The following is a 72,089-nucleotide window of genomic DNA, read 5'->3' as shown; positions in this document are numbered from 1 at the left end:
CTTGAGGAGAATGGAAGGTGTTCAGCGTTGCTTAGAGGTTCGTTTTGATCATAGCCTGAATGGTCACCTAAGAGCTCTTCAGAACGAGTTGGAAGCTGTGCTTAGACAGGAAGAGCTTCTGTGGTTCCAGAAATCTAGGAAGGCTTGGATTCAAGACGGGGACCGGAATACCAGGTTTTTCCACCTCTCAACGATCATTAGGAGACAGCGAAATAGGATCGAGTCTTTTAAAGACGCCAGTGGTGAGTGGATTTTTGAGGAGGAGGACATTCGGTGCCTTGCCCTTGATTTCTACAAGGACCTGTTCAGAGAGGAAGCTGTGGACCTAGAGAGTGCCCACTCTGGCATTTCCTTTCCTCGTTTGGGGGAGGATGCTATTAATAATGCTTTCCATCCCATTGAGCTTAAAGAGATTGATCTGGCCTTCTCCAGCATCGGTTCCACTAAGGCTCCTAGTATTGATGGTATCCCCGCTAGTTTCTATCATAAACACTGGGACACTGTTAAAGAGGGTATATACAGCTTTGTGTTAGGTGTCTTTGGTGGTTCGAACGATATCAGTTTGGTTAATAAAACCCTCCTTGTCTTGATTCCTAAGGTTGCCAAGCCTTCTTCCTTTCTCCAGATGAGACCCATCAGTCTTTGTAATGTCTTGTATAAAACTATTACTAAGATTGTGGCTAATAGAATCCGGAAGATCCTTCCGGATATTATCAGCCAAAATCAAGGGAGCTTTGTTCCTGGAACACAATTGATGGATAACGTTGTTATTTCCCAGGAGGTTGTCCATTCTATGAAGATTAAGAAAGGCAAGAAAGGGATCGTGGCTCTCAAGCTGGATCTGGAGAAAGCCTATGATAGGTTGAACTGGAGCTTTCTTCTGGATAGTTTAGCCAAAGCTGGTATCCCGGAGAACTGGAGGACTTTGATTGGAAAGTGTATCTCCTCTCTTGTTTTCCAGGTTATGATCAATGGGGATATGTCGGATGAGTTCTCTCCATCCAGGGGTATTCGTCAAGGGGATCCTATGAGCCCCTTCCTTTTTGTTATTGCCATGGAAAGATTGTCTCACCTGATCCAAGAGACGGTGAGCAAAGGGACTCTCCACCTTGTTTCCATCAACAGACATTGCCCCCCTGTTACCCATTTACTCTTTGCTGATGATGTCATGCTTTTTGTGGAGGGTAATGAGGAAAAAATTAAGGCTATGATGGATATCCTCGACTGCTTTTGTGAGGCTTCTGGCCAGAAGATTAACATCCATAAATCCCGTATGCTTTGTTCTAAGAATATGGATAATAGCTTGTGTAGAAGACTGAGTGAGATGTCTGGCATTCCCCTGACTCAATCGTTTGGGAAATACCTTGGGGTCCCTCTTCATAGTGACAGGGTGTCCAAAGCCTCTTTTAAAGACATTTTGGACAAATCTAACGGTTTGTGTGCTAGCTGAAAAGCTAATTCTCTTTCCCTTGCAGGTCGCCTTACTTTAATCCAGTCTATCAACTGCGCTGCTCCAAATCACATCATGCAAGCCTGTAAGCTCCCTGAGCCGGTCCTCAACGACCTTGATAAAATTAATCGGCGTTTTCTGTGGGGAGAGTTTGGGGATGGGAGGAAGATTCACCTGGTCCCTTGGAAGGAAGCCTGCCAGCCTAAGAGCAAGGGGGGTCTTGGTATAAGGCAAGCTAAGGACAATAATAAAGTCCTGTTAATGAAGCTTCTTTGGAGAATGTGGCAATCCCCCTCCTCCCTTTGGGTTCGTCTTCTGTGCGGCAAGTATAGGAAAGATAGAATCTTTGGTGGCCCGAAGGAGAGGGTTGTCAGCTGTTCCTTCCTCTGGAAAGGGCTTAGTGCTGTTTTTGCTGAGTTCTGTACGGGGATTAGCTTGGAGGTGGGTAATGGGAGATCCATTAGTTTCTGGTATGACACCTGGATTGGTGACAAACCGTTGATTGAGGTGTGCATCGCCCCTCCGCCGAATGATCTCCTCTCCTGGAGAATTGCTGATGTGGTGGACTCGGAGGGAGACTGGATCTAGTCTAAGTTCGACTCCTTTCTTAGCCTGGAGACCCTCCTTAATATTAGAGGTGTGAAGATTAGTAATCAAGAGGAGGATAAGGACAGACACTGCTGGGCCTTGACTAATAATGGTTCTTATTCTTGCAAATCGGCCTATGAAGCTTTTACCCCTAATAGGGCTGATCCTCCCTTGGAAATTTGGAAGTCCATTTGGGCCCTCAAAGTCCCCTACCGCATTAGGAGTTTCCTATGGCTGGGAGTCAAAGACAGGCTCCTCACGAATGCAGATAGACACAGAAGGCACTTGGTTGTATCTGGTGCCTGTAGCAGATGCAGCGGCCATGTGGAAACCTTGTGCCATGCTTTGAGGGATTGCCCGAATAGTAGAAAGGTTTGGGAAGGGGTCCTTCCTCACCACATCCTTCCTTCCTTTATGGGGTTCTCTGATATTGACTGGTTCTCTAAAGGCGTTAATGGGAATTTGTTGGCCAGTATGGAGCACAGGGCTATTCTCTTCGCTATTATTTGTCACCAAATGTGGAAATGGAGGAATGAAGAGTTATTTGCTGAGAAGACTGTCTTTATTCCTGACCTCCGGTTTTACTTCTCGAAAAAACTCTCTGTTATTACAAAGAGTTTTGAAGGAGAGCCCCTGGTTCACCCCTCCCCGGTTAAAGAGGTCCAGTTAGTTGGTTGGAGGAAGCCCAGGGAAGGGGTTGTCAAGTTGAATACGGATGGCTCCTGCCTTAGTAATGGCAGAATTGCTGCTGGTGGAGTTCTTCGGGATGCTGGTGGCGCCTGGCTGGCTGGGTTTACCCATAACTTAGGTACGGACTCCTCCTTTACTGCAGAGCTCTGGGGGATCTTGTCTGGAATTAAACTCGCCATTCGCATGGGTGTTAAAAGACTTTCAGTGGAGTCTGACAATTTGGAGGCTATCAACAGGATTTCGGATAGACATGCTGTTTTCTTAAGAGTCAGAATCTCATTAAAGCCATCTTGAGGCTTCATCCTGCCTTCGATTCTCTTACCTTCTCCCATATTTATAGGGAGCAAAACCGCGTGGCGGATCGCTTGGCAGCTGCTGGGCATGGGGGGATGTTAGGTGTTTCTACCCTTTCCGTTCCTCCTTCTTTTCTGTTACCTTCTCTTCTTGAGGATAGGATTGGGGTCAGTCTTCCTAGACTGATCCCGGGTTAGGTTTTTGTTTGTTTGTTTTTTTTCTTCCCTTCTTACCAAAAAAAAACAAAAAAAAAGCTATAAATCACATCCTTCTCATAAATCCACATCCACAGAAAAGTAGTTGCAATCCAGTCGTCATCATTTAGGACCTTTCAAAAATTCAAATCTGAGTTCTTTGTACTGCAACCATATAGATCTAGTGATCTGCAAACAAGATAAAACGGTTTCGTTTTTCTTAAAATCGAAAAATATATAAATGAAAGAATTATAGGTAATACATGCAAGTTAGATGGAAGAGAGATCCAATGAAATATATTGACTCCAAACAAAATGAAATTACCAACAAAGAAAGACACTTTAAATATGGAGAAACCAAGTAGATGGGAGGAGGAAGAAGGAAAACAAATTTCATTCTTCCTCATCAAAGTAGATCCAATTACTCTTGCTTATAAGAGACAAATTTGTTGTCACCTGCGAGAGAGCGTGAGTTAACGAGACTGATAATGAAAGAAGGATTTGGTATTAGATTAGAGATGGTTAGATAAGAAACCTAGTTGGATAAGATGTGTGCCGGAAGAGAGAAGGTGTGCAGCAAAGGATAGAGTTATTACTATTAATACTAAATGATATTTTAAATATTTGATTTGTATAATAAATATATATCTATATTATTGATAATAATCATAAATTAACAATTAGTATATTGGTTAACCATACATACTCAAAGTTAGACATGCAGGGTTTGAATCAATTTGGTTGCAACAATTTAGTTTTTAATTAAATAAAGATGACCGTATCAAATCGCTTAACCAAACCAGTTTAACCGGTTTTGATTGCTTTTCAAAATTGTCGGTATTTAACCTCAATCGAACTAAATTTGTGATTTGTTTCGATCGAATCGGCTAGTCTAGTCCGGTTCTTACAACCATGATTTGAATTTAAAGTAAAGATCTAAGAAGTATGACATCTTCAGTCAAAAACTGAGGTAATTTTATCAAAAGTTGAATAAATAAACAACGTTTTGTGAAAAGTTTGAAGTTGAAATTTTTTCGTCAACCATTATTGTTTGCTCTAAAACAGCTAACAATTGTGGTTTTGTAAACTTAACCAAATATTTTACTTCTAGTTGTTTCGAGTAAAACTGCTACAAAAAGTTAAATCAAACACCCTCTAACTTTCACTAATTAAACATATTAAAAAAAAAATTACAAGTTTCTTTTTGAAAAAAAAAATGTTCATTAATAATCAAGGTAAAATACAAAATTGAGAAAAGGCTAGGGTAGCCACCATCAGATGACTTTCGGACATCCGAACAGTAGAATAAGTTATCTGCTTCGTTAACCATCTAAAAAGAGCTACATGGTAGTAAGAAAAATAAAAGAATAAGGATCTATATATCATATCCTTAAATCCATACAAATCATCTATATCCTGAACTTGGGTGGTAAACCATTGAGAAGTCCAAGAAAATACACTCAAAGTTCACGCTTGAACCATCCATAGTCATCCATAGAGACACATTGAAATCCAATACTAAAATGATTGAAAAAAATACAACCTCAAAATTACATTTTAACCAAAGATTATGTAGAGGCAAACAATGGTAAAACAGAGGTACTATGGCTGAGAAATAAGAAACATGCCTACTTTTAGTAAGGTTGGAGTAGTTAGATTCCTCTTTCCCTTTCCAATGACCCACAACCTTTTAGGACTTTGAAAGATATGGCTAGAGATGGAGATGCTCCTCAAGTCCGTGAAATCCTCTTAATAATCTTTAGATTTACTCTCACTGGGAGGGTAGTTGATCCAAAAAAAAAACTCTGAAAATGTGTGTGGGAAAGAAACTATATCTAAAAAAACAAATCAAAATAAGAAAACACCCATTGTGCAAAGAGAATCCATTAATAAAGCACTCACTCGGATAAATAAAAGATGGTAGAGAGAAAGTAGAGTGACTCAGTTACAAACATGAGAAACTTAGCCAGATAAAAAAAATTGATATCCTTTTTCATCAATTAAAAAATTAAAATGTTTATAAAGGGAATGATCTTGAAAGAGTAAAAAATTGTAAGGATATGAAGAGGAACCAAAAAGAAAATATGATGCATAAAAAATGAAGAAGGTACTCAAGAATATGGCTTTGTAGCCACTTATTTCATGAGGGAGCGAGAAGACATGTTCTTTATCTCATATTGGATAGTTAACAGTAACATATTTATATGAACATCGCTCACTATCCTATCATTAGCCAATTGATCCGTATGATCATAGTGTACGTTCCATTAATCCATCAGAGAAGGTTTTTACATCCCATTCTTAATAAAATAAAAACGTAATAAATAATGGGATAATGAAACAAATGAGTACTCAAATTGTCTCGACTTACCACCACAAGCTTCTTTGCTTGAGAATTTGATAGCCCAAGATGGGTTATAACCATTGCCATTTCCACCTCTATAATATCCTTATATGAATCTTGTTTTTTTAATGGAAGTGGGGCATTTTATTCTTGCTTTTATAAGACTTGATCTAAAGGACTGCAAAATTGCCACACATGATTGATCAAAATCCTTGTAGAAAGGGAGAAAGAGGCTAAAGAGCTAAAGTTGAAGGCATTTAGTTACTTGGTGGAGGCATCAATGTACTAAAGATAGAATGGATGACCAATTTATTTATCCTACTATATCCAAGCTTCATTAAATAGGTAGTCCATGAGGTCGTCGTTGCAAGTCTAGGTCATAGAGGAAACTTTTTTGGAGATTTGATTAGAAGCCCATCTTCTCTCTAAGGGTGAAGCTCGCACGATCCTTACAACTCTAGTTGTTGATAATCCACATTATAGGGAAGTTGCAGCCAATGTCAGTCTTAATGTTTTATAAGAAATAAAAATTCCTTCGAATGCTTCAAGGAGGATGTTCGCTCAAAGAAGATTGAGAAATGGTTTCTCGTATAAAATGTACAATGATCCTTAGACTTTCAAAGTCCATGAGAAATCATCTTACAAAACATTCAAACATTTAAAGGTCTGTCCATATTCAAGCATAGTTAGTGAAGGCACACTAATTCACGCTAAGTATTTAAGTGTACTTATGCAGGACATATATAGTTGGAATGATGTTAGTACTGAACCTATGGGATCTCAAGTTAGGTATTAAAAACTAGTTTTTTTAAGATGGTAGATTGTGAAATACCTATTGGGGGACTATACACCATCTTCTCAGGGGTGGGAGTGATGAACATGTATTCCTTTAACCAATGATATGCGTCATACATATCAATGACATGTTTTTGCGTCATTTCAGAAGACATTTTCCAGACCCGAGTTGTAAAGTTTCTGGCTTTAGGAGAAGGAATAATTTCCTCATAATCGTTTACACCTACTAACTCATTTGAAGAATTATTTTTAGCATTAGAGTGTGCCTGGTGTTTAAGGATGGAGATGTACAAGATTCAGATTGTTATATGAAATAAGTGTTAGTTCTTATGGGATGGTTTTCCCTATTATGGGTCATACTATGGTGGAAAGAAAATGAAAATGGTGGTTCATGAAAGTAAAAATAAATAGACACAAAATGAAAGAGAATGTAAAGGAAAAAGGAGGAGAGAGAGTTCCTAAGGCTTACTAGAATGAGAGTGTAAGAAAGACGATCGACGGAGCAATATGAAATATGGTCAAAGGCATTTTCTGATTCTTCCTTCTTTGCAGGAAAATGGTAAAATGGCAAGTGAAAGTAGAAGTGAGGGTGACAATGAGCTTATAAAGCTTTTTTTTTTAAACGGTAAAAGACTTTTGGAATGTCCATGTAAATGTGTCTTACATCTATAGGGTGAAGGGGAATTTTTGAAAAACCATAACATGTGCAGCCTGGAATAAACACTAAAGCATCACCTCAACCTGACATAAACACAAAAGCGTCACCTCAGCCTTAAAAGGCATTCTTACCCTTTAAAGGGGCTCCTGAACCCGTTGGCTTTGCGATTGAGGCCTAATCTGGATAGCCCAAACTGGATGATAAAGGATCTAGATTAGCTATTAGGCAAGTAATCTTACATTACACGCCTTGGAAATCTTGTTTAGGTAAGGATTCCTAAATGAACGATGTTCCTGTCTATAGCTTTCTATTGTGATTAGGGCACTAGTTCCTAAAGAAATAACAGAGGAAATGAAGTCCCATACTAATAAGGATTATGATAGAGCTGTAAAAGTAAGAGTTAAGTGAATCTCATGTACATTACTAACATTTATAATAGCCTATTTATTTTATCGTTTTTTAAGAAGATATTGACTTAGGCATCAGAGAGTTCCCCATCGATGTCTCCCTTATTTTGGAGGAAGCAACTATCAGATACGGAGAAAGAATGAACCATCCAGTCACCAGAAATTTACAGAATTCATAACAAAACTTAAAAGTTTTATAGAGGGATAAAGTATAAAAGTATTTATATATTTTTTCATAAAAACCATTTTTTACTTTTTAACACTATAGATGATATAATTAAGGGTACCAATTTCAGAAATTATTGATAAAACTTTCTTTTTAGTCATAAATCTTGTTATATCTATTTTATATGTTTTTCATATTATTACTTATAAAAAAAATGTGCATCATGTGGATGTCATCTTATTCAGATTATTATCACGTGTTCTATACATATTGGATATAAAAATATCAAAAAAATACTATTTTTTTTCTTATCAAGCTTAAAGACTTATAACACTAAACATATTTTGAAAGCGATACAAAAATAACAATCTTTACCTTATGAACCAATTGATATGTAACTAGTATAGAACACGTGAATAAAATATTTAGAGTTTTATATAATATCTGAAATTAACTTAACTTAACAATGTTAGACTCTTAATATATCTTGGCAAAGAGCATTTTCAGGCCCCTCACCATTCTAATTTTGTTGCATTGAACAACTAAACTTTTATTTCAACATATTAAGCTTGTGATCGTTTATCTTTTTGTCACATCAAGCCTTTGATAGCGTGAAAGTCAGTTTTTAACATAAAACTCGGTTAATTTCAGTCACAAATGAAATGAGTAACACTATATTAATTGAATTAGATGTTCACAACTAATTAATTTACCGACCATGAGTTTAATGTGTTACAAAATAAATGAACAATGACTTAATATGATCAAATGGAAGGCGAGGGGCTCAATCCCCTAAAATAAGAATGATCAAGGGCCTCATAATACTTTTTACCATTGATATTTTATGGTAATTAATCCACTAGATCATCTCTAATCATTTACTTTATTTTACCTACTCCAACTTCATTTTCACTGTTCTATCTTTAAATATATAATTGCTACAGTGAAACACCTCCAATCATCTATTATATTTATAACTCCAAAAAGAATTTCCTTTTAAAAAACAATTTCTTTTATGTTTGTAAAAAAACAAATTTTATTATTATTTGATAACATTGAGATATTATCCTGAGAATCAAAAGGGATATTCACCTCAAAGTACGCCGCGTAGTGGTCTCCAAAAGGAAGCTGGTTGGCGGATCTTCCCAGATCAGCTCAGAGAGATCCGCTGGCGGACCTATAGGGCGAACCTCTCCCTTCGCCACTATAACGGCTGGCCGCTGACTCGGCCATAAAAGATCATTAATGAGTTATTAATTAGCTAATCCGCCAGGTTCAGAATAACCCGTAACCGCCATTAATGAGGCATTAATGGAGACTTTCTAGTTACCTGAAGGTTACAACTTCCCAGCTATATATAGCCTGATCCCCTAGGTTATCAAGGGACACACACACATTCTCACCATTCTTGTCAATTCCGTTGGTTTCCTTGATCCATCTTACTGACTTTGGCATCGGAGTGTCCCCAGCCGATCCTAACGGCACCTCACAGGGAAGTGCTCCGATCAAGGATTTTTCCTCAAGTTAACATTGGTGCGGTGAGCGTGGAATCCTTAATCAAACAAAGGGTTTTTTCGTTCACGCTGAAAAACGCAATGACCAACGGAGGTGAAAATCCCTCCTCAGGGATTGAAACACCGTTAGTTACACCATCTAGTGCTGGTCGCACCGATACAACCGCTCCAATAACGCATGTCGACAATAACATGCCTACCGCTGCTTTTATCAATATGTGTGCACAAGATATCGAGGCGCGATATGGACTCGAGATAGGAAATCGCCTTCGAATATACATGACTCTTCCTCCGCGTTGGAGTACGACGTCTACTTCAACCGTTTCATCTTTGCCTTTGTTAAACTTTGGCCTTAGACCAGGTGCCCATAGCTCCTCGTTCCTTCAAGCTCACAACACGGATTCCATGTTAACGGCCACGACATCAGGTGGCGAGCGACCAATTAATCGGGAGTTATTCCCTGGTGAAGGAAGTCAAAGACATGATACGACCCTTCCTGGCGGATCTAGGGGTCCGGGGTTGAATCTTGGTGGGTCCGATATACCCAGGCGTCCACGGACGAATTTATACCTTGGCGGATCTAAAGGGCCAACTAGCAAGAGGCATAGAAAATAGAAGGATAAGCGGATAAGGTCACCTTCGCCCCGACGAACAAGATCCTCCCGTCGTGGCAGATCGCCCCCATCTACTGGCCGTAGGCGAAGTAAAAGGCCAGAAAAGGCATCCCATGTAAGTGGACCACCACCGCCGCCGCCTTCAGGAACTGTTGGACACATCCCGTCAGGAGGCCAGGGGGGAGGAAGCGGTCCGACTCCCCCAGGTGGAGGAAATGGAGGGAGAGGTGGTGGTGGAGGAGGAGGCGGAGGAGGAACTGGATGCGGTAATGAAGGAAGACGTTCGCCATCAGATCCATCGTCTGATTCAAGTTCTTCTTCTTCTTCTTCTTCTCCAAGCAGATCGCCACGAAGAGGCCGTCCCAGGGCGGATCCGAAAATTTTTGATGATAGGGTAAGGGCCCTGGTGCTCCGTATGAATGAAGAAAATGCCAGGCACAACCCGTTCGCCAATAGAGATTCGCCTTTTGCAGCTTGGATTGAGGCGGAGGAGACAGAAAGAGCTTTTAAGATTCCCAATCTCGCAATATACACAGGCAAAGATAATCTAGAAGCTCACGTTCAAAAGTATCGAATACTGGCCAGGCTCAACCGAGCCACCGAGCCCGTGCTCTGTAAAATGTTTGTCACCACGCTGGGGGGCCCAGCCTATTTGTGGTTTCAATCTCTACCTCCGGGCTCGATAAATAGCTTCGATCAATTGAGCAGGGAATTTTGTGCTAAATTCGCCGGTTGTATTCCTGCAGTGGTGAAATCTGGAAAGCTTTTTGAGTTAAAGCAGAAAGCGAATGAACCCCTTCGGGAATATGTGGACACTTTCAACCAATTGTGCATACAAATCGTTGATGTGGATATCTCCGTAGTTGTGGAATGTTTCGTAAGAAACACTACCTGCAAGAGTTTGCAGAAAGATCTCATCCGAAAGAAACCCACCAGCATGGCGGAGCTGATGGAGCGTTGTAAAGATTTTATAGAGGTAGACGACATTCGCCGAGGTTCACCATCATCGCCAAAAAGAGACAGGGGCGAATCTCGTCTTCGAGATCGGGACAAAGACAAGCGCCAGGATCCTTCCTCCCGAAGCAAGCGAAGAGATTCTAGGAATAAATCAACGTTTGTCACCTCCTTTACACCTCTTAATGCTTCTAAGAGCGAAGTTCTTATGTGGATCGAGAACAGCCAACACAAGCGGAGCATTTCATACCCCGAGCCAAAGGGGGGGGAGTATACCAATAATGGTAAAAACCCTAAAAACTATGTAAGTACCACAGGAAAAATGGCCATGACACTGATGCATGCTGGGAATTAGCTCGAGAAATTGAGTGTCTCATAGAAAGGGGCAAATTGGATCGGTTCATCCAAACGGAAGGCAAGAGAGGAGAAGGTGACAGACCCAAGGAGGACCCAAAGAAGAAAGGAAAGGGTACCATCAATGTCATAGCAGGTGGACCTGGGTACCAGCCAACGTTGAAAAAGGCAAGGACTACTGCCCTTGACAGGACGTCATTAAATCGCCCCTTTTCAGATGCAGGTCCTGAGATACCACCCCATGCAGATGCTCTGGTCGTCACTATGATGGTTGAAGGCTGGGAGATGAAAAGGGTAATGATTGATACTGGAAGTTCATGCAATGTCATTACCCGAGGAGCTTTCGCCAAACTCAGGATTGATCCTGTTCAAGTAGAGCCAACCGTGGTCGATATCTTGGGAGTAACGGGACATACTATTCAAACAAAAGGCCAAGTTACTTTGGACTGTGAGCTTACAGACGATGATCAAGTTTGGAGGGGAGATTTAGAGTTTTCGGTCTTGGATGGTCAGTTAGCTTACAATATCATCCTCGGACGACCTTTTATCTCTGAAGTTGCAGCTCTTATCTCCATTCGCCACTTAACGCTTTACATTCCCACGGCCAAGGGAGGTGTAATGATCAAAGGTAGCCAAAAGGTGGCCCAAGAGACGTATTCGGCATCATTAATGATTTGCCCCCAGTCTAAGGAGGAAGATGAAGAGGAGCGCGTCACAATGGCCTTGGGCGAGACCGAAATGTACCTTATGGCGGATGGAAAGCAGGTGCGAATGGCTAAGGGGCTCAAAGGTGAGATTAAAGATGCAATCACCAAAGTGCTCTGTGAGGCGGAGGATGTCTTTGCATGGAAGGATGAAATTCTCCCCGGAATCAGCCCAGACGTAATCACTCACAAACTCAACATTGATAAGGATGCAGTTCCTGTGGCTCAGAAACGGAGAAATCATGGCCCGGAAAGACAGAAGGTGATTGAGGAAGAGATCGCCAAGCTCCAGAGGGCGGATGCCATCGAGGAGGTACTTTACACTCAGTGGTTAGCGAACGTCGTGTTGGTGAAAAAAGCTGGCGGATCTTACCGTATGTGCATTGACTTTACAGATCTCAATAAAGCTTGCCCCAAGGACAACTATCCTTTACCATGTATTGACATGCTTGTAGATGGAACCGCCGGTCACGCAATGTATTCCTTTACTGATGTGAAGTCAAGTTATCATCAGATCCCTATGGAGCCCTCAGATAGAATCAAGACCTCGTTCGTAACACACCAAGCCACTTATTGTTTCAAAGTTATGCCATTCGGGCTTAAAAACGCAGGTGCAACTTATCAGAGGATGATGAACAAGATATTCGCAGATAGTAAAAGGGGTAATTATTCTGTCTATGTGGATGATATGATCATCAAAAGTACGACTGTAGAAAAGCATGCAGATGATATAAAGGAGGTACTGGACGTACTCCGACGCCACAACATTAAGTTAAACCCAGAGAAGTGCACTTTCGGGGCAACCTATGGAAAATTCTTAGGGTTCATGATCAGCGAAAAAGGAGTTAGCCCAAATCCTGACAAAGTTAAGGCAGTCCTGGAAATGCAAGCGCCACGAAATATCAGAGAGGTACAATGCCTTAATGGGCGTATCATAGCCTTGGGCAGGTTTATCTCTTGTTCAGCTCGCAGATGCCAGCCCTTTTACGAAGTCATCAAGAAACAAAAGGCATTCGAGTGGAATGAGGATTGTGAAAGAGCCTTCGAAGGAATCAAGCAATTCCTCACAGAGCCACCCATGACGAGTCGACCTTTGAAGGGAGAAGATCTCTACATGTATGTATCGGTCACAGACAAAGCCGTATGCACGGTCATGATACGAGAAGAGGATGGCCAGCAGTTTCCGATTTATTATGTGAGCAAGGTTTTGAAAGACGCCGAAACCAGGTATTCAAAGCTTGATAAAATGGCACTGGCTGTTGTAACCACGACAATCCGCCTTAGGCCATATTTTCAGGCGCATACTGTAGTGGTTCGAACAAATATACCAATGAGAAAGGTGTTGCAGAAACCAGACACTTCAGGAAGGTTGATGGAGTGGGAAATTTGCCTTGGTGAATTCGATGTGAGGTATGAAAGCAGGTCAGCTTTAAAGAGTCAGGTCCTGGCGGACTTTGTGAATGAATTCACTGACGAAAGGATAGATCATCCCAAGCCTCCGATAGAGGAATGGTCAATGTACACCGATGGAGCCTCCTCGGCGGAAGGAGCGGGTGCAGGCGTTGTGATCAAAGGTCCCCAATACATAAAATTACGATACGCAGCAAAATTAAATTTCCATGCCACTAATAATGTTGCTGAATATGAAGCTCTGATACTGGGATTACGCCTACTCCAAGAAATCACTCCGGAGCGAATCGTAATCTATAGCGACTCTAAACTAATGGTCAACCAAGTAATCAAGAATTACGAGGTGAAAGACGAGGTTCTGGCCAAATACGTAGTGGAAGTCAAAAAGTTTCTGGATCACCTTGAAGCTAAGGAAACTAAATGGGAGCTGATTCACGTACCAAGGGAGTCCAACACAGAGGCTGATCATTTGGCCAAAATGGCCTCTTGTGAAGAAAACTGGACAGATCCGGATTGTCCCTTCGAAGTTAAAATAGCTCCAGCATTTGCCTCAGAGGAGGTATCCCTACTCACAACGGTAGAAGATGATTGGAGATCGGTCATTCGCCAATATCTGCTGAATGGAACCTTACCTGAAGACAAGGAAGAGGCACGGCGGATAGTCAGGAGAGCAGCTTATTTCTCCTTGGTCAATGACGGCCTTTACAGAAAGTCCTTTAGTCATCCTTGGTTGAAATGCATTCTACCGGAAGAAGGGCAACAGATCCTGAAAGAGCTACATGAGGGATCATGTGGGGCACATGAAGCATCCGCCGCCATCTTGAAAAAATCCAGCTTAGCGGGTTTCTACTAGCCCACGGCTGAATTGGATGTCCAAAAATTGGTAGAATCTTGTCACAATTGTCAGATTCATGCGAATGAATCACATACTACCAAACACATTCAGAGGCCAATCATAGAAGGACGTCCATTCGCCCTCTGGGGAATAGATATTGTCGGCCCATTTCCCCCGACTCGTCGGCAAAGAAGGTACGTGGTAGTGGCAGTGGACCATTTCACCAAATGGGTAGAAGCCGAAGCTGTTTCCTCCATTACTACAGAACGAATGGTGGAATTCGTCAAAGACAACATAGTAGGAAGATACGGTGTTCCACATACCATCATCACCGATAATGGAACACAGTTCAACTGTGGCGAATTCAGGGCTTTCTGTGAGGGGTTGGGCATCCTGAACAGATTCGCCTCCGTTTATTATCCCCAGTCCAATGGAATGACCGAAGTAACCAATCGAACGATCGTGAAGGGGATAAAGAAAAGATTGGGAGAGCATGATAAGAAATGGGCGGATCAACTAACAAGTGTTTTATGGGCTTATCGCACCACCCCAAGGACGGCTACAGGGGAAACACCGTTCGCCCTTTCTCATGGCGTTGAAGCCGTTATTCCAGTCGAAATACAGGTCCCCAGTGACCGAGTGGCATTTTATTGTGAAGAGGACAACGACAAACGACTAAGGGAGCACCTAGATCAGATTGAAGATCGCAGGGATCAATCCTATGTACGCATGGCAGCATACAAACAGCGGATTACAGCTTACCATGATAAAAACGCCAAACTTGTGGATCTAAATGTGGGAGATCTCGTGCTCCGTAAAGCTGATAAAGTCTAATCTCGAGAAGGCAAGGGCAAGCTAGGACTTAACTGGACGGGTCCATATCAGATAGTGGACAAGATTGGACCAGCCACGTTTAAAATACAGGACATGGAGGGCAATACACTGCCACGCACGTGGAACCTCCAAAATCTCCACAAGTACTTTGTCAGAAAATGAAGTGTATACACGGTCTTGAGTACTCTTTTTCCTTTAATAAGCTTTTTCCCATGTGGTTTTTCTTATTAAAGGTTTTAACGAGGCTCACTTATAAGACCTACTTACTGTAATAAGGTTTCTCCCATTAATAAACATCATTTGTTCTATTATCTATGTTCTTTTTATTGTTTACTGCAGCAATATCAATATTCCAGTCTTAAAAAGAGGGGGGGGGGGCATCCAACGCTCTCCACATTTGCAATGTATCGCTATCTTAGAGATACGTCCTTGATGCCCTTAAAAACATAAGAGGATCAATCTTATGGGCAGATCCGCCTCTAGGCAGATCCCAATCTCCAATAGAGTTAAAACGATCCTTGGACGCAAGGTCTTTACACTCCCTTATCCTTCCGAGAAAGGAATTCACAAGTCCTACGGGCGGATCATTTCACCTCAAAGATAGGTAGCAAATCGATTCCCTGGGCAGCTTTACTTCCTCTAGAAGGAATAGAACAACTTTCAAACCTTCACAAAGGTTCATACAGTGGAGTATGGCTGGCCACCTACTCCAAATCCTAGGTGTCTATATATTTCCTTACGCAAACGTAAAGGTAAAATAACATAGTTTCCATAAAGGATCAAAACAAATTGTACTTAGAAATGTTTTTACAATATCCCAAATAAAAGCAAGCTAAACAACAATAGGAGCATCCTCCTTTGCGCTTTCTTCGCCCACGGTGCTTGCTTGTAGACCTGGCAATTGTCGTGTTTCGTGTCAAAATCATGTTATCTCATATTTATGTTCCATATGGTTTTATATGTTATAAATGCTAGAAAAATGATTTTCGTGTCAATCGTGTCGTGTCAGTCGGGTTGGCTCTGTAATCGTGTTTTCGTGTCAGAAATTGCCACCTCTACTTGCTTGGGGATCCTCCTTCTCCACATTCGTAGATACGCCATTAGGAGATACCTCCTTATTCACCAAAGATGCGGGACCAAGTGGAAGAGCCTGGTCAGGAATTGGTTCTGCATCCGCCTTAAGGGGCACTTCATCAAGCTCATCCACCAAGACCGTAGTAGAGGGTTTGGTTTCCTCCATAAGTCCCTTCATCCATCTCCGAACGTAATCACGGAGGTACTCCTTAGCGTCTGGCATTTTATTGAACTTCGCCACATCTTCCGGTTCAGGGACGGCGAATTGCGGATATGTGAAGTTAATCTCAGGATGCGCTAAGGAGAAGTACGCCATAAGCATCTCGCCGTAATAAAAAGCTTGCACACCCGCCGTGTATTCAGCTTCTCCAAGGGCGTCTTCGTGGCTCTTGGCATCAGATGCAATCTTTGCCTTTAGACTCTTAATCTCCTCATCCCTGAGAATTAAGGCGGCTGTGGCAGAAGCAAGGTTTGCATTCACAGAAGCAAGACTTGCATTAATAGAAGCAATAGTGGAATTGGCTTCCACTATCTCTTTCTCCAACCTCTCAATAGTAGCCTTATCCGCCACATTCTGAAGGAGCTCATTTTCCATGGTGCGAAGGCGAGCATACAACTGTAAAAAACAAACGATTCAATCAAAAAGCAAAAGGACTAAGGAACTAATACTTTCTACATCTTTTCTAAAAGAAACTCACCGAAAGGAGCTCCGTCTTCCCCTTTTGGGCATGAATTGAACCAGGAATCTGGTCATAGTTCCTCTGCACTTCGCCCACCTGACCCAAGGCCTCATCCAGATCATTTAGGATGGATTCGTTCTCGAAAGAACCTTGGGCTCCCAATTTGGCGGACCAGTATCCACCAATATCAGGCTTCGCCGTCTACACAAACATGAAAGAGTCATACTCCGGTCCGAAACTTGATGAACGAAAGGAAATCCAAAGGTAGACTACCTGTGCAATCTCCTCAGCAGGTTTGGCGGACCTCATGGCGTCCGCCATAAGCTTAAGGCCCCAAGTGGTGTTGGGCTTCCTCCTCTTTAGTGGCGGATCAACCACCTTCTCTGCGGGACGTTTACCAGTATCAGCTTGAGGATTCACCGCTTGACCTTTCTTGCGTGCTTCAGCCTCCAAAAACTTCCTGCGTGTCTCTGCAAGAGCGTGATTGGCCTTAGATACACCCCTGCCAAAGAAAACATTAAAGTAATCAAAGTTCACGAAGAAATGAAGGGTACCTTGGTCAAATTGCGCAATCTTTGAGTAAATAAATTTATTCTCTTCCCGGCGAATCAATGGGATATCACTTATTATGAAAGCTAAGGCATCTGCATAAGTCCATGCATCCGCCTTAATCTACTTCATGAGCTCCGCCACCTCCTCATCACTGTTTGTTAAAATTCGCATGTCACCCGCCATATGTAGCGGCCTGGGATTCCAGACTGAAGGAAAGCCCAATGGTTCGCCATCCTTTATCTTCACGTAGAAGAATTTCTCATCCCAGCAATGAACATTAGACATTTTTTCGCTAAAAGGCGAATAAGCTCCGAACTTGGCGAACGTGAGATAAGATTCGGACTTCCTTTTTGAGGGTTTGTGAAAAGCTCTAAAGATACGGCCCGTGTATACCACTCCTAAATTCGAGGCAAGGTAGCAGTCTAAAGCAATGTCCAACCAGCAGTTAGGATGTAGCTGGCTGACTGTGATGTCAAAGTAATAGAGGATGTCCGCCATCATCTTTGGAAGAGGAAGTCGGAACCCTCTCTCCACATGACTACTATACACTGTGAGGAAGCCGCTAGGCGGACAGGAAGGACGTTGATGAGATGCGGCGAGCTGGGTCTCATAATTTTTGATCCAGGGAAAGCGATCCGCCAGATTCGCTAGATCCGCGGCATTCATGCGAGACGGAGTGGACTCCGCTTGGGGATTCTTTTTCTTGGGAGGAATCGAAGAAGAGGCCATTGATCCCCGGAACCACCTAGGGTCACCTGCCGGAGCAGCACCGGAGATAGAAGTAAAAAGAGAGGGATTCCTAGTGGAACGAGTCTGGTAATGATTACGCGCCGAGTTATCAAACTCAGCTAAATCGGAATTAACCGTATCCTCGGAAGAAGGGGAGTTCTCCGATGACGATGTAGTCCAGCTAAAATCTACTTCAATTTCAGGAGGAGAAGAGGAATTAAAAAGTTCTGAAGTTGATCTAGAAGATGAAGACGAACTTCTAAACATCCAAGAAAAGTTAAAGTGAAAAGAAAAACTTACATGAGAAATCGGAAGCTTGGTGCAAAACCCAGAAGAAATCCCAGAAAAACTTCGAGCGCAGGAGAAAAATGGGGAAATGAGGAAGAAAGAGAAAGCGTAAGAAGAAGAAAGAAGTTTTCTTCTTCCTGGGACAGTGTGTCCACTACACGTGTCAGTCATCCAATGGCATTGAACAATGTGCTCATTAATGCGAGTGTTTATGACGGCGCGCGGAAGTTCAAAAGCCCTAAAGGACTTTAAAGACATTTTGGGGGGGCTTCTGATAACATTGAGATATTATCCTGAGAATCAAAAGGGATATTCACCTCAAAGTACGCCGCGTAGTGGTCTCCAAAAGGAAGCTGGTTGGCAGATCTCCCTAGATCAGCTCAGAGAGATCCGCTGGCGGACCTATAGGGCGAATCTCTCCCTTCGCCACTATAACGGCTGGCCGCTGACTCGGCCATAAAAGATCATTAATGAGTTATTAATTAGCTAATCCGCCAGGTTCAGAATAACCCGTAACCGCCATTAATGAGGCATTAATGGAGACTTTCTAGTTACCTGAAGGTTACAACTTCCCAGCTATATATAGCCTGATCCCCTAGGTTATCAAGGGACACACACACATTCTCACCATTCTTGTCAATTCCGTTGGTTTCCTTGATCCATCTTACTGACTTTGGCATCGGAGTGTCCCCAGCCGATCCCAACGGCACCTCACAGGGAAGTGCTCCGATCAAGGATTTTTCCTCAAGTTAACATTATTATATTAATTTTTCATATTTATATGTTAATTATATGCCTTTTATTATGACTAGATAACGTAAGAGCATGTCTTTTTTTTTATGTCTAGTGGTAGTAACACTCAAGTTGTGCCACCTAGATACAAATTAGACCCAAAAGTAACATCCTATTAGAGAACTCTTGTTACTTTATAATTTTTAGAGGTAAAAAAATTATTATTGAAGGAGGTGAAATGTGAGTATAAATTATTTGAATTAATAGAAAATGACAAAGGAGGTGACTCACGGTACTAAGTTTGATAACAAACTAATATTATTTAAATACGAGTCCTCTCTAATGGTTGGTAACATCAAAGTAACAATCTATTGAGGATGTTCTAAAAGTACTAAATATTTTATAATTACAATTTAAGAGGTAAAAATTTTATTATTGAAGGAGATGAAATGTGAGTATAAATTATTTGAATTAATAGAAAAGGACAAAGGAGGTGACTCATGGTACTAAGTTTGATAACAAACTAATATTATTTAGATATGAGTCATCTCTAATGGTTGGTAACATCAAAGTAACAATCCACCGAGGATGCTCTAAAAGTACTAAATATTTTATAATTATAATTTAATATTTAAATTTAGAACATAATAATAATAAGGATAAATAATTTATTAGTCCCACCTTTTTACATAACATATTATTTAATCCTTCTATTTTGAAAAACACATTATAAGATCTCTATCTTTTATCAATATTAATCATTTGATCATTTTGTCTATTTTTTTCGATTTTGAGCCGAACACATCTTAGCTTTCAACCGTAGTAAGATACAAAATGACCATATTACTCTGTTATTTCCTATCTATTTGTTTATGCCAAATATAACGGTTAAAAGTCTAAAAAAATAGGTAAATGGGCCAAAGAGTTAATTGTGACAAAGGATGTGGACGTTATAATGTGTTTTGAAAATAGGAGGACTAAACAGTATGTTAGGTAAAAAATGACTAATAAATTATGGAAAAATTATAAAATTGGGTCAAATAGGAGACACATTTACATTTTTAACCCACTTACTCAACATACTACATATCTAGACTATGTTTGTGTGACTTTTCGAAAATACCCTCACCCTTTCATCTTTTCCCTTCCTCATTCTCTTCTTTACACGAACGGTTGCTCTCCCAGACCTTTGATCTTCCTCTCTTCCTTTAAATTTTGCAAAATCTGCATCATTTCTCCACATCACCATGTATTTCGCTTCTTTCTCTCTTCATCTCTTGATTCTTCATCTTCATAATCCAAGAAAACAAAGCCATGGTTCTTCATCTTCCTGTTCATGCTCATTTCTTGGTTTCTTTCTTCTTGTGACCATCGAAGAAATGGTTATTTTACATTAGTTTCATCGTTTTTCCCAGTTTATCATATTGTTATTGACGATTTTAATGGTGAAAGGCGCGAAAAATGTAACTATCTAATGTTTTCTCTACGTTTTTCACTTCACGTAATCTGGTTTCGTGAAGATCTGCGATGAGAAAGAGCCTGAAACGTGACGATTTACTTTGCGAATCGATGATTTCGTGAAGTCTGCGAGTAGGAAAGTTCATGATTTTCCACTCGCAGACTTCGCGTAATCCGTTTTCGAAAAAGTAGATCGTCACGTTTCAGACCTCGCAGACTTCGTGAAATCATCGATTCGCGAAGTAAAATCATCATCTTCTCTGCACATTTATATTTGCATGCTTCGCGAATCCTCATTTCGTGAAACCAAACCGTCCTTTTTTCTGCCTAACACAATTTTTTTTTGAAGGTGGTTGAATACATAACATCCATTTCTGGAAGGCGGTGTACTGGGGTGCAGGGGAGATGACTTTCCTTCCTGTATAGGGAGAAATTCCCGATAAGATTGGCCACATTTACTTTAAAATGATCAATTATGAGTTATTGTGCCAATCTTGTTGTGTACAATGTGATACGTCCATCCCAAAAGGTATGGACTTCCAATACAGGGAGAAATTTCCATCTAGATACGTCATGTTCGCTTTAAAATGATTTGTTAGGAGTTTATTGTGGTAATCTTGTTGTAAATTTTGATAATGTCATGATTTTAATGTTGTTATTGTGGCAATCTTATTGTAAATTTTGATAATGTTATGATTTTAATGTTGGAATCTCTTGTTGTTGTGCCTTTTTGTTGTTATATAACACTTCGCAAAAACATGTTCGGACTTCGCATATTGAGAAATCTGCGAATTGAAATCATCTAATAACCCAAACATTTTCTTCGCAAACTTCGCATATCGTGAAATCTGTAAAGTCATATGGGAGGGAGACATACGCGACATAAAATTGCAAACATATTAAGGGTATTTTGAGAAAGTCACACAAACATAGTCTAGATATGTAATATGTTGAGTAAATTGGTTAAAAATGTAAATGGATCTCCTATTTGACCCAATTTTGTAATTTTTTCATAAATTATTTACCCTAATAATAATGTTATTATGATTTTTAATAACAAATAAAAGTATTAAAATAAAATTAAAATTTGTTCAAATATTAAAGAGGGCGAGCCTTGGCGCAACGGTAAACGTTATTGTCGTGTGACCAAGAGGTCACGGGTTCGAATCTTAGGAGTGGCCTCTTGCCAAATAAATTAGTAGGGGAAGACTTGCTCCCAGTACACCCTTGTGGTGATTTAGAAACATATTTGTCTCTTATCTTTTCCTTTTTTATTTATGTCTTCCACATAGATTTTCAAATTTTCCGCCATTGTGACCTAGGTTTCCTACTTATTTATTTATTTTTTATTTCGTATGGTTTTTGTAAGGTTTTATGGGTTTGTTAATTAAAGCTCTAGAATATGTAGGTTGAAGAGGTACATAATACTCGAAATCCATTTCAATATTTCATTTTCCTTTTCCTTACCCTATTTTTAGTCTTAAAAAACAGAAAACCACTATAAATGAATTGATCGAGGGCATGGAGGACAATTCTTTTCAAGTTTTAAGATTGGGTGTCTAGATACAAAATAAGGAACGCAAAAGAGCAATTTGTACTCTTTTTTCTTTGTGGTTCAAGGAAGGAAACAAACTTTTGGCAGCCATTGATAATGGGACCGATGAATTTTTTGACAGGAGCTAGCAACTGCAGTTTTGACTTGGATGAATATGTTATTGTTAGCTCTGCATATTCTCTCTCTTAAATTGAGTAGAGAGAGGAAGCTATTTGCCAATTGGATGGACATGTAGAAGAAAATGAAGGATATAAACATACATTTGCCCTTATTTGTTTTTAGTAATTGATCGATTAATTATTTTGAGATTGGTTCTTGCACATTATTAGGTAGATCCTTTCACAATCATTTAACTACGTATAGAAAGCTAACTATACAAAATACAATTTTATAAAGTTTTGAGTACTAATTTAGTTGTTAACACAAATGGTTACGTTTTATCATCTATGTTGCTTTTTCTTATGTGTTTCGCGTCCGTCAATTTTCAGTTACTTTTTCATTTCCTAGCTATATTTTTTTATAAATGACATTTTTCGGCTTTTGTTCCAGTTTCCGTGCAACATAGTCTATCATTATCAATTGTACCTATCTTGGGAGTATATTATTAGCTTTGTGAGTTGCTCTGAATCTGTTTTTCTTGATACTTAGAACCTGTTAACAAATGTTGTCATTTGAGTTCATAGAAAACTTGTATAATTTCTTTACTATTAGATTCTATTAACTTATGTTTTGCTTTCTTTTAAGTTCAACAATTTCATGTGGCAACCATGATATTTTGTCTTCATTTATATCTTAATATTTCTACCTGTGGTATTGTTTCCTCACTTATAATACCCTTTCCAATATGTTTTTTCAAATTCCACACACTGTTTCCTAACATATTTATATACTATTTCCATTTTCCCTTTCATCCTAACCCACCATTTAAACAAATAAAATAACATATATTACATAAAAAATCCAATACGTTTGAAATATTTTCTACCTAAAAACATCTTCAGTTAACCAAATTATGTGTAATTCATTTTATGTAATCAACATAATTACAATTACTTATTTTTTGCTCATATTATCTTTTCAGTATTCTTTGTGGAAATCAGATTGATATAACTCTTTGGAAAAAAAAGTGCTACTTAGGACTGCAAAAGACTGACCAGTGATTGTTGCATTTGTCGCGGTGATCGTTAAACCTTTTAATTGGTTTATAACCTAGCTGCTACTGAGTTATAAAAGGAATTAGAACTCCAAACTATGAGGTAATCTGATATTACAAAAATAAATATTTATAATGTAATTGATTAGTCAGAATCTCACCATCCTTTCAATTTATAGTATAAATTTGCTGCAGAATGTAATGTAATTTCATTTTAATTTACACACTAATTCAGACTATGTTAAGATATAACTTGTGGAATCTAATATGAGAAAAAAATACTATCATCTGCTTGATTAGTTAGATTTTCATCATCCTTTCAATTTATAGTAGTTTATAACTTTGTAGCAGAATGCGTATGATTTGTTTCTAATTCAATTTGTGAAGCAGATTTACATTCCCAAATAGATTGATAGACATTTTAACTTCTCTAATGACTGAGGTTTCATACTTGCATGTTTCCTACTTTATTTTTGTGTTCCTCTCCTCGCATGATGGGTGTTTTAGTTTGTGACTACATTTTGCGCGTTAAATTTGATTTGTTTTGGTTACTCTAAATATTGCAGATGATTGCAAAAAAAAAAGTAAACCTTAGCAAATAAGGATTTTGTTCTGATTTTCAAATGATATGTCCAAGGTTTTATAGTTATTCATTTCATTGTTAATATGGTATACAAATGGATGTATTAAGGTTTATATAAGATTTGGAAATTGGATGGAAATAATGTTGAGTGGCTAAATCTAAGAAGGATATATGAATGAATATATTTAAAGAAGCATTTTTTAGATAACTAATATTTTTTTTTTTTTACAACTAATATATTTGGAGGATATAATTTATTGTTTTGATTATCTTCTTCTTATGAATGAGATGCTATAAATATTCTTGATGATTTGTTTCGGTTGCCATTAGTCATTTTTATATTATTTTGATATTATCAAACCTTTGTATCTTATAAAGTCTTCAATTGTATTTACTATTTTAGTAAATTTTGATTAATTAATTTATCACAATAATTATTGTTTTTAAATTCCCAAAGCCAAGTGAGGGATTCGTTCTAGTAACATTTAAACAAAAACTATAAAATATTAAATTAACATTAAATTGCTTTAAAAAAAATTAAAAACTAATATTTCTATTGGGACATCTTTGCCACAAGGTTTTATGATTTATTTGTGAGTTCTTATATTAAGTATTCGGTCTTCCATATTATTTGGAGGACTTCCAATTCACATTTAAACACGTGTATTGTGACCACATTAAATAAATAAAATAGTGAAACATCTTATAATATGTGTGAATCTGTATTACATATGTCAAAATATGTATGGAACATCCTCCGTTTGACATGGAGAACCATATGGTTTTAATAATTTCCCTGATTTGGAGCTCCAAACTCAAGCTTAACCAATCCATTCAAATCAAAGTGTATTAATCCATATTTCAATGGATTAACTATTGGTAATTATTATAAAAAAAAACTAATCTATAATATTTGGGCCTTTATTCTATCATTGGATATCCGTTCCTAACAAATATTTGGCCTTCCTTCTATCATTGGGCGCAACAAAACCCAAGTCTTCTCATAAATGGAAGAAATTTTCTCTAAAAGACTGCATGGTTGGAAAACTAGATTTCTCTCTAGAGCTGGGAAAGAGGTTCTGCTGAAGTCGGTTTTACAGGCTTTGCCTACCTATGTTATGGGTATTTTTCTTCTTCCCCAACTCTTATGCTTTGACCTGGAGAGGATGATGAACTGTTTTTGGTGGGGTACTAATGGTCAAAGCCGTCAAAGGGTGCACTTGCAGTCGTGGGACAGATTATGTGTACCGAAGAAATATGGTGGAATGGGATTCTGTAAGTTACATCAGTTCAATTTGGCTCTCATTGCAAAGCAGTAGTGTTGGCTGTTTATCCAAAGGCCTGATTCCCTGGTGGCTAGAGTCTACAAAGCTCGGTACTTTCCAAATTCTGATTTCTTCGAAGCAAAGTTGGACAACAACCCAAGCTATGTATGGCGAAGCACCCTAGCTGTGCGTCCCCTGTTACTATCTGGTATTCGACGGGCAATCGGTTCTTGTGAGCAGACTCGGATTTAGAATATTCTCTGGTTACCCGATGAGAACCCGCATGTCAAAAGTGGGTATGTGGATGAATTGCGACACGCTACTGTTTCTAGTTTGAAATCAGGTGATACGGGTCAGTGGGACCCGGGTGTGGTGCGTGGCATTTTTTAGGACCGAGATGCTAATCTAATTTTGCAAATACCAATCCCAATATCAGTCTACCCTGATTCATGGTAATGGAAGTTTGAAACTTCTGGGTAGTATAGTGTTAAGACTGGTTATTCCCAGTTAATGCGAAGGCAACCCCCAAATACTCTGTTACATGGTGATGTGATATGGAACCAGCTATGGAATTTATACGTTCCACCAAAAGTCAAGAATCTAATATGGAGGGCGTTAGCGGACTGTTTACCAACGACGGATGCCTTGCGTAACAGGGGTGTTGATATTGATAATGGCTGTCCGCGATGCTCAAGCTTTCTGGAAGATAATCTTCATGCGCTGGTGGATTGTGTAAATGCAAAAGAAATATGGCATCACTCATTGTTGGGAGATCGCAGTGGAGGGGCTACGAGTTTTTGGCTCTTTTGGTCCAATCTTCAAGCTTCGGTTAACCAAAAGGATCTCGAGGTGGCTGTTATGACGTGCTGGTCCGTCTGGATGAGTAGGAATGAATGGGTCTGGAACAGGGTGGAGATGCCAGCGGTCAACCGTCTTTAAGAAGTTACGGTACTCTATACGAGTTGGAAGCAAGCACATGTAATTGTCCGACAATCCCATATTATGGATATCACTCCACCTGTTCGATGGATCCCGCTCGAGTCTGGATTATTCAAAATTAATGTTGATGCAGCGACATCACTGGCTCCGCAGCGATTGGGATTCAGAATTGTTGTTCGGGACGATTGAGGAAACTTCATTGCGGGTAGATGCAGGCCTGTGACTGGTTCAACTGATGGCTTAATAGCGGAACCGCTTGTTATGCGCGAGGTGTTAAGCTGGGTTGAAAGTCGGCTCTGGTCGGATGTAATGGTTGAAACTGATTGCATGCTCCTAGTCCGTGAAATCCAATCGACTTCGTCAAATGATTCCATAACAGGTCACATTATTTCTGATTGTAAATCTCTTCTAAGAGATATAACGCGCAGTAGTGTAGTTTTTATGAAACGTTTAGCGAATCAATCAGCTCATGTATTAGCAAGAGCGGCTGTTTCTGCGTCTGAACAAGGGGTGTGGTGGTTTGTACCTCCTCCTTTTCTTTGTAACACTTTAATTGCCGATCTTCAATGACAATTCTTTCATTTTTTTTTTTTTTTAAAACTAATCTATAATTATTCATTTTTAAAATTATAATATACTTATTTACAATTTAATATTCAATTCACAAAAAAAAAACACTTAAACAATTAAATTTAATTTTTTTGAATATTCATTTTTAAAGAAGAAGAAGAAAAACTAATCCCTTCTCTGCCCCTTTTCCTAACCGGAGATGTTCTTTTTGAGGTCATTCCACTGGTAATAGCAACGGAGGCCGGAAATGTAGAAACTCATTACACTTGGATTTTGCCTACCACAAGGTATTTATCTCTTAACAATTAGGTATTACATAGGTTATTTATTTATTCATTGAACTCCTATCACACCCACACTCTGATTGTTATATTTTAGTCTCTTTGTAAATGGCCGGATGGAGCTTTCTGAGATTTGTGAGATTCTCTTTGGGCCTGTGTCACTAGCATAATCTTAGTTTAATTCAACGCCTTCTTAAATGCTTTGCAATCCGCAGCTGTCCCATAAATTTGCCCTTTTCTCAAGTTGATTTTGAATTTTTGCGCATAAGAATGAGGTTCATTGTTGATTTTAAACGAGTTTGCTGCTTATTAGTGCACTCTTCAGGTGTTTTTTGCTGTATCGGACGGGAAAACCTATCTTTTAGTTTAGTATTTCATTTATCAACCAAACATGAAACTTTTGATTACTGTGAAAGATATCGAGTTGAAGCTTCTCCCTCAAGGGTTGATTGAGGCACAGAGTGTCCTAGAGTAAGGTGCGGAACCGAAGTTGTTGCAGTAACTATTAACTAAACACTGTACTTAGAAACAATGGCTGAATTATTAGTTTTGATGGATTTTTTTAGGTACTGATTGTGAAACATTTCTAAAACAATAACCTATAATGTATGTTGATATATTTATTTGCATTGTGCTTTCTATACTGTTCAATTAATTTAATGTAACTGTACTGAAGAATTTAGTGAATATCGTGCTCAAGGAGGTGCATTAATGTAAGTATTGGGAAGTTATAGCAACAGAGTGGTCTATTCTACAGCTGCCAGATGGAGCCAACGCCCCTCTCAACCAAATTCAACTGTAATACAGAAAGCAACAATAGCAGAAAAAACAAGGCACGCAAAGAGGTACCGAACTACCCGAATATGACTCTTATTTTTCACCAACAAAGTAATTTATGTTTTGGTTGGTAGATATTAGAAAAGAAGAAAAGAATGGATGAATTGATAAAAGCAGCTTGTGCCAAGAAGGACCATCTGGCTTCTTTCCCATCCTTTTCCAATTTTGATAAAAATGGTAATGGTGACCTTTGTTTTTGGAATTTATATTGGTTGTCCCGTCTATGACTATTCCTCTATGCACACGAACTCAATAGCTTTTTATTATTAGGCCTCTCAGTTGTTTTGAAATCGGGCAGTGGAGATAAACTCTCTTCTTCTGTAAAGCGGCACCTTCAAAAGATTCTCAAGGATAATATGGAGAGGCATTATACTGATGAGTGGGCTACGGAAGAGAAGGTGAAGCGACGGGAATTGGTTGCTCCAGAAGCACGATATATATTTGTGTATGAAGCTTCACATAACCATGATGTGAATAACAATGACATGATGTTGGATAAGGGGGAATCACATTTGCCGGTTGGTTTTGTGCAGTACCGGTTCACTCTAGAGGAAGAGATACCTGTTCTTTATGTCTATGAAATTCAGCTTGAGTCTTGTGTCCAAGGGAGGGGGTTAGGAAAAATCTTGATGCGATTAATTGAGCTTATTGCTCAGAAGGTGCATACGGCTTTTTTTGTTTTTTCCGTCTTCTCATGTTGTTTGGTAGTTAATAGTTTTTGTTCATGTTATTGCAGTAATTGTTATGAAATTTAATTTCTTGACTTCCTCATTTGCAGAATTGCATGAGTGCTGTCATCTTAACCGTCCAAAAGGCAAATGTAGTTGCTATGGATTTCTATACTACTAAGCTTGGGTAAATCTTTGACTTCATATTATGCTTGATTAACTTATTAGATTTGAGCTCTTGATAAATACTAGGTAGTGGTAATGAGTATAGCCACTGCAGCAATGTGAAAAAAAAACCTATAATTGCTTATGTGGTACACATTCCTGATGCAAGCTTCATTGTTTTCAAGAAAGACGTGATTGATTAATTACCGGTGTGTTCTTTTTAGGACCAACTGAACTTGGAAACTTGACTAATTAGCTCTGTGTTTACAAGACTAATTAATGCATAGAATCTGTTTTCCATTCCTTGAAACATGCAAATCCCTCAATTCCTTTAGTTCCCAAATCTATGATTCTCTATATTTCCTATCCAACTTAAACTCGCCATGTAAGTTTGAAGCTTTTTCCAGCCACAATTGTTACATCCTAAACTCTAAACCTTGTTTTAGCTACTTTTCTCTTCTTACTTCTTGAGCTTTGTCAAATTCCTGGATTTTATAATTTCTTTCATAGATATAATCTCCTACCTACCTCTAAGTTTCCTCGTGCTATCTTTCACTCATCCATGAATCCAATTTTGTACAGATATACCATTTCAAGCATTTCACCGTCAAGAGTTGACCCACTGGTACGCTGATTAATGGCTATAGATTATTGGCTACATTGTATAGATATATATGCTTTTCCGGAGCCTTTTCTATTGGATAAGCATATAATATTTTCGTTACCATGTTGCGCAGATGGGAGTGGAAATGAGTTATGAAATTCTTTGCAAAGTATTTGATAGTGAAGCTAAAGCTATCTTGGAGGTACGTATATATTGCTAATCACTTCTGTTGACGATTTACTATTGCTGAACCCGACCATGTCATTTTCTGGTTATAAAGTCTGAAAAAAATATCTGTCATACATAGATATCACCATCTGTCACTTATGTGGCATGCTTTTCATTGACTGGAATTTGTACATGACAGCCTTGTGGGAATTATTAGTGAGATGATATTCTTGTGTGTGCATATGTAGCTTGCTGAATATAATTAGCATATACGGGAGATATCTATATAAGGCTCGGGATATGATTAATGGAGGTTAAATCAAGTATTGGCAAAATGAATTTGCATATGTTTGGGGGGGTTTCTATTATTGCTGCTATTATTGAAGTGATATCATCATCTGTTTTTATTATTGAGATTTGGAGATGTTTGGGAGAAAGAGGAATCGAATGGTTGACGACGTTCTTCAACAAAATTTGGAGAAACAATAAGATGCCATCAGAATGGAGGAAAAGTACCTTAATCCCTTTGTATAAGAACAAAGGCGATGTCCAAGATTGTGCCAACTATCGGGGAATCAAATTAATGAGTCACACTATGAAACTTTGGGAGCGAGTGATTGAACAAAGGCTAAGGAGGACGGTGAAGATCTCGGAAAACCAGTTTGGCTTTATGCCGGGAAGATCAACTATGGAAGCCATCCATCTAATGAGACAATTAATGGAGCACTATCGAAATAAGAAGAAAGACTTGCATATGGTTTTCATTGACTTGGAGAAAGCATATGATAAGGTACCAAGGGAAGTACTTTGGTGGGCCTTGATAAGGAAAGGCATTTCGCGGAAATATATTGACATCATAAAGGACATGTATGAGGGAGTATGCACGAGTGTACGTACTAGTGTTGGGAAAACTGAAGAGTTTCCTATTACGATTGGAGTGCATCAAGGTTCCGCACTAAGCCCATTTCTTTTTGCCATCGTTATGGATGAACTAACAAGTTCACTTCAAGATGGTATACCATGGTGCATGCTGTTTGCAGATGATATTGTGTTGGTTGATGAGACGAAAGAAGGAGTGGAGATGAAGTTGGAACTATGGAGGCAAACTCTAGAATCTAGAGGCTTTAAGTTGAGTCGAAGTAAGACAGAATATTTGGAGTGTAAGTTTAGCGGCCGTAGGAGTAGGGAGGCAGGGACAATCACCCTAGATGGGAGAGTTGTTCAGGCCTCGGATTGCTTCCGGTATTTAGGATCTATTATCCAAACGGATGGAGAAGTAGATGGAGATGTTGCCCATAGGATTAAAGCTGGTTGGTCGAAGTGGAAGAGTGCTACGGGTTTCCTTTGTGATCCCGGCATGCCTAATAGATTGAAGGGAAAATTCTACCGGACGGCAATTAGACCAGCATTGTTATATGGTACGGAGTGTTGGGCAGTGAAACACTGCCACATCCATAAGATGTCGGTGGCGGAGATGCGTATGTTGAGATGGATGTGTGGTCACACGAGAAAGGACCGGGTGCGTAATGAAATAATTAGGACAAAAGTAGGGGTTACATCTATTGAGAATAAAATGAGAGAAAACCGACTAAGGTGGTTTGGCCATGTGAGACGTAGAGCGCTTGATGCGCCGGTTAGGAGAACCGAAGAGTGGCAAAGGGATGTAGTGGTGAGGGGTAGGGGAAGACCTAAGCAAACTTGGAGGAGGGTGATCGAGAGTGATATGAGTTTATTGGGAATTGAGGAAAATATGGTAGTGGATAGGACGGAGTGGAGGGAGCGAATCTGTGTCGCTGACACGACTTGATTTTCACGGTTTTATATGATGGTTCATGTTAGCCGACCCCGAATCATTTCGGGACTAAGGCTTTGTTGTTGTTGTTGTTGTATTGGTGGGTAAGCATCTAGTTGGCCGTTCTGATTACTTGTCCCTTCAAGCAATATCTAGAATGTTAAATATGTCTCTTCCAAATGCGAAAAATCGTTGAAATTTTAGGTATGCTACGAATTGAAAATCATTTGATAATTTTAAAATTTGGTTTCTGAGGAATAATTCTAGCAATTATGTTTTGGGTCATTGTTGCACTGTTTCTGTTGAATAAAGAACATTATGTGCTTTAGAACCAATAGTTCTTAGCTATAGGTACCTCTAGCTAGGGTTTAAAAGTTATTGCCATTACAATATTAAGACAAAACCATCTTGAAAAACTATACATTCTGAAAATCATGCATGATTTTAGGCTTCCTCACAATATACTCTAGTTGAAAATGCTTCCAAGGTAAATATAATAGAGAAAAGAACAAAAATAAACCTGTGGTTTGACCGATTTGCAAAAACAGTTCTCGTGGTTTAAAAGTTTGCAAACAGTGGAGTAATTTGTGAATTTTGCAGTTAAAGGATATATGAGTCAATTTTTTGGCCAAAACAATACTTGTGGAGTCAGCTCCAAATGGCTCTCTTTTGGGGTAAAGAGTCGCAACAAGAATTTTTGAAGGAGACAGACCTCTGTTTGCAAACTTTTAAACCACAAGAATTGACTTTGAAAATCGCTTTTTCCAATATAAAAAGAACATGATGTTTTACACTATTTTTGGCCCTTATACTTGCCAGACTTTTGACATTCAGTCCTTGAATTTCAATTTGGTGATATTTGCGTCTGTACTTTTAACTATTATCAAAATTCAGGTCCTATTTAAGGAGCTTGTGATGAGCTCTTAACAGTATCCTCAATGATGGATTGAATTTCATCAATAATCAAAGTACATAGGTCAAATGTCACAGAATCAAAGTTCAAGGGCTAAATGTCAAAATTTTGGTATAATAAGGTGCAACATATTATTCTTGAGTTAATCTCCTAAATTGAACATTTTTGGGGTTTTTAGCCATTTTTTGGAAATTGAATACCGTTCTTATTGTATGGAAACAGTGATGGATAGAGGATTCGCCGACAAGGAGTGCTCTAGTTCCTTAGGTGCTTAGTTAAACATTTTTTGGGTCTTTACTTTTTACCCTAAAAAAGTAAAGCTCCATACTTAAGTTCAATGAAGTTTTCTGGTAATGGATGCTCAAGCCCTCTCCCGACCACCCATAGGTCCGTCCCTGGCCTGTATGGAAAGAATGGTTGAATATGGAAGTGAATCATATTTAAGTTCAGGAGCTCAATGTCTTAATTTGGACAAGTGAGGCCAAAAAAGAAAAATCTTTTGCTTTGTTTCTGTGGAAGAACTTTGGCATTTCACAGAATGAATCTCAGGTATCAATTATAGAGTTTGCTTGAGAAAAATAACACTAAAAAAACATTAATTTACTTTGTTATTACCCAAAATGAAGAACTTTTTATTTTGGCATTATTTTATTCAACATGGCAAGTCAATTTTGAATTGGGTATCTAATGTTAGAACTTAGAATGTACTTCTACTTAAATATTTTGTATAAAAAAATATTTATTCAGTTATTATTTGATACATTTTGGGGATATGTACATGAAAATCATAATTAGTTAAAAAACTACAACTAAAATTAATTCTCGGTATATCACTATTTTCTACATATTACAAATAAAATATCCGCTTATATTCTAATTTAAAAAATTTAGACCGTAATTTCAGAATTAAATTTGATAATTTGATTTAATTATAATTGTATAGTTAATTATGATATTCATGTTGGAAGTCATTCTCTAGTTTAACCCATCTAGGTGCTGGGCTTGATTGGGTCAGGTCGGATCCGGCTTTTACTCTTTTCTCACTCTATTTGTTTGGAGGAATGGAAGAATTTTGGACTAGAATATTAAATTTCATTGGCCTAATACATCAGCAGCTCTCGAAACTTGTCCACAATAGTAGATTGGCTCTCTGAACTTTATAAGTGTCTCACCAGCTCCTTGAACTTGCTTATTACGTATCACCAGCTCCCTAAACTTGTCCATAAAAATTGATTAGCTCTCTGAATTTTGCAAGTGTCTCACCAGCTCCCTAAACTTGCTTATTCTCTAACAACTAAATACAAAAATCATAATACTAAATGGGGTTAAGGTGCAAAAATACCTCTAACGTTTTGGGTTAGGAGTAATTTTATCCCTAACGTCTAAAATGGTGCAATTTTACTCCTAACGTTGGAAGCCAATAGCAATTTTACCCCTAACATTGATAAATTGGGTTAATTTGAGAAATAATTCATCAAATTGTCTTCTCGGTCATGAATCTTGTCATTTACACTTCACACATGTGTCATTTATCAGTAACAAATCACAAACATATTTTGGGGGGTGAAAAAAAATAAAAAATATATACTGTCTTTCGTACGAATTGGACAAAAAAATTCAAAAAATTCACGAAATTTATAAATTTGCTATTGTCTACTAACGTTAGGGGTAAAATTGCACCATTTTAGACGTTAGGGGTAAAATTACTCATGACCCAAAATGTTAGGGGTATTTTTGCACCTTAACCCGAGTTAGTATTTTGGTTTTTGTATTTAGTTGTTACAGAATAAGCAAGTTTAGAGAGCTGATGAGACATTTGCAAAGTTCAGGGAGCTAATCAATTTTTATGGACAAGTTTAGGGAGCTGGTGATACGAAATAAGTAAGTTCAGGGAACTGGTGAGACACTTATAAAGTACAGGGAGCCAATCTACTATTGTGGACAAGTTTAGGGAGCTACTGATGTATTAGGCGAATTTCATTTAAAGATTGAAATATACCTATTCTAATGAACAAATGACGAATTTCAGTTAATTTTTGCATTATTGGTTTAAAGACAATTTAGGAGATTGAAAGAACTTAAATTCAAATGATATGTAAATAATTTCAGCAAAAAAATTGTCATAATTTTGGATTGAAGGACCAGATTTTTATTATAAAATAAGTTTTTAGTTTGATTTTGAACTTGTCCAGTTATTGATTTCGTTGGGGATTATATTTTGGGTTAATTCCAAACAAAATCAATGTGATTACATTAATTTGTGTTTTTTTTTTTCCTCAAAACGAGGACCGTGCTTGTTGACATTTGTAAAATCGAGGATTTTTGGGTTGATATTGGCAATTTAGATGTTAACGACTCAAAATGAAATTTTTCAAAAATTAAAGTTATTTAGTATCACATTTACATTTTTTATTTTTCAAAATCATTATTTTTTGAGCTTTCTCTTTCTAAACATTAACTTTCTCTTTTCTCACCAAACAGCACCTAAATGACCTAAAAATTCAAAAGTTAGAAGAATTAAAATTGCTTAGAATATTATAAAATTCTTGAAAGTTTCATTTGAGGTCGTTAATGGTCAAATTACCAATATCAACCCAAAAGTTCTCGATTTTACAAATATCGATAAACGCAATCCTTATTTTGACAACAAAAAAACTCACCGTACTTTATTTGCACATCAGTGTAACTAATTGGAAGTAATCTTTGTATTTTTAACATTACGTAAGATCACGATAGACTGCGGGCGGGGAGGATCAGCCGACCCTTCGGCCCTGCCGAAACCCCTCTATATAGGGGTTTCAAACCCTGGCTCCGCCAGGAGCCACCATGACTGGAGTCCCTCTAGTCATTGCGGCTGAAGAAGAAGACACATATGTGTCTTCTCTTCATAGATGGGAAAGGTATTTTCGCCTTTTCCATATGTTTTTTTTTTAACCCTAAACAGCCCAAAACGATGGGGAAGGGTAAAAATGCCATTCCCATCTCTTTATTGGGTAAATTACACACATGGCCACTGAACTTTACCAATTTTAACATTGTGGCCACTGAACTTCAATTCTTAACGGTATGACTACTGAACTTAACACTTTTTATCACCGGTGGCCATTCAATTTTCACTAACTCCTCAAAGTGACCGTTAACGATCTCAAAATGAAAATATTCAAGAATTAAAGTTGTTCAGAACGACATTTACCATGAAACCATATTTTTTATTTCCCAAAATCACATTTTTTGGAGCTTTCTCTCTCTAAAAATTCACTCTCTCTCCTAACAAAACAACACATAAATAACCTTAAAACTAAAATTTTCAAGATTTAAAGTTCTTTAGAATATTATTAACGCTTCGGATTTTTTTATTTTTAGGCCCTCAATGGTCGTTTTGAGACGTTGAGTGACCATCAGTATTAAAAAGAATAAAGTTCAGAGACCATATTGTTAAGAGTTGAAGTTCAATGGTCATAATATTAAATGAGTAAAATTCAGTGACCATGGATGTAATTTACTCCCCCTTTATTGAAAAATAAAAGAGATGGGAAGGGCATTTTCGCCCTTCCCCATCTCAGTCTTTCACCTGCTTTTTCTCTTTTCTTTCGCAAAAGAGGAGAGAATGCAAATAAGAAAATATTGAGGGGAGGGATATTTTTCAAATTGGTCCATTAATTTCTATCTCACTCAACTGATCAATTAATTTAGGGATAATTTCCAAATTGATCATTTAATTTTTACCTCACTCAACTTTTAACTTCATGTAAATTTTTTATTTTTGATTTTTTATTTTATTTGTAGGTTTAGTTTCATTATTTCTAAATTAGAGATTGTTAAATTGGGGTTTTTTTTGTTAGATTTCTAATTTAGAGGACTATTAATATGTTGTTTGTTTAGAAATTCTTTAGTAATTATTACAACTAATTTTGAGATTTCGAATTTAGGTTTAATTTAGGATGTCTAATTAATTAAGAAATTTCAAATTTAGAATATAATTTAATATTTCTGATTTAAGGATTTCTAATTTAGAGCATAATTTAATATTTCTAGTTACTTTAATTTAAATTATGATTTATTTACTATGTTAGGGATTAATTTCGTTTATTTGTTTTTATTTTATGTAGGAAAAGCGTATTAATTTCCTTACTATAGATACACAAATACTTTTTACTCTCATAAAAAAAATTTGTCTTCTATATTGTTTTTTTATTTTTATAAATATATTGAAATAGCATTTAATTTTTTTTTATCGACGGTCTAGCCTCCCGATCTATAGGTCCTGGCTCCGCCACTGGTTTCACATGTTTTATATTTTGATTAGAAAAAAAAGAAATTAAAATGCATGAAATATGCCAAAGATGCAAAAGTATAAACAAGAAAAAAAAAAGTCTAAATCTTGAATGCATGGGCATCACGCCTATATTGATAGCATTACGCTGAAGAATCTAGGCGTTATGCCTAATCTTCTAGGGTTTAGGCAGATTTACATCAAATCGATCTCAACGAGCTAGCAACTATTTTGATTTTGATTTTTTTTTTTTTTTTTTACATATAGATATGTTATTATTATTGTTTTTTTGTTTTAATGATGTGATGCATAGTTAGAATTGTTTTTTTTTAACTGCCTCGAAAATATACAAGCAGATTACTAGCCAGTGGTCTCCAGAATAAAATAACTCAATCGAATAGCTGTAATTATTATTCTGTATTATTCTATACTCATGAAGAAAAAAAAAGAAAGAAAATGCTCAATCTTTTTTTTTTTTTTGAAATTCATGAAAAAATGAATGTGTTCTTTATTTCAAATATTGGTTTACACCAACCATCCAACCTAACCTGGACGGTTAGGTGACCACGATGGCAGCGTACATGTGGTGGTTAAGGTGTACCAAGCTCCACTCTATTAAGTGACTTATTTTTAATGTGGGATATATTTCACTCTCTTTCGTGTCTATATACATACACCATTTAAAAAATTCTTACATGGGCTAAGGCTAAGAATCCTCCACTTGAAAATTTTAAAACATTTTGTCGAGCAGTAACTTTAAAACATAAAATCGAATATAAACAAAGGTATATTTCAACTTTGAACCTTTACATAGTCATTTCTGATCAAATTCGCAATATTCGTTAAGGGGACTGAGCTAGCCAACTTTGACATTAAATCAGCACATCTATTTGTTACCATATAAACATGAACAAACTTTGTCCCCGGACCATTAGTAGCATACTTAATGGAAGTTAACAAATTCTTGTGAGGATGAGAATTAGGAAATGACCACAAAATGAGAGAAATAACTTTTTGATATTACTCTCTATAATTAAATTACGAATATTCAATTGGAGAGCAACAATTATGCCAGAAAGAATGCCTTGGAGTTCCGCCATGAAGGAATCAGTTATGTCAATCCAATGAACATAGCCTCGAATCCAAAAGCAATTATAATCTCTCTTTACATCACATGCCCTAACTTTATTAGTAGCAATATTAAAAGACCGGTCTGAATTGAGTTTATACCAACCAACATGGGGACAATCCAAACGAGAAGAGTTTCCACCCGAGTGAAAGACGCAGTAGGAGATGTTGGGGCATTCAAAGTGATGTTATATCAACCAGGTGGAAGTCCGATCTTATGGTACGTATCCAACTCCATATGCGTTTTCAATGAAACAATATAGATCCATTATTTTGAGTAACTTTTGTTACAAAATTGTAATTAAAATACTTGCTTCCCATCTAGATAGTATCATAAATCTAGACTATTCTACATTCTACCTTAACCTTAAGATTAACAAAAAAATTACAACAAATAAAAAATCTCACTTTTATTGTCAATCCTCCTTGAGTTTTTTCTTCGATACACCAAATATATATTTCAAGAAGTCAAACTTGACTCTAAGTAGAGCTTTGGTAAAGATGTTTGCCAATTGCACTTCTCCTTTACAATACATTAGCTTAATCTGCTTCGCTTTCCTTAGAGCAATATTTAACATTTATATGTTTTGTTCTTCTATTTTGAGTGGAATTTTCTGCACCTGCAATAGAGAATCCTTTAGGCTTGTGCAAATACATGTACATGCTGACTTGACATCCATGTAGTGTAATCTCCACCTAAACTGAGCCGCAAGCGAAATTAAAAATCTCACTATCTCGTGTCTTGCAACATGCAGGTTCCAAAGTCGACACTAGGAAGTTGAGAATACCCCTTCACCACCAGACTTGCTTTATGCTGAAAAATGCTTCCATCTAGATTGTAGTTATGGCTGAATACCCAATTTACTCCTATTACATGCTTGTCAACCAAAGACCAAGTGTCATTCTTCTCAATGACAGTTAATTCATCTTCTACAGAATGTTTCCATTCAGGAAACTTGATCTGCAAAACTTAAAAGTTCAGCTATTGTGAAATTGCAATTTTCATATGCCTCTAATAATAATCTTGTCTTGATCACATCATCATTAGTAGTGGTCTCTACTGAATTTATGTATTGTTATTGGTCAAGCTTTTCATCATTTTCTCGGAGATATCCACTGCTAGAACTTGATTAAAGTGTGCTTCTTGCTTTACAACCATATTCTTCTCCCAATCCTAATAAGCATTCTCATCAAATTGAACATCTATGCTAATGAGAACCTTCTTTGCTTGAATGTTGTACAACATATATCTGTTTGAATGAGCTGAATAATCCAACAAAATACACAATTCAGCTTTATGATAAAGTTTTCTCCTCCTCGCCGATGGAATGAGAGAATAACAAATAGAACCGGACACTTTTATCTCTTTGGCAGAGGGCTTGAATCCATACCAAGCCTCAAATGGAGTTTTCCTTTTAACAGACATGGTTGGAAGTCTATTAAGTAAATAGACTACCGTGTTTACCAATTCTACCTAAACACATTTAGGCATCTTATTTTCTACCAACATGGATCTCGCCATCTCCATAATAGTCCAATTTTCCCTTTTTGAGACTCCATTCTATTGAGGCAAATAAGGCATAGTGAGCTGGTGATGTATTCCTTCGTATTTACATATCTTTGCAAACACCCTTGATGTATACTCAAAACCAATTATCAGATTTGATTACTTTAATTAGGGAATCACTCTCCTTTTCAACTGAAGCTTTTAAGGATTTGAAGGATTCAAAGGCTTATGACGTATGGCTAAAGAAGTACACCCATGTCATCTGCATCAAATAATCAATAAATAACATAAAATACTTACTACCATTCAAAGCTAGAGGTTGCATTGGGCCATAAATATCAGTATGGACCAACTTTAACTTTTTACTAGCTCACCATGAACTCCTTTGTGGGAACGGCTACTTATGAAACTTACCAAATTGACAATCATAACAAGTCTCCTTACATATATTAATTTTATCTAAATCATATATTATGCAATTATACTCCATTCATTTCAAAGAATGAAGATTATAAATGGCCAAATCTCTTATCCCACAATAATGAATTATTGTCACTTGCAGATAAAGCATAATTATTAATTGCATGCCAATTAATAGAAAAAAAATAATTTTTCATCTCAACTGTAATAACATAAGCACTTGCAGAGTCTATAATTTCACAAGTTTTATCTTTGAATAATAAGCTATAACCATTGTTTATCATTTGGCAAACACTTAACAAATTTTGTGCTAGATGAGGAACATAAAGAGCATCAGTAATGAGATTTGTACCTATAGAAGTCTAAATATTAATTATACCTCTGCGTTGAGCTTGAATGGTGCCCCAATTTCCCAACCTCACTTTTGTGTTGTCACTTTTGTCTAAATGAGAAAATACGATTTTTTGTTTCACCATATGCTTAGTACATCCAATATCTATGTGCCGGGCATTATTGTTATTAGTGACTAAATTTTTTGAGGTAATAAATAGGTTTGCTTCAGCTTCAACATCAATATAATCTCCAGTAAAGTGAGCTTGCTGACTTTTTGGTTGTGAGGAAGCTTGCTGATTATTTTGGTATTGCTTTGCCTTGCAATATTTCTCTACATGCCCAAACTTTTTGCAATGATTACATTGAATTGGAGGTCTTACATGCTTTTTCCAGCAGCCTTTCTCTAAATGGTTTGTCTTCCCGCATGTGGAACAAGGTAGAAATTTTGTCCTTCTAGAGAAATCTGGTTGCTTACCTTTCCCCTGGTGCTTCTTGCCATCCTTGAGATAATTCCCCTTTTGCTTGGCTTGAAAAGCTTCTTATATAACTTGCTTTTGTCTGATAGAACTCCTTTGTTATATGGTATGAAGCTTTGAGATCAATTCAGCTACTGATAAAGTACCACGATCACAAGATTCTTCTATAACAGAGATCTTAGACTCAAACTTTTCTAGTAAACGGACCTAGATTTTCTCCACAATCCTTTACTCAGGAAAATCATCTCCATATAGTTGAATGCTATTGATAATCTCCATGACATTGGTTGAGAATTCCTTGAGCGATACTGTCTCAGTCATATGTAGCAGCTCAAATTACGTTTCAAACTTAAGAGATTGAATCTATTTACTTTGATGTTGCCTTCAGACTCATCTTTCAACTTGTCCCATGCCTCTTTAGCAAATTTACAAGCTATGATTCTTGTAAAAATTGCCCGATACTGTAGATTGAATACAAGAAAGTGCCTTTGAATACCTGGTAATTAGCTCATCATGCCTTTTGATTTCATTCAAAGTTTCATTTGCTCTAAGTGGTGGAACATTAGGTCCTCTATGCTCCACAACCTCCCAAAGACCTTGAGCTTTAAGATAATTAAGTTTGCATTTTGATAGCCCAAACAGTGTAATGCACGCTTGTAAAAATTGGAGGAGCTATTAGAACAGAGTTGAAAGAAGTCATTGATGCAGAAAACCTTAAAAAAATGGAGTAACCACAACCCTTAAAAAATGCAGCTCTAATACCACTGTTGATTAATGTAAATCTCCAAGTATTGTAATATAAAAATTGAAGCTTAACTCTACCAAGAAAGTAAGACTTAATAGAATGAAACTTCTCTTGATTATTCATTTTGAAAATATATTAATGTTTTAGAGCATTCTAGATACTTGATTAGAACTTTATTACATTAGAGTATTATAGATATATTTATTTACAACTATCCAAAATCTCATAACATCTCGACTTTTATACATTCTATCTTAACTTTAAGACTAACAAAAAAATTACATCAAATATATTATCAAAAAGATAAAATATCCAGAAAAAATCTCACTTTTGTTATCAGAAACATAATTTTTATTGGTTAATTGGTTCGGGCTCTAATATCATGTTTTGGATAGATGAATGTATTGTTCCCCGCAGTTGCAAATCAGTTGAATTTCTTATAGAGACCATCTTTATCTTTCAAAACTAGTGACCAATTTTCAACTCTGACAGGTTGGCTTCCATAGCTTCATGTCCCTGCTTAAGTTGTGACAAAGTAAAAAATGCAAAATTTTGCAACCGCATGATTGCGTTTGTAAAAAAAAATACCACGTGTACCATTTGCAAATCTGTATAATCACATGGAATCTAATTGTAATTAACCCAAATAACTACTGTATATGGAAAAAAAAATTGAATAATTACCTTTAGAAACATACATATTTCCTATAATTTTTTGACACATTTGCATTTCCCGACTTTAGTTGTCCACACATCTTTTATTTCTATCGGATTTCTTCAATTAAAGATATCAAAGTTTGAATTCTTCAAATTCTTGAAGAAAATGCTACTAAATAATTTATCAATGGAAACTGCTTCTAAATATATTTGAATCTCTTAATGAAATAAGAACAAAATTATAAGATTATATTATTTAATGTAAGAACAAAATTATAAAATTGTATTATAAGAGTATAAAAAATAAAAATAATACATTAAACAAAGCTAATACATCATCAAAATTAAGGGTTGACGAAGACTTTGGTTTTCAATGGCTAATAAATATAATGGGAGAATATTATCTATCATGTTTTATATATAAATCTATTTGTGACTTTTGGATTTCCTTTACTTTGTATTTTTTTCCATCTTTTTGTAACTATTTACTTTTTTTTGGACTAATTTTGTAACTATTACTTTTTTTGGACCAATTTTGTAACTATTATTTTTTTATTACTATAATTAATGGACTAATAATTGACAAATTTTTATAATTAATATATATATATAAATGAATTTTCAATTTTATTATTATTAATTACTTAATTTTTTTTTTTAATTTTGAATTGAGCTTTTGATATTTATATTTGAACACATTAGACCTCCTAATTATTTCTCTGCCATAAGCCCTTGTAAATTAGTTAGATGTAAACTCTAATTAGTTAAAAGAAAATTATTAATTTCATTTAATATTTTTTTATAATTCAAACATTAAAAGTTTTACTTCCGTACTGTTAATAAAATAAATTTTAAAAGCAGTTAAAATAAATAACAAATGACTTCCATCATTCTCATTCTTCTCTTCCCAAATCAAAGCGGATCTACTTTGAGAAGCTCCTACCGGATTCGATTGTGTGTTCTTTTGTTGTTTTTCTTATTCAGTATCCATATATTTTGCAGATCTCTATATGTGTCTGAATTGTATTTGTTCCCAATCATTCTTTTATTTATATCTTTTTCGGATTTAGCAAGTGCGGAAAAGATTTATTTTATACGTGGATCAATAGATTTATGTGGTTGCAACAAAAGAAATGACTCTGATCCAAATATTCGAAAGGGTCTGAATGATGAAGATCGGATTGCAGTTGCTCTTCTACGGATTTTGATTTCCAAGAAGTATATGTTTCATTGTGTTTTGTGTTTTTTAAGTGTCTAAGAATGTACTCCCTTCATTTCAAAATAATTGTCACTTTTGATCAAATTTTTCCATTTCATATTATTTGTCAACTTTTTCTTATTTTACCCCTACTAATGAGCTTAATATTAATTACACTTTTTGCTATTTTAAGTTTTCAATGTATGGAGAGAGGTTCAATTTAATGAGAGACACAAAAAATGATAATTATTAATGAAGAGAGATAGAAGGTATTCTAGTCCATGTTGCATAAATTTAATGTCAATCAATCATTTCCTTAATATATGTGCTTTGGTCAAATGACAATTATTTTGAAATGGAGGGAGTAACTTTTTGTAATAATCAACAACAATAGTAGAAAGATTATTAAATACTAAAAGTTATAAATTCTTCAAATTTATAAGAATATTAGTATTAACAAATACATACATTTGTATGGTCATAGTACACACATACATTAATTAACAATATCAAAGAGAAGACATATGGTATATTTTGTAGAAACATAATCTCAATTCCATTATTAATATTATTATTTTAATTAAATAAAAAAAAAATTATTATTTTAATTATATTATTTATTGAAAGAAAAGGACTTGATTGAATTAATATATTCTCTTTCTTTAATAATAAAATACCATACCATATTCCCATCATTCACATGAATGATTTTTAACCCGTCGTCTCCGGAGAATTTAAAATATAAAAATAAAATAAAAGAAGGTCTTGTTCAACTGTCGTTTTCTTATATATACTCTCTAGGTTTAACACCAAAACGCAGACCTTTCTCTCTCTTTCTTGCTCCTGCACCACCACACATCTCTCTGTAATTCCTTTTCAGAGATATAATGGGTTTACCTTTGTAAGATCTTAGAGATAACATATACCCACTTGAAAATGTCTAGTAAAGTTAGAATCTTTGATGATCAGAATCAGATTCCAGACCTTTCTCTTCAGATAAGCCTTCCAATTCCAATTCCAATTCCAAACAGCAGTTCACCTCCTTCTTCAATTCAAATTCTAGGGTCTCAAAATGAACAAACAACTCAGCTTTCTCTTGCAATAGAAGATGATGATGATGATGAAGAAATTAGGGAAAAGAGAAATCAAGTTGTTGATTTGTGTTCTTCTTCAGGATTTAAACCTATAAAAGGGATTCCAATTTATAATTCTGGGGGGATGTTGGATCCTAGATTTTACTGTAATCATCAAATTCCGTATTCTGCAACTTCTGGTGCTGCTTCTTGTCCAGGAGTTGATTTGAGAATGAGGATACCACAGTATCAGTATCATCAATACCAGTATGGGGATGGAGGAGGAGGAATTTATGGAAATGGGATGATTAGATCGAGGTTTATGCCGAAGTTACAGCAGCATAAAAGGAACATGAGAGCTCCGAGAATGCGATGGACGAGTTCTCTTCATTCTCGTTTTGTTCATGCTGTTCAGCTTCTTGGTGGCCATGAAAGTACACTTTCTTTCTTCTCAGTCTATACTTTCTTTCTTTCTTTTTTTCATAATGAGAATTCTATAATACTTCCTGAACAATACATCCGATCAATCAATTGATTAGAACACGTTTTCCCTTTAAGCTATCTTTATCTCCTAAACTATTATTTGGCAATATGTTTTCATAACCTATTAAAATTGATGAAATCTTGATCAATAACCTATCATAATTGGTGAAATCTTATCAGTAATTTACAAATTTTGGATAGTTTAAAGAACAAATGTAGATCAGCGGCCAAAAACAAACATTTTGCATAGAACATGGGGGCAAAGAACATTTTGCTTAGGTCAAAGCATAAACTACTCCAAAAATATGTTGAAGTTCTCGTGTTTAGAATGAATTTTGAAAGGATAGAAAAAAAAAATGGAAGAATGGGGGAGAGAATCCAAAATTTTTAAGGAGGAAGAAAATAGAACAGAATAGAATTGAAGAAAAGAGAAATTCTATAATACTTTGAGATGCACTCTACCAATATGTTTTACACATTTAGTTTTTAACACTAATCATTTCATATCTGATTGATATATTCATTTTTATTTGAAAGGGATAAGTCGTATGATTATCGGAGGAAAGTAGATTTAGCATCTACCTACAAAATGCGATAGTTTTAAACCTAATAGTGCATTTCAAGTGTCATTACCTCATATGTGTTTTCTTCATATTCTGACCGCACCCTAACTTCTCGGGTAATGAGCACCAAATAAAATTTGAAATTAGACATTTTCCGGAGATGGAACTTGAAGTTAGAACATCTCTTAAATGTTAGGTTTAAAACCATACCGAAGGATGGTTCCACCGAGGTTCAGGGATTTCAGCACTTACTTATCACTGAAAATTATATGGAAACTTTCAATTTTTTTTTATGTAAAAACACAAAGAAATATCAATTTAACACCTATAAATTACAATAAACACCCTTTTTAATGAATTCTGAATCCGTCATTGTACGTGGAGATTAAATTTACTCTACCCGGATAACTTACCTTGAAATTTGTGTTTGAAATGGGCACTATCTTCCACTCTTCCTTTCTCTTACAAGTGATGTTAATGTTTCTGTTTATGTTGGGATATTGATGAAAGGGGGCAATGTATTAACAAATGGGTAATGTTAATAATAATAGGGGCAACACCAAAGTCAGTTCTAGAGCTAATGGATGTCAAAGATCTAACACTAGCTCATGTCAAAAGCCATTTACAGGTACTTTTCTTACTTTTTTTACACATATTACTGGATAACATGAAAAACCCTTTTAAGAAAAAAGGAAAAAAGAAGCTATCTTTTTCTGTCAATCTCTAAAACTGGCACAAGAATCAATGTAAAATGAACAGTTTGAACCTGTTCTTGAATGTGATAGTAGAGTAGAGGACAAGCTCTACTTTTTTTACACAGATAAAAGTAGGCATCATTTCTCAATAATACAACCATATTTACTGCACCTGGTTATTATACAATGAGAAAGAGAAGATGAAACATCTCATTTTTATTTTATTTGGCTTGTAGATGTATAGAACTGTTAAGAGCACTGACAAACCTGCTCCTTCATCAGGTAAAAATTTGTCCACTCTTTTTTTAACTGCATAGAAAGTTGAATCTGTGATTCCTATTTTCGATGATTAAATTTTGACTTCTATTAGGGGTGTAGATTTCTAACACGGTTTTCTATATTAATAAGATAAGTTTATCAATGTTTTTGTTGCATTTATGTTAAGTAGAAGGATTTTTATAATCGGGTTAAAAGTTGGATAAAGCTCATCCGACTTTAAAACTGTAAAGAAGTCGGACGAAATTTGTCCGAGTTGCTTACAAAGTGTGTAACCTAAGGTTTTAAGTTTGAGTTTTGTTTTGTAAAAGAGAAGCCGGATGAACTTCGTCCGACTTCAAGTTGCAAGGAAAGCCAAGAGTTTGGGTAGTTATAGTTTATTTGATTGGCTTGAAAGCAAGATGAAGTTCTTCTGACTTCTTTGTCGGGAAACGTAAGCAAACTTAAATGCTTGGATGACATTTTTTGTAAATGCTTGGATGATACTTTTTGTAAAGAAATCAGATACATTTCGCCTAATTTCTTTACAGTTTTGAAGTCTGACGAACTTCATCCGACTTTTGCTCTAGTTAACTTAACACTGTTGAAGGAATAACTTCTACAAGGCTATTTGAAAGGAATAACAAAAATCCTAAGTAAAATAAAATAGAATTTTTTTTAGAGAAGTCAAAAAGCATTTTTAGTGTTTAACGAAATTATTTAAAACAAAAGTTGAAGTAGATAGTTAAAATTTAAGAATAACTTTTATTATTATTTGCTGATGCACGCATTAAATTTATATGAATGTTTCACAAGTTTGAAGCATATAATACAAACTCTATGTTTGAAATTCTATATTGTCACCTTCTAATATGAGGCTTAGATAGCATGTATAAATTTCAATAATAATAATAATAATTTTTTACAGCAGTAATAATATTTTTTTACAGCGACCCTGATAAATTGTTCATTTCAATCAAATTGAGTTATTATTATTGATTTTTATTGTTATTGTTAGAACACAATTGATTTCATTTTCATTCCAAATTTGTGTACTCATTTTTTTAACATAAATTAAATTAATAAAACACTATTGATTTCATTTACATTTGAAATTTGTATTTTAAAAGTTTAAATGAAATATTATTTAGGTGTGATTTTATCTATAAATAAACTGTAAAAAAAAAATATAATGTAAGACCTAAATGAAATTAATACAATCTTTTAATTGAAGATCTGAATGATCAGAGATCGGAATGATAACATGTAACTCGAATTAATTTGGATAACGGATGTTATTAATTATTGCCTAGTATAAAAGATCGGAATGATTATAGATGTCAAGATGTTTTTTTTGCCTAATACTATAAAATAACATAACATGATTATAACGCGTAACTCGGATTGATTTGGATAACGGATGTTATTAATTATTGGATCAGATGGATCTGGAGATGAAGATTTATTGTTACTGAACCACAAAGGAGCAGCAGCTAATTCCGAAACTCTATGCAGTAATATTTCTAGGTAATTCTCTATCTCTTACATAAAGATAAATGCTTCGTATTAAATGATGTTGTCTGAATGTTTCCATTCACACTGAAAAACACTGTCCATTTTAGACCTATTCCCCCACAATTATATCTTATACTTGGATTTCACTTAATTATTTATTACCCTGTTTCTTTAAATATGGCAAATTATTTTAAGGAACTCCGGCTCCAATTATTCAAATAAAATGTACAAAATATAACAAGTGTTTTTTGAAATTTTCTATATTAAGAGAAATCCCTACCTTCTCCCATATTTATAGGGAGCAAAACCGCGTGGCGGATCGCTTGGCAGCTGCTGGGCATGGGGGATGTTAGGTGTTTCTACCCTTTCCGTTCCTCCTTCTTTTCTGTTACCTTCTCTTCTTGAGGATAGGATTGGGGTCAGTCTTCCTAAACTGATCCCGGCTTAGGTTTTTGTTTTTTTTTTTTTTCTTCCCTTCTTACAAAAAAAATAAAAAAAAGAAATCCCAATTTTAAATTTTAAATATCTTTTATAAAAGAAAATCTTTGTATTATAGTATATACACTTTTTTAAAAACAATTAAAGATATACTCAACCAATCCTCCATTATTTGGATATACTGGTGATGGTACAAATTAATAATATATAGAATAGAATGGGTCCATTTCTTTAATTTTCTTATTTAATAAAAAATTAAAATATATAATTAATTTATCTTTCTCTTCTCTGGCATATTGCATGGCTGACTTAAGGCCATCAACATAGTAAATCTAAAGGAACTATAAAACAGCTTTTCTTTCTCACAGCTTTTGCTTTCCATTTTCTTCCTTTTTTTTATATATATTCAGCATGGACATGTAATATATATATATATATATATAATCCAAACAATATTTTTTTTTCCTTCACTAAAATATGCATTATTGGAATATGTGTGTATATATTTTTTTTGATAGGGAAATATATATATATATATATATATATATATATATATATATATATATATATTCTAATTATATTATATACTAGAGCTTTGCATGCATACTCTACGTTCATTGAGCGAGACTTTAATGTTTTGCATAAAAAAAAAAGTTAGTGGATGCTCAAACTCTCTAAACTATCTCTGAATCCATCATTGAATGCGGAAAAATAAATATATTCAAAAGTTGCTTAAAAAAAGTATATATATCAAAAAGCTTTTATTTAATTTTTGAAAATATTAGCTAATTAATTATTTTTTGTTCTGTTCTTTTGGCCATGGGGTGTGGACCTGTGTTCAGTAATAATAGGACCTCTTCATAATTTTATCATCTATATATATTAAGCGTTTGCAGTACTTTTAAATTCTATTATTCTAGCCATTATTAAAAGAATGATATTTTAAACTTAAATTCATTTTTTTCTTTTAAAAGTTAGATAATCATTTTTTTCTTTTAGCTAATTAATAACAATCCTATAAAAGGAAAATATATGAACATCCGACCAATTAAAAAAGTGATGAATATTAATTATTAAAATTTTGAAATTATAACTAACCGTTTGCAAAATTCTTTTACAGCAAAGGACGTTGGGGAATTAGACAGCAAGAAGTATCCGGAAACCAATTTCAGGTGATTGAGATTACAAACTTTTAAACCACAGTAACATCTTTGCAAATACGCGAAACAATAATAAAGGCGGAAAACTAGTTAAAAGAACAGAGACCGAACATCCCAACTATGAATATTTACATTATTCTATATTTTCTAATTTGCAGGAAAGTGATTTAACTCCAAGCTTGGAATTCTCATTAGGAAGAACAGATTGGCAAAGCAAACAACATAATTGAATATACCAAGAGAGGGTTTTCTCATCAGTCATATTAATTTTTCTTTTTAAAAGAAATTCCACATATAGATAAAGGTATAATTACTTTTAAGAGTGAAAAAAAAGTTGTAATATATATAATATAAAGTTAAAAAGAGATTCTCTCTATTTTATATGTAGCTCAGATGGAGTTGAAACAATCTCCTATTTTAAGTAAATAATAATAATTATGTACATATATCATATTCTATTCATGGAAATGAGTTGAGGTGATGTTAGTCTTTTACATAATCATATTGTAATGAATGAATGAATAAATAAATATGTTACTAAAAAATGGATAAAAATATAATTTTGCTTTAAATTTTTATTTAAGAAATAAAAGTTGAGGTGTAACATTGTTTGTAAAAAAAAACAATTTTATTTCTAACGTCATAAATAATATAATTGTGGGTCTAAAATTAGGCTAATTGATTTAGATGTTATTAACAGAGCTATGTCTTTATTCATGGATTTTGTTATCTCTACTGTATATGTGTGTAATATTAACATTCATCAGCAACAAATCATAAATGTGTCTTCAAGTCAAAAAGATGAAAATTTATGTAGAACATGAGAATGAAATATCTACGTGTGGCCCTCAGAACAAATTCATTTATTTTTCAATTTAATGTAAATAAAAAACATATAATAAAAATTAAAAATAAAGTTTATGAAAAACATTCTACACGTCGTGTGGAACGGTTTTAGTCCCTAAGCCCACAGGCCAAAGATATCCACACGACGTGTGGCATAGCCACACGGCGTGTCGGTAGCATGGTAAAGTTTATGTCCAAGAATGAGTTAATTCACACGAGTGTGAGCTATCTCACATGCCGTATGAGACATATATTCAATGCCTAAAAGACATGTGAAAATGGAAGCCACACGCCATGTGGTTTGAAATTCCAACAATATGCACGCATGGCTCAATGATACAGGACATCTAGCAAGCACCAACTGAACTAAGGGCTCACACTTGAAGTTTGATGCCTTACTCACACATGGACACAACCACAAACAATCTCTAACCCAAGAAAGTAGGAGTTAATGGGCTGACGTGGCAAGGTAGTGGGAGTGAAAATAGGAAGAAGTTAAGAATAGTGGACAAAATCTAAGAGAAAAAATTAAGAATAGTGGTAACAACCTACTAACAAACTCTTCTCAAAAAACTATAAATAGCACCATAAACCTCATTCAAAGACAACAACAAAACAATCCCAAAAATACTTACACCAAAGTCAAATTCTTAGATTCCTAGCTTTTTTCATCATAATTCCTAGTTTTATTTTGCTTTTCGAGTTTGTTTAACTTCAATTAGATTCTTTAGCAACTTGTTTTTAAGTTCTTTACACTCCATCATTAAATTCTTAGTCCAAAAGTTACTAATCTTTTACTTAGAAGTTCATTAAAATCAATTTTTATCAAGTTTTTATAGTTTTTGTCCAGTACTTTTCCATTCCTATTTCTGACCTTTTGTAATTCATTTTTGCTCTCAATTCCTTATAATCATTCGTTTCTAACATTATCAACTTCAATTTAGCTTTTTGTTTTGCCTAATTACGTATCCGGAAGCGCATTTTACAAGCCATTCTTCTGACCATAAATAATTTTAGATATTATGTTTTCAGTTTTTTTTATAATCTGCCCACTTTTTCATTTGCACGTTCCCGAATGTCTCAAATTCATTTTTGTTCCAAATTTTTAGATCAACTTATTCTTGACTTCCTGAGCTTGAATTTATCCTTTTGTTTTGTTCAATTCCGTGTTTGTAAACTTTAGTACGAGTCTTCCAAAGTTGGGTCCAGATCTGCCCCTAACTGTAATTACTTGTTCCATTTTTCAACCCACTCAAATACTGATTGAATCGGAGATCTAGCTAACAAAGTCAGCTTCGTGGTGTTTGTGAGTCCCCAAGCCTACATCAATTCAACGTCTCGCTGAAACAGCCAACTGTGGCTCCAAGTTTGTGGTTGAATTTTTTGATTTCATTTCATTTATTGTATTTACAATTCAATTCAATTCATGTTATTCATTTGTTTCATATTCAACTCAATTGATTTAGCTATATATTGATATAGAATTATTTCAATTGTAATCATTTTAATTATTTGTCTTGAACACATGTATTTAGACTCATATTTACATCAATAAATATCCAATTTTTACCAAATATTGTGTCAATTTCTCAATTTTGTTCTCTTATACTTAATCTTCCTTTATTTATCTGCAATAACCGAAAAAATATTAATTACCTAGCAAAGTTTATAACGGCGATAGAGACCTAAGAGAGATTTTTCAATCCTTGTGTCCCTCGCTAATCGTTGCATTTAAATTTCAAGTTTTAGCGCGCACAATCCATAAAATTAACCATATTACTCGAGAAGAAACTTCTCTAGCATGCCTGCACCTAAACCACATGTGACAAGATTAAAAATTAGCATATTCGTGAAATATTGGTAATAATTTTTGGCACGTCCAGTGAGATTAATTACTCTTTTTTTTTGCCAAAAATTTCATAGTACTTTTTTTAGCAATCTTATTCGATTTTGATAATTTATTTGATTTTGTGTTTGTTCCATACTTCTGTTTTATATGTGATTTTATTTATTAGTTGATAATTATGTAAATTTCTTTGGCTGGAATCACTTCCCTGTGAGGTGCCGTTGGAATCGGCGGGGCACACTCCAATACCAAATTTAGTATATTATTTGAGAATAATAACAATAATTGACAAGAGTTTTAGGGGAATCAGTAAGCATGCCTAGAATACTTGAGAGTAGGGGTATTTATATAGGTTTTTGTAACCTTTGATATTAATGATGTATTCGAACAGTCATGTCCTTATTCCCCTTAATGGCTATTAATTGTCATTTAATTGTATCTATTCCCATTCATGGATGACTGTAAAGGTGATGTTTTGTATTTTTAGAACCGTTAAGGCGTATGTACGCTCTCCGTGAGAAAAATGGTGAGTCCCTTTTACCCGCTCACATCGGGGCATATCTTGTTATGTCGTGTTTTTGTCATGGTCCACACGGCGTGGCATAATGCTAGAGACTCCTTCCTTTCATTATTGCATATTTACCCCTGCATGAATTATCATTAACTCCATATTAATCATACGTTTAATCGTCAGTAATCGTCATTAATCTTTCTTCTAGAAGGAATAACGGTTTTCCATTATTTCTATTAATTCACCCTTATTCCTTACTCTAGAAGGAATAATTTGGGATGTTATCAGAAGCACCCTTTAAAAGTTCAAAAAGCTCTTTCGGGCTGTCTAAAGCATTTCTTGCATTTAATGCCTTTATATTAAACATATTTCCCCAGACCAGTAGGAATGGGACACGACATTTAAGCTTTCCTGCTTCTCTAAGCATCATGCTTAACCCGAAAGGTCTTCTTATGTTCCATAAGCTAATGAAAGTGCTTGAGAGTCTAACTCAAAGAACTATCCCTTCTTGACTTGTCAAAATTTACTAATCTTTTTGGCTTGGACTTGATAATTTCTTATTATCAAGCTTCCTACGTACACCATCAATTCTTTTGGGAATAAAGCCACGTAGTTCTACCGTCATTCTAGACATTCACCACTCTATGCTATGTTCATCATTTTAAGCTTTATTCGCCCTTCTAGGATTTTGGCACTCTAGGCACTAGCCTTTACTTATTTTCCAAAGTGTCTTTACTTTGTTTTTGTGAAAATTTCGTTTTCCATTTGCCATTCTATTTTGCATGGCGTAAGTTTCCATTCAAGGATATAAATAGGCGGCCAACCATATACAGTTATTGCTTTTAGCATACGCTTTGGATTCTCCATTCTAGACTTTATTCCTTTCTCAAAGTATTTCTTATTTGTAAAAATTTCACTTTTCATTTGCCAGTTTTGGCATTCGACATTTCAGATTTTATTTTCTTCATTTGCCATTCTTGGCATTATATTCTTCATTTGCCATTCTTGGATCACTTAAACGTTGGATCTATGGATCACCTAAACGTTTTTACAACAAGCTCTCCAGTAATAATTAGTAGTGATAGTCAATCTGCTATTACTTTTTCTAAGGATCAAAGATTTCATAGTAATGCAAAGCATATTGAAATCAAATATCATTTTGTTAGAGAATTAGTTGCATGCAAAGAAGTCTATATGAAATATGTTTCGACTCATGGCATGGTTGCTGACCCTCTAATAAAACCTGTTAAGAGAGATATTTTTGTGAAACATATTAGGTCCCATAGATTACTTAGGATGTAAACATATTTCCATTACATGTAACTTTTGTGACATGTGTTTCATATTCAATAAAGTGTCTTTTTGAATCACCTATAATACACGTGTATGTAAATATTGTATTTTAATGTTTGTAATTGAGCATGTCAGACAGAATAGCAGCTCACTCACATGAGCGGTTACCCTCATTTTGTTAATTGTGGTGACAAAGATAAGGATGAGGCGACTTTTTGAGTAAACGAGAACTTGCTCAATAATTGACGTCGTCTTGCAGTAACAATGGATCTAGATTCATTAGCATGGAGGTTAGAAATATACATATGAGTGGATAATATATGTATATAAAAGATTATTTATAATCTCAGATTTCAATCAGAGTTGCTTGAATGAAATCTTCTGTCTTAGATAGCCGAATGTAGTCCTATAATGAGATAGACTAAGGTTAGATGGTATGGCACATCGAAACTGAAACCTTCATATGGTGTTATTTTGAGCATAGACATGCACTTTATTTAGATGGAAGGATTAGAACATCATAGCACATGTGTTTCATACAATGTGTGCTTTGTGACCAAAAGATGGAAAAAAGGACAATCTCGCTTTTTTCCTAGCATGAGAATCTCTACGTGAAAAACAAGTTTTTTCTCAAATTGTTATCCTTGATGCCCTTAACTAGTTCAAGAAGTGTAATTCAATTTTGCTACTTTGAAGGATGCCCCCAGGAGCTAGGTACTAATTCAGCTCGGACAAGGGCCAACTGGGCAAGTAAAATGAATTATTATGGAAAGAACGTAATAAGAGGGAAAGACTTTATCAAATTCACATCTAGTAGTCCTATATTTTGTAAATCTGGATAGTTGTGCATATATGCACGCTTGTGAATATAGATGAACTGTTGAGATAATGACAATTGCAGTAGATGTGATATAAATTCTAGAATAAAGCATATCATTTCTTAATTACACACGTAATTCGAGAGGTTGTATATCTCCAAGGAGTATACAACGTTTGAGTTTTCGATTGTATGTCGGTCGCACGAACTATTTACGAGTATGAACAAGACAAAGTGATGGAATATGTTTCCGTTACATGCGAGTGGGAGATGTAAGGATAAATGGAGTAAATGGGTGTTGGCCCATTTACTGATCCATTTATGGCCCGTCTGTAACCTAATCCAAATAGGATTAGGATTAGGATTAAGGTTTAACCTAGCTATAAATAGATAGCTAGGAAACCTAAAACCCTAAGACAAGAAACATAAGATAGAGACTCTCTTTCTCTCTCTCTCTCTCTCCTACGTGCCCCTTCTCTCTCCCTTTGTCTTTAAGTTGTGCTCTTAGTTCGTGAATCAATGGTGATTACTCCTTTGGTGTGGTAACCTCCTAGATCGGTAATACGGAGCCAATGTCAATTACTTCTGCTGCTATTCAACGGATCTGCGCTACAAGAGTTAAGCCTAAATATGTTGATTTACTTAATGATTAGATCCGGGTTCATTACACGTCCTTTAGAGGTTAGAGAAATTCATCAAATTTCTCCATTAAAGCCTTCAAGAAATTGAAATGATAAAATTTCTAGATGTATAACTAGATCTGGCCATGGGCCGGGCCAGACGGATACCCGAACCCGTGGACAGATGTATGTGTAACTAACAAATTTTATAATAACTTATTTCTCAAAATCAGTGTAAAAGGCAAATTACACTTGACATATAACATAAAAGAATAATAATTGAAAAAGAATAAACTTAACTATTGAGTTAGAAAAAATAGATATAAAGGGGATAAATTCTATCTCTTTTTTTCTTTTCTAAAAAAAACTTTTTTATAATTAAGGAAAAAGAAAAAATCTTTTCAATTGTGTGTTTAGTAGGGCCCTTGTAGGTAGTAAGATGGTGTGAAATCTTGAAATTGTGATCTCTTTTTTATATGATAATTTGATCTTTTGATTAGATTTCTTGATAAGGAAAGCAAGAAAAAAGATAGTAAATATTGCTGTAAAGACATGAAGAATATTGGGTTTAAAACTTTGAGATTGGAAATGACATTTAATGAATAATTACTAAAGAATAAAGTTAGTAAGTGCATAAATTTTTGAAAATTAGGAGCAATTAGCCAATCCACATCATTGCTTTATTATTAGTAGGGTTTCTATGTTTTTTTTATTCCATGTTTTCTAGCTTATATGTTTATTTTTATTTTTATTTGGCATAATACCCATTTGGCTCCTTATACTAAGGTTTCAAAGTCAATTAAGACCTTAAACTATTAAAATCATCAACCAGATTCCTGAACTAACAAAAAATCATCAATCGAGTTTCCATTCTAAACAAAAATCATCATTTGAGGTCTCATCGAATATTATTCGGTTGAACAGTTTCAGACCTTCTTCTCCAAACCTATTTTGAACCAACACATAAATTATTACAGCCTATATCAAATATTCACAGTTTCTGATTTTAGGATATGATGGAATTTGATTGATGATTTTTGCTTAATTTAGAGACCTAATTGATGATTTTGATAGTTTAGGATCCTAATTGATTTTGAAGCTTTAGTTTAGGGACCAAAATGAATGTAATGTCTTTTTATTTAAATTGAATTGAATTGAATTTATTTTGTTTGAATTATGGGGTGCATTATATGTCCCACTCATTAATCCTTTTTGTTCAAATTCAAAAAAGTCCTACAACAGTTTCTAATCTATATTTTTAAGTAATCTTTAGAATCCATATCTTGACTCTTTGACTATGTAATGATGCTCAAATGACAATCATACTCTTAATAGGAATTTTCTTTAATATATGCTTCGTCCATTTTAAGAATATATGCAACAAAAATGTACCTATACACATAAAATAAAGGCCATAATACATCAAGAGCTCCTGAGTTTATCGATAAAAATAAAAGTAGACTGATTTCCTGAACTTTGTTAGTGTCTTACTAGCTCTTTAAACTTGTTTATTTCGTATCACCAGCTTCCTAAACTTATCCATAAAAGTATAGTAGCTCCTTGAATTTTACAAGTGTTTCACCAACTTCGTGAACTTGCTTATTCTGTAACAACTAAATACAAAAACCATAATACTAACTCTCGATCCTCACTCATTCGGTTTCTCAAATATGCAACCCTAACTCTTATAATAGGTTGAAAGATGGGAGAAGAGAAAAAATTACCTCTCGAATAGATGAAGATGTATTTTTAGAATTTAGGTTTAATAAGTTTTTGTATTTAGCTGTTAAGGAATAATCAAATTTAGGGAGCTGGTGAGACACTTGCAAAGTTCAAGAAGCTAATATACTTTTATGGACAAGTTTAGGGAGCTAGTGAGATACTAACAAAGTTCAGGGAACCAGACTACTTTTATGAACAAGTGCAAGGAATTAGGCCTACAATAAAATAAGAAAATATTAAATATTATTAATATTTTCTTCATATACTCTTAATTAATAAAGTGTTTTTAATGAATAAAATTTTAATTTAATTTATATTTAAGATTTTTTTATAGTTTTTCGATTTTTCGGCTCGAGAGTCGTCAGGCACCCTTTAGATGAATCATCTCTCAATTAAAGATTTCTGCATACGACTGAACAAGAAGGGGACAGAAAGATCGGTCTCTACACAAACACGGACAAAACGACCACTTGCAGTGGAGGTCGTTTTCTTATCGACACGTATTGATTTTTCAAACATATTACCAAATGGTAAGCAAGATATCCTCGCCATAATATTGTACTGGAATTTCATGAAAGCGAACTCAAACCATGGTAGCATTAACTATGGACTTTAAAGGACTAAAATCGAGGGACGAAGTTCAAATGGTCAAGTAATGGCCTTGAACAATCAATGGGCCCTCCTTCATAACATGTTCACTATCTCCATCTTACTCGAATTTAACGAGAAGAAACTCTTGCCAAGGTCCATTATGTCGACTTTGTCCTTTGGTTCCACAATTTTTAGTGCATGCTTTTGAAAGGCGATAAATCCAATATTACGACTAAGAAGCTTGATGGTTAGGCATCTTGTCAAGGTTGGGCGAGTTTCCTTTTCAATTTGCAAGAAGTGGCCGAGGCTTCAAACGATTATCATTAATAAATTTAATAGAAACCAATTCTTTTTCCTTTAAATCAGTAAGGATTCGATATCTATCATTTAAGTGTTTCCACAACAGATCTCTAAAAGAGTAGGACGAGCTTTTAGGCAGAGAGGGGTTGACACCACCTTAGGTGGTTCCGATAGAATGCTAGATGACGACGACAAGATAGGTGCAGATTAGTTGGAGAGAACGTATACATTAAGATTTTATTTTATTTTTAAAATAAATTAGTTTAAAGAAATTTATATGAAAATTTATTTTTAAAAATTTACATATAATTATATTGAGTAATAATTTCAATTATATCAAATTAATAAAATTATTATTTTTAATATATTTTAAGGATTGTGATTTATAAATGATGAGTATGGTATATTTTTTAGAATTTAGAATTTTTTTTAATTAAAATATAAAAATATATTTTATTTATTATATATAAAAAATAGTAAGATATTAAAAATTAATTTTGATAATATGGTAAATTGTGACATTCGAATAAAAGACCCGACAAGCAGTGAACCCAATAACTAGCCCAACAACAACTCAATATCAACTCGAATAGTGTGACATTATCTTTAGTGGCTCTACAATTTAAGGAATTCAGGACAAAATAGCATCTACGGGCCAGCTATTAATATATTATTAAAGGCACTTATATTTTATTTCGTGAATTTTAAATTTTATTATAAAATAAACAAAATTATCAACTAAGTATTTTATCATAATTTATGAATAAACAAAGGGTTAATTAAATTTGTGCAAATTATCATTAAAACTTTATCTTGTACTTAATATAAAAATTCCTTAAAAAGTAAACGGTGTCAAAATAACTGATAATAATTTCTAAACTACATTTCCCATGAAATCATTATTTTTGAAATTTTCTCTTTCTAAATTATCATTTTCTCTTTACTAACAAACAACTCCTAAATAACTCAAAACAAAAAAATAAATAAATAAAATATCATTTTCATCAACTCTACAATTAAAGCCGGCAAAGTTATACATGATCTGATTACATGACACGAAACAACACACAATTTTAGTGTTTGAATTTAGCTTAATAAGTAACGTGTCATTTTTTGGTTGACACGAAAATATTTGGGTTAGGTAGAGATTGACTTGTTGACTCAAAAATGACACAAAATGAGATAAATACTTAAGATTATTATCATATTCTCACATGTCTTTACATATCACCTTAATAATGTAATACAATTACACTTATTACTTGTAAACACGATTTGAACCTCTTACTTGTAAACACAATTCAAACCTCCTAAATTTCGACATGTCATCCTTTTTAATAGAGATAGTAAAATTACACACAACTCTTAAACACATTACACAAATCTAACATGATATTAACGAACTTTTGGATCATCAATGTTAACATCATAATAAAAAAGGAAATAAAAAATTTAGAAATATAACCATATTCTCCTATATTTGTAAATGTCATTATTACATGCATAGTAAAAAATTACATGTGCCTTTAAAACACGACATGAAATGGACAATTAAGTTTAGAGGCCATAATGAAAATAAGTGAATTCAGGGGCCATGGCTGTAATTTACCCTAAACATGTGCAAGGAGCAAAATTTTAGCTTTTTTCAAGGATTCCAAGAATGAAAATCATTACCAGACCCAAGCCAAAACTAGAATAATAGCAATAGTTTTACTTTACATGGCAGATTCAATAAAATATTTACTAGCTGGACACACAAACCTAACATAATTACAAGAGAATCATAACTTCAACTACTAGAGGTCAGTCTTCCCCTTTTCCTCCACACCAAAATAATTAATTTACAAGACAAAACAATTGAAAAAACTGCAAACTTGCTATCTATTAGCATAACATTTACATCAATGTCCATAATTAACAAACTTCATTTAGCATATACATCACAATTGAGCTACTGGTTCGGCCCCAGGAGCGAAAGAAGGAAAGTTCGATAATTTCCGGATGTTTCGGAGTGAACTGCATTGTTCAATGTCTTTTTGTACTTCTTAAGATATTCACCTTTTATATATTGCATATCAATCTCAGTTCTTGTCACAATAACTCTTATAAGTGTGCTGTCATTGGTACCTAAACCTTTCATTGCCTTGTGCAGAACCTACAAAGTTTTAGATATGATCATGATTCTTGTAAATCAACTCGCAATTTAGTAATAAATCTTCAGATGAAAGGAAGAAGAAGATTCTAAGGCCTGATGAGATCAGTCTCCTTTAAGACTAGAAGATTTTGTCACAATCGACAATCACCTCCCCAAGGTACAATGTGTATCGAATTATCACCGGAAACCCAAGAAATGAGGCAAACGAATTGAAACAGAAGTTCTGGCAGTACTTACAAAATGAAAAATTGTCCACAAAATCAATAAAACCAAAAGAAAAAAAATATATCTTGGCATAAAATAGCATGACTTTCACCAGAACTATATGAGCATGATAATAAAACACTGGATAAATTATACCCATGGAGCTCAACTTTGTCCTTACCTTCTTTATGGCCCTGAACTTCAAAACCGGGCATAAAAGCCACTGAACTTTTTTCCCTTTACTGATATAAAACTCCCTTAACCTGATTACCCTCCATTCTAGAATTGATGAAAATTATATTCTATGCAACTTTAATTCTTTAAATTTTCGGTTTTGAGGTCATATAGGTTCTTTTTGGTTAGGTGAGAAAAGACGGTTATTTAAAGAGAGAAAGCTCCGAACACGGTGATTCAGAAAATCGAAAACATGGGTTCCATAGGTAATGTGGTCTTAAACAACTTTAATTCTTGGACTTTTCCATTTTGAAGTCATCGATGGTCAGTTTGAGGCGGTTTACTTTCGTAAAGGATTTTTATACAAGTAAAGGGCTAAGTTCAATCACTTTTATGTCCGGTTTTGAAGTTCATGGACCATAAAGAAAGACCGACCAAAGTTGAGGGGCCATTGGTGTAAATCAATTTACCCTGAATTTCACCATAACTATATGGACATTATAATAAAACAATAGATTACGACATGGAGTTAGAAACGTAAAAGAGAATATATTACCTTTGCAAAATACTTCGCAGGATTTTCGGAACATTGCAAAATTGTCAATAAAGCATGTTTGAAATGTCCAGATGTTTCACTCTTCACAACCTGAGATAAGACTCCATTTTAAATTTCACATCACAGAATTTTCAAGCTACTGACAAATGAGAAGATATTAAGAACAATTGAAGTAAAAAAAAAAAAAATTACCTTTTTTAGATATTTACCGTACATGTTGTAATAAGCAAGATTTACAACAGCCAAATGTGCCGCGCTTCTTTCACTAAATATGCGGATGAAAACCTTCTCATCAGTTCCGAATTTCTTCTCCCCTGCTTTATAAAGAGCCTTAGCATCATCTTGAGTCATCTGGTGATTAACTTCCCGCCCTTCAGACCGTGGTACGCTCACATACGCAAGCAACAGCTAAATATAAAGTATTCACGATTACACATCAGCGAAAAATCTAATGCATGTCGATAATGAATATGAAGTGAAAGCAGAAAAGGTTGCAAACGTGCTGAAAAACAAATTTCCAAATCCACGCATCTACAAGCCTAGGATGCAATCAATTAAGATCGAATTGAGTAGAAAGGGCCTCCTATGTTGCACGGAAACTCTTCTCCCATATCCATTTCATTTTCTTTTTCTGTTTCCATTACCGTTTCCTAGCTATAATTTTTTAAAAATAATGTTTCTAAGTGTGAGGGCGAGCCTTGGCGCAACGGTAAACGTTGTTGTCGTGTGACCAAGAGGTCATGGGTTCGAATCTTAGGAGCGGCCTCTTGCCAAATAAATTGGCAGGGGAAGGCTTGCCCCAGTACACCCTTGTGGTGGGACCCCTCCCTGGACCCTCGCTCAGTGGGAACGCGTAGTGCGACCGGGCCGCCCTTTAATGTTTCTAAGTGTCCGAAGGTCACAGGTTCGAGTCTTAGGAGCGGCCTCTTACTAAAAAAAAAATTAGCAAGGGAAGGCTTGCCCCCAGTACACCCTTGTGGTGGGACCCCTCCCCGGACCCTCGCTTAGTGGGGACGCGTAGTGCACCAGGCCGCCCTTCTTCCCTTCTTCTTCTTAATGTTTCTAAGTGTCCGTTTTAGCTTCCGTGCAACATAAAGGGCCTCTAGTCCATTTCGATTTCTAGTGTACACATAAGATCTCAATTGAGAGAGTAATCACGTAAAAAGTGTCTGATCAAACTCGAACCTACGCAGATTCACCTATAAAAAAAGGCCAAGATGGAATTTTTTTTACCGAATTACAGATAGAAGCATTGAAATATTCATAACAAAAGGAAGCTCGTACCACAGAAAGCCCTATATCGAAGAGCAAATACAATGATTCAGGTGCATCAAAATCACGTAAATAACTAGAAGGTCATTCCAAGACAACAAAGTACAGAGTCGAGAACAATTAACCCTGAAATGTATCATAAGCTATTGCTTTTGAATAGTGTAAGGAAGGTTAACTAATACTCGAAACTAAAAGCGCATGTTTGAGGAGTGAAACTCCACTATGTTAATAGAGCAAACAATATGGACGATCAAAAGCAAGTCGACTAATAAGGAAATTTAAGAGTGGAGAAAGTAAAAAGAAAATTTACCTTTTTATGATCTCCGGATGTCTGTCTTTCAATATCATGCTCCAAGTATACCCCAAATTTTGCATGGTAATGCTGCTTAAATACCTGTATTTGGGAAGGGGTGCGAGAACATATTACTTCGTTTGCAGCTTCAATATTCAATGTTCCGGGCGTTAATGCCTGCTTCACGATTATGGCATCACGCCCAGGTAGATCATGCATCCACAAAAGAACTGCTGTCTGAAAAAAAAAACATATATGAATACACATAATGAATTCTCCTACAAAATAACATGGGCAATGATCGCCACACCACGTATGCACCCCCCGTATGGCTGCATTTTAATAAGTACATAACAAAAATGTAGAGAAAAACCAAACCCGGTTTTATTAGGATTTTGAAAATATATGCTTATCCATAATCACTAGAGTTTTTCCCCTGATTGAAATTGATACCATATATTTACATTATGGTTAACATTAATTTCAAAAGTCGAAAAAGATTGAAAAGAATTCTTAACAAGATAGATAATCGGTACCTCCAATTTGCCAGTTAGTTCTGAAGTCAAGCGTTTAAAAAGATCAGAAGAGTAGATTGTATTGTACTCGTGTATGATGAGTGCACGTTGTGTTGCATCTCGATGAGCCAGTATATTGATCACAAGAGAGGTGTCGCACCCCAATCCTAGCAAAAAAGCAAGATCAAAGCTTCTCAAAACCAAATACTAATGTATTTGCTCAAACTTTTCTGATCATACATGCCAAAAACATTCTTCGTCAAAATTATCATCTACAAATTTTTATTTAATTCATTCAAGACAATAAAACACTACTGCTCCGTGTTCGTATTTAACAGTAGCCATCATAATTCTTCTGTCTACAATATTCTTGCTCCTCTGATCTATTTCCTTTTAATAAATCTTATTCAAATAACAAAAAATTGTTGCATAGTATGATTACTTTCTTATTTACATATGTTTTCGCATATCTATCACTACTACTATATCAAAAACAGTTCAAACTTGCATTGAAAATAATGTCAGCTGTTGAGAATTAGTCCAGCTCGTAGTCGATAAATGGTCAGGTTGGCCCCTAAACTTGGATTTATGATGAATTTTGCCCAAAATGAATTTTATTAGGTGTCAATTTTAACCATAACTTGTCCTTTTTTGTCAAATTAGTCCAAAAGCGATGCGTGTATGATTAGTGAATTTTTTTTGGACCGATGAGACCCAAAAAGCGAAGTTGAAATGCCAAACTAATACCAAAAGTTTAACTTGGGGCAAAATGAACCTACAAACTGAGTTGAAGGGCTATGCAATCTAGGGGGTCAGGAGGGGGCTTGAGCACCCACTCGTAGCCGAAAACTCCATTGAATCCGTGTATGGAGCGCTTGATGCGCCGGTTAGGAGGACAGAAGAACATAAGAGTGGCAAAGGGATGTAGTGGTGAGGAGTAGGGGAAGACCTAAGCAAACTTGGAGGAGGGTGATCGAGAGTGATATGAGTTTATTAGGGATTGAGGAAAATATGGTAATGGATAGGACAGAGTGGAGGAAGAGAATTTGTGTCGCTGACACCACTTGATTTCACGGTTTTATATGATGGTTCATGTTAGCCGATCCCGAATTATTTCGGGACTAGGGCTTTGTTGTTGTTGTTGTAAAGGCGCCCCAAAAAAACAATCAATTAAGCACCCATAGAAATTGGAGCACCCTGTTAGTGATCCTGGATCCACAGACCTCAATGAGGATTTAATGTGGAATTTACAGCTTAGCTACCAATAAGGGCTAAATTTTGACCGAGTGGGAATCCAAATCTCAAACCGACAACCAGAGATTCAACCCCTACTGCTAATTACAAACCCTATAAACTACACTGAAAATGTTGAATTAAGCAATTATACAGATAAATTCCACTATTTCTATTGTTCAGAATGCTAAATCATTGAAAACAAAAGAACATAATCAAAAAAGCATCATATGGAATTATCTAGCGTATCAACAAAACTTCCTTAAAGATTTAACTTTCCTTCTTTTCTAAAAAACAAATCAGAAACCTCCAATTATACAAAGGCAAAGCAAAACAATAATTTGATAACTTTAGAAAAGAATAATCAAAAGTAAATAAATAAATAGAGGAATGATGAATCAAAAAAAATCCCCAAATAGAAAGTGAAGGGCTGGAATTGTGAAAGTTTACCCTTAAAAGCACGGTAGAGAGTCGCCGCATCGTCTCTAGGGGTAGTAAGCACCGGCGGAACATTCAAAGTCGACATTTTTTACAAAATCTCCAAATAATGAACTGTATTCTTCGGTTTATTCAGATCTATAATTGATCATAAATTTCCCGTTTTAATTTATGTCGGTACATAGATGGTTTGTTGGTTTATCTACTTTGACTTTTATTTTCTTTCTTTCAAGCCTATAAGTACAATTTAGCCCTTATTAGAAACAGGATACTATAGGTACATGGCTGATGTGGTGTTATTTTTTAGAGTTTTTGCTGATATAGATATTTTTTTAGAACATCCCGTTTATCGTCAAATTGGCACCTGTCGTTCAGGTGTCCCATCTTTCGATAATGGCTTTTCTATGGTTTTGTTATATCAAAAGCCTTGAATTCCCACCCCTAACCACGTGAAACGACGAAAATACCTTTTTAAGGGTTTTGGGTAGAAGAAAGGATTTATTTTTCTTTTTGCCTTTCCAAAACGCGGACGTGACTCGACCGTATGGTGAGGCGTGAGGCTATCACGTCCCACCTTGCGGTCGGGCGTGATAGCCTCACGTCGACCGCACGGTAGGGCGTGATAGCCACAAGCCCACGTGTCGGGAAGTAAAAAAATAATAAAAATCTAATTAAATTAAACTAAATTTTAAAAAAAAAAAATTGCCCACACGCCACACGGGCGTATGAGCATCACGACCTCACCATTGTAAGGGCGTGAGGCTATCACGCCGCACCACAGGTGACAGTGTATGAATATCATGTCGTCGCATGTGGTGAGGCGTGAGGCTATCACGCTGTCACATGTAGTGCGGCGTGATGTTCATACGCCGCACCAGTGGTGACGGCGTGATTTCCACACACCCCATGTTCTGATTTCGATTTCGAATAACAGCAAAATTCGATGCAAAAAACGTCCAAAAATCATCAAAATCAAACGGAAATATATATCATAGGTCCATTTCCTTTGCCGCCCCTCCGTCGATCCATGTTTTCGTTGATAAATTAGTCCGGATTAGATTAAAGAGAGTTTAGGTTGTTTGGGAGGATTTGAGAATTCTGAAAATTGTCTAAAGGGTATTTCGGTCTTTTCATGGGGCTAGGGATGGAAATTCAAGGCTGGGTTAAGTAATTCACCTTTTCTATTGTCTTCCTTTTTTGGTCCCTTTTCACGCTTTTCGTAATCTGCAGGTCGTGTGTAGTCATTATAATGGACGAAACTCTATTTGACGGCCATGAGTTCCTAAAAGGTGAGGGGCGGATTGATGTAACAACTTTGCTTGAGAATGTGACAAGTCATCCCTTTAGTGAGGGTGTTAATATCCACCTCGAAATTTATGGATTTCACTTGTGAAGACATGTGGTGGAAGTGGATCAGGTATCCTCTAAAGGGCTCAGTTGATTATTGTTTAACGTTGTTGAGGTCAGAGCTGGTCCTCTTGGCTTTTATAGCCCCTACAAAGCGGGCGACAAACAAGTCTTTCAGTATATCAAAGGAGTCGACAGATTCAGGCTTTAGCCCTTGGTACCATTCTTGCGCTACACTGACCAACGTGGTCGGAAAGACTTTGCACATGATGTGGTCTTCTTTAAAGTAGATATTGATCATGCTCAATGTTTATTTGGGTCTTCGATACCAGTGTATAAGGAGAGGCGAGGAGTTTTTGGGAAAACTGGCCTCTATGATTCGCTGTACTAGAGGAGTTTTGATCGATGTTATGTTAGCTCCTATTACTCATCATAGAGCCTTCTTGTTTAGGAAGCGCTGAAAATGAACCTCCCAATCCTCTCCTTGTTCTGGGTTCTTCCAGGCGGTGATTTGGACTTGCACCGGCGGGGTGGGTTACTCTTCTATGGGGAGGGTGTTGATGATGATCGTTTTCGCGGCGACAACCTCCACCAGGGGAGCGTTTTTTGTTTGGAGGAATTCTCAAATTCCCTTGTTGTCTTCCTGCATGGCCTTTTGAGTGAACATCATTTGTCTTTATGCTCCGGCCTGCTAGTTTTGTGTCGATTGGAACTTGTGCAGTGTCTTTAGGATTTTGGCAGTAAGGTCTTGTTCGTCTTCCAGTCGATGCTGACCATATCACACTGTCTTCGAAGGTGAGGTTGGTGGCCATTGCTTCTAGCTCCCTTTGTCTATCGGGTTGGCTCGTGCTGACTATTTTCTTGGTAGGGGTAGGATCCGTGGAGACTAGGATTTCTGTCATGGTTTAGGGGGTTTTGTATGGCTTAAGTTGTTCGATGCACGCTCACCACGCCAAATAATAAGAAGTCGAGAGTTGTGCTCGTCGTTTGGATAACCTGCACTAGAATCGGTCCTTAGAATACACTCTGAAATCAAGTTAGTAAGCGCAACGAAAAAAGTAGTGAGAAAAAAGTTACCCTTATTATGGTGTATGGTGATTCTATTTATAGGTTTTGAATGATGGATGAGAAATGATTGGAATAGTCCTGGATTTTTTAGTTTTATCCGAGGGAGTTCTTATAGTATCCTGACCCAACAAGCTTTTCGATGTCGAAGAGTTAGTAAATACTTGGCTCGACGATATACGAAATCGAAGAATCTCATATGCTTTATCATGTTATGATATTTAAAAAATGTAAATATAAAATAATAAAATTTAATTTAAAAATAAATTTTTGCCTTGATTTTAATTAGTAAATTACAATAAATTTTAATATTTATATTTTTTTTTTGTACGTTCCCAAAAAAAACTAGTTGTAGATTAAACATTTTCCTTGTATATTAGATAGTGGATGGAGTGTTAGAATGCTTTTCTAGACAAATATAGCCGTGCAATAAAGTCTAACGGACTTGTGACGTGTCCAATTTGATAACCCAAAAAAGTGAATAAGCAGCAAAAGTAGTGACACGTGTTGAAATCGGGTGCGTTGCTGGATATTAATTCCTGACTGGAGCAATTCGCCGCATTTATCCACCATTCAACTCATTTTTCAATACTAAATTTTTTAGTAATACCACGATGCGACACGTGTTACCATTCAGTTAAATAAAGGTATAAGTATCTCTAACAGTTTTAAGTTACTTTTAAATTAAAATTTGAGGAGAGAGAATGAAAAATCAGCTCCAACAGTTTTTTAGTGGCTCCTCAAATTACCAAAAGTCTCTCCATCCTCTCAATTAATAAAGAGCATCTCTCCACCTATTAGTGCCTCTTAACTCAATTTTTATTAATAATTTATTATTGAGAATTCTCTCTCCTCTCACTATTGGTAAATATAATAATAATTAATAATTTTAATAATAAAATAACAAATAAAGAGTGAATATAAAGAGTTGTTAGAGATTATGGCCCTGTTTGGGAATTAGCTGTTAGCTATTAGCTGTTAGCTGATTACATTAGCTGTTAGCTGTTAGCTGATTACATTAGCTGATTTGACTAGCTGTTTGTGTAGACCTGTTTGGTAAAAATTAGCTGGTTGATAATAGCGGTTTGTGCAAAAAGACGAATAAGGGCATTTCTTTTTTTAATACATAAAAATATACATAAAATAATTAGGGTTAAAGAAGTCCATTAATTTTAATATTGCAAAACGCTAATTGAAAAAGCTCCTAAAATGAGCTTTTTCTAAATTAGCGTTTTCATCCCAAACCTCTCTCCCAAACCTCTCTCCACCAAACACTCCAATCAGCGGTTTCAGTGGTCAAACCGCTAAAGTTGGTCAAAACCGCTCATTTTATCCCAAAACGCTCTTTACCAAACAGGGCCTATATGTCTTAGTCACTGTTAAATCACTAAAAGTCAATTATTTATATTATTTTTAGAGAGTGTACTAAGAGTCTCTTGGAGATGCTCTAAGGTTACTAAACTAAGACTTCAAAATCAATTAGACTTTAAAATCAATTAGGACTTTAAACTATCAAAATCATTAATCAGGTCTCTAAACTAACAAAAATCATCAATTGAGTCCTCATTTTAAATAAAAACCTCTAATTGAAGCCTCATCGAAAATAATTCGGTTGAATAGTTTCAGATCCTTTTTCCCAAACTCATTTTGAACCAACACAGAGATTATTACAATCTTTATAAAATAGCCACAATTTTTAATTTTACGATAAAATGAGAAACCAATTAATGATTTTTGCTTAATTTAAGAATCTGATTAATAATTTTAATAATTTAATATACTAATTGACTTTTTTTTTATGAAAATGTTTATACTTTCATTAGATAGAAAAAGAAGAACAAGTACAATAAAACAGTAAGTAATAACACCTCACAAGATTCACGAAGGAATAAAAAAGACTACAATGAGCAAAACAAACCATTAAAAGTAAAAAAAAACACACAAAAAAACAATAAATCATATATTTCCTGAAAATCCAAATTTGCAAAAGAGCGTCTACATTCCAATCTTCATCCTTTAAACTCTTCCGAACATTCGGATGAGGTAGTTATTGTTTTGTCTTTTTTGTCACAGAGAAAGAAAAGAGGAGGCAGTTTTTCGGACCCTTTTCAAAAAAAAAAAAAGGATAATGCAAAAAAAAAAATATATACTAATTGACTTTACTACTTTAATTTAGGGATAAAAAATGAATGAATGTAACGCCTTAAATAAATTAGTGGATTAAGTTAAATCGACTATATATTAAAAATCACACCATTACAAATAAAAATCAACCAAGGAACCTTTTTAATTCGTCTATGTAGCATCATTCTTTTATTCGTAAATGATGAAATACACATATTAAAAGTCCAAATTTATACGTAATGATTGAAATAAATTTTCTTTATAATTATCCATTGATTTGAATTGTTTTATGTTTATATATATCTTTTCTATATCAGTACTGTAGCACAAGATTTAAATTTATTACTTTACTTAAATATACAATTGATAATTTATAAAATATCCTTTCTAGTAATAATCACTTTTTATTATGACCAAATATAATATAATAAACTAGATGCTAAAATAAAAATTTAATCTATAAATAAAGAAAGTAGATCCTGAATATTCATGATGCAGAAATAAAAAAAATAAAAAAGTTATTCTAATTGAAATTATATTAACTTTTTTTTTTTCTTTTGAAAAGAATTGAAATTATATTAACTTATTAATAGAAGATTTGTTTATTTCAACTTTTATTATTTATTGTTTATTTTTTTTTATACTAGAGGGGTTATAACAAAAAAAAAAAACTTTAGATACGAATCACCTGAGAAAGAAAGACATAAACTATACATGTCTGCATTAATAATATCCTGAATATCTGCAGGAGGCACATCACACTCGTGACGATTTAAAGACAAACGTTCTATATAGTTGATCATCCAATCAGCAGTCATGCTGCCCTTACAGAGCACATGCACAATCTTCACATCTCAATTCCGAACGTACAACTCTTTGCATTTACCAATAAGCCAATAGAATCGATGTTTATGCTCCTGACTGATTAGGCGGACTACAATCTTAGAATCTAACTAAAAAATGACTTTACCATAGCCTTTGCTCCACGCTAGCTCCAAACCGAGGTAAAGCTTCCAAAGCTCCCTAAGAATCGTCGTACAAACCTCGATATTAATAGCAAAACTCCCTAGCCAAATCCCATTCATGTCACACAACAGACCCCCATAAAGGTGGGCTTAGTTTCCCCTTACTCTCACCATCCTATTCATTTTCATCCACCACAAAATTCTGCGGCTTTCATCCCATCAATACTTCCCTCAACATACCCCTAATCATACTTTGTTCAAAGCTATAAGCATGTTGAAAATTATTAACTTGTACTCTAAGAAACTCAAATTTATTCTCATAAGAGGCCACATTCGGCTCGAAAATATATTGGCACCTCCAGAGCCATACCCGCCACATCACCATGACAAATACGACCAGTCAGTCAAACCCAAACCACATCTTATTACTGGTGAAATTACTATACAGCTAGTCCCCCATATCCGCACCGAAAAAAACATCTCTATCTTCACACCGAACCAATGGTTGTCATGTTAGGAAATAGAACATGTATAGGCACAGCGGAAAACAAAAACTTTTCTATTTTCATATCCCTTAACATCTGTTAATCGTTATTTCATATCATAAATATGTTAAACAAAAATACTTTATTAAAAATCTATTTATTGTTGCAAACGAAGTGCCTTCGAAGATTTCTTAATCTTTTCTACGAACTAGATCAACTTAATCTTTTCAACATACTAGATCAACCTTGTTTAGTGATCATGAATAGGAAGCCTCTAACGGTATCCACACGAACTAAGAAACGAATTGATGAAACGAGAGAAATAATTGTGTTGAAAATTAGAGAGTGATTAACCCTTTTCATTAGTATTGGTCGAAAATACCCTATGTGGTATTTATAAGTTTTAATTCCTTTAATTACACTCCTGATTACATTAGGTTAATTATTTAATTAATGTTCTAATCACATTAGGTTAATTTAATTAAATAGGAAATAAAATAACTATTTATTACTAATTATATTGTATATATAATCACATTATAATTTATATTTCTCTTTTCTTTTTCGGGTTCTAACTTTTCGATTGCTAATAGGAAGTAGGGACATATTCATTTAGCAGCAAACTACGAAAGCCGAAATCGGACAGTTCACATCTTAGACTACTTGCTTCTGTCTCAAACCAACTCAAAGAACCCAATCCTAATCTCAAAACCAAAAGTGTGTACCGGTATTTATACCTCTAAGGGCTGGGTATAGCAAGCTCAGGAAAGTCAGTAAGATATCCTACCCCTGCCTTTAGACGAAAAGAAAGAAGTTTCAGAGAGACTATGGTAGTAAGGCGATGAACATTTTCAATAGGTCAGTACTACAATTGATTTACTTAATTTATTTATAATTATAATCTAATTAAAATTACACCATAAATCAATTAAATAATTTATTCTAAACTAGTGTAATTTCGGCCCCCTCTAATTTTCTTTCTCAAAATTGGAACGATTCCAAATTACCATTTTATCACCCGGTCTTAATTCTTAGCGTGTGACTCATTAGGTTCTTAATGCAACTAGTCGTATACGTTTGTTGCAATTAACTTAAACAAATTAATTCAATCAAAACGCATAGCAGAATGAGTGTGCAAACTGTATTACCAAAATCGTCTCATTCTCCTAGAGCCATAAGAAGTCAAGTTGATTTTGACCTTTTACATTTCAGTATTAGTTGCGGTATACTATAATCCTTCATCAACTATATCCGTAAACGTATCGAAACTATAGAAACTGTCAAGTTACATATACATAGATGTTTGTTTTACTTGTTTGGGTAGAATTAACTCTAAATAGATAAGTTAAGTGAAATCTCCATTTCATTTCTTAAAGGATTTCAAGTTAAGTCTCCATAAGAGGCCATAAATATCTTTCTCATCTATCGAGTGTGATGAATGCCCGGTCTATAATTAACTACTCTCTAATTACTTCAAGTGATATCCAATCTCTGCCCGAGGCACACCCGATGTGTTGGATCGTGTTAGATAACATAGTAAAAAACATCACACCATATAATCCAGAATCACATTAATGGTTGTTTGAGTTCGATGATTAGTTATACCCATTAATACCATTGAGATAATACATGTGACACTAGATAGATCCATCCATCCTGTTATCTCATGTTGGATCCCAATCCTAATGAACTCATCCATTGGATCCATGTAATTGTCTTGATATCTTTATATCTAAAGCTTGTGAGATCAACTTTTGGTTCAAGAACAGAAGACATTAGTACATGCAAGTCTCTACGGTATTATGTTAATCCCACAATATAATACTTGACTTGGGTTCATTTAAGTTTATCAATTATTTTTTTTCAAAAAAAAAAAAGTATATCAATTAATTAGAATCATAAAATATGGTCTCACTTTATCTTATATGAATATTTTATGATTACTATTATAAACTAGGGATTACTTTTATCTAACTGTTTAGTTGTGA

At 35.3% G+C, this 72,089-nt stretch overlaps 3 protein-coding genes across 6 annotated transcripts; 2 read left to right on the top strand and 1 right to left on the bottom strand.

Annotated features, from left to right (window-relative positions):
- Nucleotides 1–26,514: 26,514 nt before the first annotated feature.
- On the top strand, nucleotides 26,515–32,583 carry LOC136204265 (uncharacterized). Of its 4 annotated transcripts, none has more exons than XM_065995493.1 (8): nucleotides 26,515–26,670; nucleotides 27,341–27,509; nucleotides 27,576–27,678; nucleotides 27,772–28,160; nucleotides 28,280–28,356; nucleotides 28,917–28,959; nucleotides 29,072–29,140; nucleotides 32,034–32,578. In XM_065995493.1, the coding sequence occupies exons 2-8, from the start codon at nucleotides 27,429–27,431 to the stop codon at nucleotides 32,034–32,036; spliced, it is 765 nt and encodes a 254-aa protein (XP_065851565.1). In that variant the 5' UTR covers nucleotides 26,515–26,670; nucleotides 27,341–27,428; the 3' UTR covers nucleotides 32,037–32,578. The 4 variants fall into 4 exon arrangements, 3 of the variants coding, with proteins under 3 accessions (XP_065851565.1, XP_065851567.1, XP_065851566.1); XM_065995495.1 differs by having other exon boundaries at nucleotides 26,519–26,670; nucleotides 27,365–27,509; nucleotides 32,034–32,579; XM_065995494.1 differs by having other exon boundaries at nucleotides 26,524–26,670; nucleotides 27,348–27,509; nucleotides 32,034–32,579.
- Nucleotides 32,584–43,340: 10,757 nt separating this feature from the next.
- Nucleotides 43,341–49,174, top strand: LOC136204251 (transcription repressor KAN1-like). Its single transcript, XM_065995473.1, has 6 exons — nucleotides 43,341–44,055; nucleotides 45,219–45,295; nucleotides 45,599–45,644; nucleotides 47,060–47,144; nucleotides 48,691–48,742; nucleotides 48,889–49,174. Exons 1-6 carry the CDS (start codon nucleotides 43,485–43,487, stop codon nucleotides 48,958–48,960), a joined length of 903 nt encoding a protein of 300 aa, XP_065851545.1. The 5' UTR covers nucleotides 43,341–43,484; the 3' UTR covers nucleotides 48,961–49,174.
- Nucleotides 49,175–58,943: 9,769 nt separating this feature from the next.
- On the bottom strand, nucleotides 58,944–64,363 carry LOC136202913 (annexin D5-like). Its single transcript, XM_065993897.1, has 6 exons — nucleotides 64,128–64,363; nucleotides 62,466–62,611; nucleotides 61,948–62,166; nucleotides 60,558–60,773; nucleotides 60,366–60,455; nucleotides 58,944–59,431 (listed from the first exon to the last, which is right to left on the bottom strand). Exons 1-6 carry the CDS (start codon nucleotides 64,201–64,203, stop codon nucleotides 59,228–59,230), a joined length of 951 nt encoding a protein of 316 aa, XP_065849969.1. The 5' UTR covers nucleotides 64,204–64,363; the 3' UTR covers nucleotides 58,944–59,227.
- Nucleotides 64,364–72,089: the final 7,726 nt, after the last annotated feature.

The sequence above is a fragment of the Euphorbia lathyris genome, chromosome 8, assembly GCF_963576675.1.
Source record: "Euphorbia lathyris chromosome 8, ddEupLath1.1, whole genome shotgun sequence".
Taxonomy (NCBI): Eukaryota; Viridiplantae; Streptophyta; class Magnoliopsida; order Malpighiales; family Euphorbiaceae; genus Euphorbia; species Euphorbia lathyris.
Note: the sequence above shows the minus strand (reverse complement) of the source record. Positions and strands in the feature narration are given on the sequence as shown.

Coding starts and splice junctions, on each gene's coding strand:
- LOC136204265 (XM_065995495.1), top strand. CDS start 27,429: ATGGAGCCAACGCCCCTCTCAACCAAATTCAACTGTAATACAGAAAGC. Junction 27,679..27,771: donor TTCCAATTTTGATAAAAATG/GTAATGGTGACC, acceptor TTTTATTATTAG/GCCTCTCAGTTGTTTTGAAA. Junction 28,357..28,916: donor TTCTATACTACTAAGCTTGG/GTAAATCTTTGA, acceptor AATTTTGTACAG/ATATACCATTTCAAGCATTT.
- LOC136204251 (XM_065995473.1), top strand. CDS start 43,485: ATGTCTAGTAAAGTTAGAATCTTTGATGATCAGAATCAGATTCCAGAC. Junction 44,056..45,218: donor GCTTCTTGGTGGCCATGAAA/GTACACTTTCTT, acceptor TAATAATAATAG/GGGCAACACCAAAGTCAGTT. Junction 45,296..45,598: donor ATGTCAAAAGCCATTTACAG/GTACTTTTCTTA, acceptor TTTGGCTTGTAG/ATGTATAGAACTGTTAAGAG.
- LOC136202913 (XM_065993897.1), bottom strand. CDS start 64,203: ATGTCGACTTTGAATGTTCCGCCGGTGCTTACTACCCCTAGAGACGAT. Junction 62,612..64,127: donor TCTCTACCGTGCTTTTAAGG/GTAAACTTTCAC, acceptor CTTTTTTGCTAG/GATTGGGGTGCGACACCTCT. Junction 59,432..60,365: donor CTGCGAAGTATTTTGCAAAG/GTAATATATTCT, acceptor AAAACTTTGTAG/GTTCTGCACAAGGCAATGAA.